The sequence below is a fragment of the Delphinapterus leucas genome, chromosome 16 (genome assembly GCF_059928025.1).
Source record: "Delphinapterus leucas isolate spDelLeu-1000000601 "Yukka" chromosome 16, BTC_Dleu_Yukka2, whole genome shotgun sequence".
In the NCBI taxonomy this organism is placed as follows: Eukaryota; Metazoa; Chordata; class Mammalia; order Artiodactyla; family Monodontidae; genus Delphinapterus; species Delphinapterus leucas.
The window spans coordinates 65,990,739-66,062,827 of NC_143144.1; positions in this window are offsets into that span (position 1 = coordinate 65,990,739).

Genomic DNA, 72,089 nt, shown 5'->3' on the forward strand with positions numbered 1-72,089 from the left:
GAGGGACAGGCAGTGACTTTCTGGTTGCCCAATTTATCATGGAACTAACAGCAAAGAAGTAATGAGTGAGGCTGGATTTCCTGAGGCAAGAGAGAAGGAATGGGTAGTTTAATATGTATAGGAGAGTCTCAATTTTTATCTAAGTGGCAGGATATCCAGTCTTGGAAACAGGCCTATTCAGGAACTTCTACCGCCATTCTAGTTTGGATCTCAGGCAAAGCGAGCACTCAGGTTCCAGCCCGCTGCTCACCAGCTGTGCAGGGGATACTCTGAAATAGGCACTTCTCCATTAGCTCATGGCTTCAGAACTGTACTGTTCTGTCTCAAATATGCTATTAGAGATTGAAGGTGATGTAATGCTGAGTCAACAGTGAGGGCTTCAATTGCTGTGGGGCTCAGTTAACTTTATACTGTTCCCTGGCCTAAGGCTGCAGATCAAATCCTCACCAGTCATTTTTAATGTAGGGTGACTGTTCCATGAAGGGAAATGGGGGAAGACAGCATATTTGGCTCAGTACAGAAGGATTTGCCCTATAGGAAAAGTCTTGGAAATGAATGGCTTATTAACCACGAGTCAAGAGTGTAATTTCAAATATAAAGCACATCTAACATCCAGAGCAGTAATGGTATGTGGTGGACGGTCAACTTTGTCCAAGCCATAGACAGTTGACTGGGGTTCCTCATTGCATCATAGCTACAGCAAGAAGATAGATTCCTAAGAGACTTTAACATCTGATCTTGTGGGTTTTTTTCTTCCTATCTCCCAGCAAGATTGTCCTTAAGTACCATACCAAGTAAAATGCATCATCTCTACGCAAATACTTCTAGAAAAAATGATAATTCTATAATAATGGACTTTTAATGATGTGACTATATTTTAATTTATGAGTTTTTATATCTAAATTCCATAATTAGTCAGGGAGAAGAAAGGTAAAACTTCTGCTGTAAAGCCTGAATATGACCTCTTTGGTAGAATTATGCTAACTCTCCTGGCCATCACAAGCCAAAGAAGTTGCTAAGTTCACATTTATTCTTTTAGAATTCCCTTCTGGGCTGTGAAAAGGCCTATATAAGCTAGGAGACTGAAACTTCCAGGCAGGCTAGGAACATGGCACACAACAGAATGCTAGAATATAGTAGGTATTCAAAACTTGTGAAGAGAATAGACAAAATTCCAGCATTCCACAGTGTTTACATTCTGGGCATAGGGAGACAAAAATATACAATATAAATAAGTAAAAGATACAGTACGTTAGTGAAAAACTTATCTGGAGAAAAATCAAGCAGAGCAGGATGACAGGGAATAGAGATGAGGGTCAGATGCAATAGGGCTGTCAGAAAAAGCTATTTGAACAAAGAGCTGAAGGAGGTGAAGAGGGCAAGTCATGCCTGCTTGGAGGGGGAGCAAGAGGAAATAGAACAGATCAAAGGTAGGGTCGTGCCAGATGTGTTCTAGAAAGAGGCAGGTGTGTCCAGAGAAGAGCAGAGTGCCTGAGGTAAACATTATTTTCACATTCCAGATCCCTTTGATCAAATATCAGATATTTGATTGTCCACTTAGTGCTGTAGCGGTATGTGGCATGTGTTTTATTTTTTCATCATTCCCCAGAGATGAAGATTTTCAAATCTGTGCTCTGGGAAGGTGAAATGCCCGTTTTGTATTTAATTATTCTGTCTTATTAATATCTTTAATCTACCATAGATTTGTCTCTGGTAGATTGCCAATCTCCACATCACTTAATTGTTCTTCTGGGGTTTTATCTTATTCCTTTGTCTGGAATATATTGCTCTGCTGTCTCTTTTTGTCTAAATTTCTATTTGTATTTTTATGTACGTGGAAGGTTATTTATTTTTCTCGACTTTGTAGAAGTGGCCTTCTGTGGAGGATGTCCTGTGTGTCCCAGCAGTACACTCCCCTCTCATCACCCAAGGGCCAGTGACCAACTGATCCCAGAGTAGGTTCTGAACTGTGCTTGCAGCCTCGGTTCCACAAGCTGCCAGATTGTATTTTTCTTGCTTCTGGGGTCTGCCGCTTGGTGTTTGAGGGTGGTCTAGAGGTTTGGGCAGGCTTCCTGGTGGGAGAGGCCAGTGCCTGCCCACTGGTGGGTGGGGCTAGATCTTGGCCCTCTGGTGGGCAGGGCCATGTCAAGGGGTGTGTCTAGAGGTGGCTGTGGGTTCAGGAAGTCTTTAGGCAGCCTGTCTGCCAAGGTGGGCCCATGTTCCCACCCTGTTGGTTGTTTGGCCTGAGGTGTCCCTGCACTGGAGCCTACAGGCTGTTGGGTGGGGCCAAGTCTTTGTGCCAAAATGGCAGCCTCCAGGAGAGCTCACATCAGTGACTACTCCCCAGTACCTCTGCCAGCAGTGTCCTTGTCCACACAGTGAGTCACAGCTGCCCCCTCACCTCTCCAGGAGACCCTCCAAGACGAGCAGGTAGGTCTGGCTCAGGCTTCTAAGAAGTCACTGCTTTGCTTTAGTCGCAGTGTGCACAAGACCTTTTGTGTGTCCTCCAAGAGTGGAGTCTCTGTTTCCCCCATCCTGTGGAGCTCCTTGCACTCAAGCCCCACTGGCTTTCAAAGCCAAATGCTCTGGGGACTCCTCCTCCTGATGCCGGGCCTCCAGATTGGCTATCCTGACATGGGGCTCAGAATGCTCACTCCTGTGGGAGAACTTCTGTTATATAATTGTTCTGCAATTCATGGGTCGCCCCCCCGGGGGGGTATGGGATTTGATTACATTGCGAGTGCACCCCTCCTACTGTCTCAGTGAGTTTCTACTATATGTCTTTGGATGTAGAATATCTTTTCTGGTATCTTTTTGTGGCTCCAGTTTTTTTTCTCTGTATCAATATTTGTTCAGCAATTAGTTGTGATTTTGGTGCGCTTATGACAGGAGGTAAGTTCAAGGTCCTTTCACTCCGACCTTTTAAGCCTTTCCCCACTATATACTTTTTCAAAAAACTTGTTCATAGATTCCTGAGCATTTTATTCCGTTCTAAAGATTTCCAGGTCTGAAGAACCATTTGTGAAATTTGCATTTCCCTTAAAAAAAAGTACATACTTTATGTGTGAAATCTGATATCATTGACATTGCCAGCATTTACTAGGGGCTTACTGTGTACCTTATGCTTTGCCAAATGCTTTACATATATTATCTTGTTTAATCAGTTTAATCTTTGATTATTTTGATATAAGGAGTACTATTATTATCTCAGTTTTAGAGATGAGAAACTCAAAAAGAATTTGCCCATAATCAGTTAGGAAGTTCTAGACTCAAGTCCCGAACTCAAGTTTGTCTATTTCCAAGGCCATGATTTATATCCTTGTGCTACATTTGCTCCTATGGGGCATGATGGGAATAATAAAATGCTGGGCAATTTTGGGTGCTTTTTACAAAATAATTAACCTTTCAGGGAGAATGGATTTTCATCCTCAGATCCCCATTCTCAATATGTACCATCATTATAACCTCCACCCAATGAAAATAGACTCAGAGAATTGTCAGTGTAAAGGTTCCCACTTCCATGGTTTCACCTTAAAATGTTTTCCTTGAATATTTTAAATCTTTATTTTTTAAAGACGCTATTGGATCTCTCCTCTGTTTCTATTCTCGAAAATGATTTTCATTAAATTTAATCCTTGGATTTTTTTCAGGGCAGCCAAAATTTCAAAGACTCATAAAGGCATATAATAAAAACATGCAATCCTGGTCACTCCCTTTCTCCTTCCCAAACCCCTAGTTTTTGCTGACACACAGATTTCAGAAGAAATGCTGGAGGGACTTTTCATGTGTTCTTCAACTAGCATATGTTTGTACAGTGTGCTTCCAAACTTTTCTCTATGACCTTGGGTTATACATTCTAAAATAAATAATAAAATATTCAAATGTCTCTCAGTTTAAAGAAAGAAATTCATTTCTGAAAGGATATATTTATGTTGGCAGTCACTCTACCTGATGTGTAACCATGAGGAAAGCAGCAAGAGAAAAAGCTCAGTGTGACAATTGGACAGTGATATGCACCTATTAGATGCTTGCTGTATGCCACCTCTGGCATTATAATCCTTAGGATGATAAGAAAAAGAGGCAACAGATATGAGCTCTGCCCTTAGGAATGTTGTTAATATATATGTACATATAATTGCATACTTACTCTAGATAAGCCTTTGTAGACATTACCTTAATTATTGCTCCAAGTGAATAAACTAGGCACTAAATACAAAATATTTATGATCCTTAAGTGTCCAGTTACTGTAAACAGTATGCACTGTATGAACAAACTGAGTGGAGTTGTGGTAGTGCACGGATTTACAGTCTGGCTGAGAAACAAAGGAGAAGCAGAGGAACAAACTCACATAAAATGTCAGGAACTTAAAGTAGTCTGTTATTAAGCAAAAAGTCGCATGATGCGGATTGTTTTATGAGGTTAAACGGATACAGAGATCTGTTAGAGGACACTCATTAGGGGATAGGCTGGTTTACAGGAAAAACAAAAGCATAAGGAAAACATTAATGTGGGGAAAGCAGCCCACCCCATGGTAACTTTTCCAATTAGAGTTATAAAGTACATACTAATGTTAGGAGGATGGATTGGAACTATGTCAGTTATTGTGGAAAAACTGTAGCGTCCTGTCTGGAGATTGAAATGGACTTTTCTTGTATGAGATCATAGATGGTAAGGATCATTGAGGCGTTAGCTGAAGCTCTCGGGCGTTAGCTTGCTACCACCAGAGGAGCAAGGGTCATAAACAGGCAGAGAGATCCAAGTATAGTTTTGAATACCTGCTTCCAGAAACATCCTTTAGATTTCCTTTTATTTATTTATTTTTAATTTTAAAAATAAAAGAAGACTTAGATCGTATTTTGTCACTAGTAACAAAATTAAGATTGGCTGACAAAGTACAAAAGAATGGAAGGAACAAGAATTGATTGAAGGGCAGGGACTCTCCAGCAGAAGAGTTGGGGAAATTATTGAGAAGGGATATCCCTAATTTGTTCACATTTGACTTTAAGAACCCACTCAGTAAATATTTTGATTTATCTCCATTAATGAGACCCTGCAAAATTCTAGCCTAGCCAAGCAAACTTTGGATCTCTAGGTGAAAGATAATACAGGAGAAGGTGAATATTTATTATTTAGCACCCGAGATCAGTATTGGTTCACTTTATTATTTTAAAGATATTAAAGTTTTGTAGATATTGGGAAGAAATGCATTTTTCAATAACCAAGCATCATTTATTTAACTTACTAGCTGCAATATGATTTACTTTATTAGTCAATCCACAAACTGCTGCTTTCAAAATAGACATCACTTCCCTTATCTGCATCCCCTCATCTCCTCTGTCCATTCATCAGTCAGTCTTTCTCTTTTCTCTTTCTTCCCTTTTGTCTTATTTCAATGAGACAGAGAGAGAGACAGGGAGACAGAGAGAGAGAGGGAATAAGAACTGAGCAATGATTTATAGGTAAACTGCAAATTATTTTATTAAGGGAGTATCATGATGTCTGTGCTATGTGTCCACTGAATGGCACAGTTTCCATTCTTTATTCTACACATAAACCTTTACACATAAACCTAAATTCTACACATAAAGCTACAGTGATTTGCTTGGCATCCCATGTTAAATGAAGGTAAGCTGTGGTTTCTGATGGTCATATCTTACTCTAATAAAGGTTGATGTAATGAGTGGAAGGGAGATAAATTTGGGTTTATAATTAGAATGATCCTTTATCATTCCAGACAGATTCTGTGCTCTGAGTAGGCAGTAATGAAATAAGAGCCTCAGGACTTATAAAAGCATAAATAAGCTTCCTAGTAACAACTTTATTGTAACTTTGCTGGGATTAACCCCAGAATGCCCATGTAAGTTTCCTGTCCCAGAATTTTTACAGAAATTACTCAAGTGGGGAGGAGATTGGAAGAACAATACTAGTGTCCCTTTCAAGGGGCAACTCTTCCTTCAAGTATCCTCACAAATGTAGAACAGGTTTGAAGGGAGCTACTGACCTATTAAAAGGTATGCAGACTTGATCTCCAGAAAGACTTCAGACTGGGATGATTTGGACCAAGAGTCCAATAAAGAGAAGACATGGGAGAGAAGACTTCATCATATGAAGGACTATTATGTAGGATAAAAGGGTGGTCAGTAGAGTCTAAAGGGCAAATGTTTAAGAAAGGGCAAATTTAGCCACATTAAATAAAAGCATCATTTGGAATTCTTTGAATTATTCTCTGTTCTCTCCCCAGTTGCACAAATGAGATTTTCTGCCATTTTGAGAGAGCCATATTATGACTCTGAATATATCTATATTCATGATGGGGAAGGACTTAGAAGATGTTCAAAGGAATAATAGTCATTTTAAAATTATTTTTCTGTCCACCTTTACTCCATCCCTCTTCTCCAATTCAACTCCCTCTCAGCTGTGATTCAGAGTAATGGCATCAGACTGACTTTCCATGAAAGTAATGTCAAATAGGTTACCTCTCATGTGCTCTAATTCAATTATCATATGTATTGAAAGGGATTCTAAGATCTGGCCTGGGCTCAGAAAGTGTGCTAGGATTAAATAGTGATGACTGCTATGGACATGAGGTAGAAGAGAGACGTTGGCCCTAGCCATCCTTTAGGAAATCCATTCAGACACCTTTGCAAATCCTCAATCTTTGTAACAGTCCTTAACATTTACCTAATCATTGCTGTGTGTCAGACACTGTTCTAAGTTCTTTATATGTATTCTCTTTTTTCATCTTGAGAACAGCATTGTGAATGAACTAGGTGCTTTTATAAATGAGGAAACAGGCTTAGGGAAGTGAAATAATTTCTCATGGTTACAAAGCTTATTTAACTACTCTGCTGTTAGGTAATAGCACTAATTGAGATAAAGATGCAGGATAGTCGGGTGGGGACAGTCAGCAACTCATAAATTGATCTTTCCTCCCAGCCTCTGTACCAACTCATTCAAATTCTGGCTAGGCAGTTTACATGCACTGTCTCATTCCATCTCCACAATGATTCTATTGGGTAACTGAATATTCCTAAACAGTGACTGGCGTCGTCAATGGCAAACAAAACGGAATTTATGCACGCACTAAGAAACAACCGTAGCCTCAATTGTGTTTCGTGACTACATTTAAATTACATTTTGGAGAACAGAACAAGTGGGCAACACATTGGAGGTCCATGTTTGTTCTCTATAATGGAATCTTTCTATAAGAGTGTGCTGAAGTATCCACATAGGGGAGATAGGGAAGTAGTGGAATGCTATAGTTATGTCTTTGTTTTAATATCAAACACAGATTTGATGCAAGTAAATATTTTAAAATCTCACTGGTTTTCATAATTCAAGTAAAGACTTTAAAATCTCACTGGTTTTTATAATTCATCATGTACCTCATTTCTCTTTTGTTAGCTTTGTATGGTTTATGCTAAGAGCCAAAACCAGTAATGAAAATTAAAACGGTACCAGAGAGAAGGAGGAAGCTCTTCTGTCAGCTATGTTTCCACTCCCTCACATACTATCTCTTTAAAAACTAGTTTAGGTTGATTTATTTTCATTAGAACTTTAAAGTACCATTTCTGTTTTTGATGAGTGAGGTCAGAAATCACACTATGCTCACCCTCAGTCCTTTGCCTAGAAAACTCCATACATGTGGTCCGTAGCGCGTACAAGTAAGCAACGGACCACATCAATAACCCTTCAAATTCAGACATTATTCTTCTTAACAGGGTAAAACCTGACTGTTCCCACTGTTTTTCACAGATACACTCTTTGGAAAGGCAGGAACTACTCTTATTAGTTCCTGTAATTATTCTGCTGTTTCATCTAAGAGACAGTGAGCATTCTGGGAAGAAGGCTCTATTGGCAGAAACCTAGTCATTTCTGTACCACATTTCTAGAAAGAAAATGTCGTATAACGAAAAAGTGGCAGAAAAGAGCATAAGGCTGATGTACCAAATGGAAAGCACCAAAAATATCTAGTTATAACGGCAACTGTAAATGATAAAAAGGACAAGGGAAGCAAGCACCATGCTATAGTCAAGGAAGCAAGGACTTCGGGCTTCCACAGACTCAGGTTCAAATCCTGTGGCCACTTCTAGCCAGCTAAGTGACTCTGGGTGTATTTCACAGTATTGCTGAAACTGTTTATTCATCTGTGAAACTGAGACCTGACAACCTAGGGTTATAGTGTTCATTAAATGATTAAAAGTGCACAAAGCATCTAGCTTATAAAAAACTGTCAAAAGAGAAATGAGATACATAATGAATCATACAAACCAGTGAGATATATAAAATGTAATCTTTACTAGGTCAGTAAAGACTAATTCTTTCCTGGCACTGGCCATCCCTCAAAAAGAAATATGGGCTTTATTTTTTTCTCTTATCATTTCAGGAAAATCTCTTTGCTTTTTAAAATGAAGACAAAAAACAAAAATGGAACTTCCCTGTACAGGAGGGGTGTCCAATTCTTTGGTGAAGGATGTCGATGTCCATCTTAGGGTATAGTAGAAGTGTTGTAGAATTTCTTATTTTTCCAAAGTGACAATCAACTTATTTTATCCCCTCTATTGTTTGCCTCTCATCTTTCCTTGGTAGTAGAAAATAAATGTCCCTTTAGAAAACATTTCCCTACCCATACACCTTTCTCCTTTTTGCCCAAATGGTTCAGGTGGATTAGATTCCAGTTATGGTTCTAGGGTTAGGCATATTCCCAAGCTTGAACAATGACAAATTTCAAGAATATCTTATTTGAAACAACAAGAAATAAATTATATTTCTTCAGAGATGATTAGGCAGGGGCCACCATATGATAGAATTTTATTCAAGAAGGAATATGACACAGAAATAGGTATAACACACACACACACACACACACACACACACACACACACAGAGGGGATGCTATAGGGGCCAAAAGAGGAGGATCTAAACCAACCCAGATTCAGGGAACCACAGAAGCTTTCCAGGAGTGAGGGTCTGAGTTAGCTAGAAAAATAATGCAGATAGAGCACACCATAAAAAGGAAAGAGCATGTGCAAATATATTGTGAACTCATAGAAGAGATTCAAGGTTTTGGAGGTAGAACAAAATTAAAAATGGCTGGAGCCACAAATACAGAGCAAGGGTCTCATGATTTGTGAGGTTGCAGGGCTTCACATAATTTGCTTGAATTTATTTTTAAATCCACATCTCTTATCTGCAAAAGAGAGTTGTGATGGCAACTGCAAATAAGTAATGCATATAATAGGAGCTCTAACTTCTAAGGAAGGAGAGCTAGAATCTTTGAATAATATGCCAATTTAAGGAAATAGAATGGAATAGAATTATAAAGAGTGATGGTGTTGAATAGAATCTACTACCAGGCAGATGGATCCACATTCTTAGTAAGTAAAGAAAGACATGCGTTCTTACTTACATAAATTTTGCTTAGAATGCCCTCTTGTGTGTGTGTAAAATGTCCTCCACCACTTCTATATCTTTTCCCTTGTTAAAACCCTTTGAGGTGACATCCTATACAGAGATATAGGTAGGTAATTTCTTCCTATCTGTGCCTGACCCACGATTATGATTTGTGTGTTTCACAAATGTGTTTTTTTTTTTTAATACACAAAAATGTCTGTACATGAAGAAGTTTCCTTAAAGGAGAGAAACTCTGTGTGTTTGAGAGGAGGAACTCTTCAGGGCCAGCCTTACCTGGGGCTCCTGGAATGCATGATTTCAGTTGATATATGTCCTGGCCACAAAGCATTTCTTCCTCTGTCATATTTTTTCAACAAATTTCTATTAATTTTTTATTCTAGGTTTCATACTTGGAACAGATACAGTTTCAAACAAAGACAACATCTGCATGATTTCCGCTTTGATAGTTCCTCTCTTAACTGAGCTATATCCTTTAAAAATATTGTATTACAATTATTATAAACAATGCTGTAGTAAAATGAACAGGGATTTTGGAGACAAACAGTCCTGAGTTCAAATCAGAGCTCTAACTTTGATACATCTGTGAACTTTAAGTATTCATTGAATCTCTTCAAATATTAGTTCCCTTACTTCAAAAATGGGAGTAATAATACTTTATGGTAAATATTGAACAAAATAATGCACATAAACTGCCATGCCCCTTACACAGGAGTGAGCTACAGTTATTGGCTTTACCTTCCTCCTGCTAACCTGAATAGAATATTCCTTAAGGGCAACAGCCTTTTGTGGTTTGATCTAAATATCTTTCAAAACTCCTGGCTGAGTGCTAAGCAAATAGTAAGGATTCAAATAAAAGTGAAAGGATGAATAGCAAGGAATATACCCCTGTGAAAAGTAACTTAGTTATTGAAATGTTCAAATATATGGAAAAGTTGAAAGCAGGTGGGGGATTGTGAGATAGCAACGTGTGTGTGTGTGTGTGTGTGTGTGTGTGTGTGACAGAGAGAAAGAGAGAGAGAGAAAGAGGGAGAGAAAGGAAGCGGGGGAGAGAGGGAGGGAGGGAGAGACAGATGATGCAACTTAGATGTCAAACTAAACCAGCTTTCACTATTTTACTAAAGTACAATTCTGTCATAATTTGAAATGAGATTCTGAACTTCCTTCTTCTGTTGTTTGGTGAAGGGAAAATGGTCATATTTCTTATAGAACCAAATCCAGCGTCTGGTTACAACCTTAGAAACCAGATGTGATAATGACACTTCTTTCAGGAGCCCATGCTATTCTCAGCTGGATAACACAGCCATAATGGAGGGCATTTTTTATGACATGAGAACAGAGAGTCTTTCTTTGATCTTCAAATTAGGGACATATCTCAGACAATTGGGATAGTCTGCCTGAGATGCTCTAATCACTCAACATATAATCTCCCTAGAATGTATCTTCCTCAGGTGCCCTGATACTGCAGTTAAATGCTTCCTGTGGTCATGGAAATTATATGGCGCAGTAACTAATTACAGGTTATAAAAATGAAAAGGGAATAAGGAAGTAGTCTTAGAGCAACTACTGAGCAGACAGAGTCAAGGGCGGACCTAAGCTAATTGGCTTTCTGATAGAGATCTCCAGGGTCTCCAGGCCTTAATAAGGGTTTGCCAAGATTAGAGGCTTCTCAAAGCCTCAGATACAGTATGGAATATCTCAAGAGAATACACTCTGTAACTGCCTAAAGGTTTCTGGGCTCAAACAGGATGTCATTCAAGAAGGTCTTATGCTGTTTAGCTTCAGTTATTTTACTTGCTCGATTTCTCCCGTAACTAGGAAGAAGTGGCCTTATTTGCATTTTATGGATAATAGGAAGCTAAGTCTCAGAAATATTTGCTCTGTCAAGCAATTCTTGAATTGAAACTAAAATGCCCCAGTGCCTAAACCTGAGAGTCTAACTGTGATATCTCACAGCCAAGTCATTAATAAACGCTGATTGTCTTAATTACTTATGGAACTTATACTGTATTCAATTCTGTCATTGTTCTAGTTCAATGCGTTTAGTTTTTTTTTTTATTTGACGATAGATCAAACACAAATAAAGCAGAAGTTTTACCTTGAAGACCTTCTTACCCTCCTAATAGTAATATACATTCAGAAAGATATCTAACAATATATTGAGTCGAATGAGTTATAGAAACTAGATGTATAGAGATAAGCATAGGCTGTGTTTCTAACGGACATGCTCTCAAAAGACATGACATTTCAGTGGAATCTTTTAAACAAGTGATTTAGATGGATAGGGAAATGAGATAAGAATTTGTAAACCTGGAAAATATCTCTACTGATGCAGAATCTTGAAGGATGGACTGGGAGGGATCGGTTTGGCTGCTTTAGAGTCTTCATCTTGGGATGTAGAGGGAAATAAGAGTGTCCAGCATGGTTATGCCAGATGAGGAAGACTTTGATTTTGGATGGATGTTGTTGAATTTTTATCCCAGAGGTAAAGGGGAGTGATTGTCAGTAGGCAGGACAACCTTATAAGATAATTTTGACTTAAGTGGGCTGATCGTGAATTAAAATGAAGGAACCAGTTCAAAATGGACAAGGCTTCTCCTCTAAGAAGTGGTGAGTTTCTATAAGTAGGGATATGTAAATGATGATCAAAGTAACACTTGTTAGGGATATTCCAAAAGGGATTTTAGCATTAGACATAGTGAGTGAGGAATAGGTGATGAGAAACTATAGGTTAAATCTTCTTAGCTTTTTGCAGTCCATCCAGATGTCCCCATTTCAAGTCTGAGTGCCCATTGGAAAAATGTAGTAAGTAGGTTCTTCTTAAAGCCTATTCTAACCCAGAGATTCCCTTTAAAATATTCCATCTGGTCTAGTTATTGTGATATTTCTCTTTATATTAATTATATTATCTTACCTTTATCCCATATTTCTGCAGTATGTTGGAATTTACAGATGAGAAAAGTGAAGCTTTGAAAGATTATGTAGCTGTTGTGTGATGTAGCAGAAATTTTATTTTAGACGATTTTGACTTCAAACCTCTTGATCACTACACATACTGCATACAGTATCTTTTTTTGCCTAGAAAACATGGGGTGCTCTTGGAGAATGGGTAAAACGTGCACCCCCAGGAAAATAACAATATCTTTGACAGGTTTGTGAGCAGAACACTCAAAGGGAACATTTGAGATTGCCAGGTTCCCAACTTGGCCCTGTGATCTCAGCTGGCTTCTGTGAGTTTATGAGTAAAATTAATTCAAAGGTCAGGGACAAAGGGACAAGGGTGAGGAGGCAAAAGAAAATCTGAGAAAAATTTATTTTCAAAATGTAATGATATTTATCCAATTAATGTCCTGGGCTGCCTGCCCATGTGTAATGCAGCCCTGCCTTCAATGCAATACAGAACTTTCTCAAAATGAGCTTGTTGGGCAGAAATGTGATGAACATGTAAAGCGACCCAATAATACAAACACAATCAGGATGACCAAATCCAGAGAAGGGAGCAGTGCCCTCGGTGCTGTAAATTTCAATTTCCCATGTCTCCACATCAAAGTAAGGCAGAGTGGCACTTTATAATTAACAGGCAGCTCTGTTTACTTCTTTATTCCTTCCCCTAGGATAGGAAAGGGAAATAAGAAAATAACGTTTTCTCTTTTTTTCCATTCCAAGCCGAGTGAATTTTTCTAAATTAAAATGGGATCTGGATAAGTAAAGGTCAGTCCAGCTTTGACACTTTCTTCATTAACAATAAACCGACATCTAGCTGTCTTTGCTCCTGGCTTTTTTACTAAATGAAGATGCTTGCAGATGCCATCAGTATGGGCTAGTGAAGCATAGAATATATATCCAGAATTATCAACAGCAGAGGCAAGAGGGAGTTATTATTTACTTCAGCCTATATTTATTTGATATGCATAACAATGCTGTAAATATACTCATTAGACTTAATACCATACTATTAACTTTAGAGATAATGACTTTCTGCAGAAAACAATGAGGCACTTGTATTGTACAATTCTGCTTACTCAGTGGCTTTGGTTCTCCCAGATACAAAAGTATTAAAAGTCACACAGCCCCTATGACATGCTATAGTACTTTCCTCCTTAACTAGGTATTTGTCTGTGTTGATACCCTTTTTATGACCCAAAATGTATAGGCTCTCTAGAGAGATTGGATAGATTTCTGTTAATAACTATACTCTGAAGTGAAAGGGAAGGAAGGAAATAGGAGAATAATTTAGGGGACAATTAAAATGGAGTAGGAAAAAGCTAACAGTGAAGCATGCTTCAGAAGCTGTATTTGGGCCAGGCATATATTAGGAAAATAGAAGAAACTGATTAAATAGCTAATCATTAGTAGAATCTGGCAGCTAATTGGTTGAGGAAGAGGTTAATTCTGAAACTTACATGAATGTAGTATTTAGGATATGGAATGCAAGTAAACATAGCTGAATCTGTAAATTCATTTATGTAGTAATGAAACCAGCACAATTAAACATTGTGTGATTTGCAATGAGTAATATCTGTGAAAATTTTTTTACAGATTAAAACATTTTATTTTTTTTATTTAATAACTTTTTATTATAGAACAGTTTTGGATTTAGGAAAAAATTGTGAAGAAAGTACATTTTCTCTGCACCCAGTTTTCTCTGAATATTAACACCTTGCTTTACTATAGTGTGTTTGTTACAATTAATGAACTAATATTTATACATTACTATTAACTAAAGTTTAAACTTTATTCATATGTCCTTACTATTTACCTTATATCCTTTCTTCTGTTCCAGAATCTCATTCTGGATACGTTATATTCAGTAGTCATATCTCCTTAGGATCTCCTTGGCTTTAACAGTTTCTCAGCCATTCCTTGTTTTTTGGTGGCCTTGACAGTTTTGAGGGTTACTAGCCAGGAATTTTGAAGAATGTCTCTCAATTGGGATTTGTCTGTTGTTTTTCTCAGTTTTAAGTTGGATTTGTGTGTTTGGGGGAGGAAGACCATAGACATAATGTACCATTTTCATGACATCATGTCAAGAGTAAATGCTATTAACATGACTTGTCACAGTTGTTATGAACCTTGATCATCTGACTGAGGTGGTGTTTATTAGTTTTCCTCTCCTGTGAAGTTAACCTCCCCACCAAAGGAAGTCACTTAAGGACTAGGGAGTTATAAACAACCTCACGGAAGACAGTGTACCTATATAAATTAATTAGAATTTTTCTGTTTGAGAGATTTGAGTGATTTTATTTTGATGAGGTATCATCAAAATAAAATGTGATTTTATTTTGATGAGGTATCACTTTTTCCTTTTATTGATTGTGCTTTTGATGTCAATTTTAAGAATGCTTTCCTTAGTCTAGATCCTGCACAATTTCTCCCATGTTGATTTCTAAAAGTGTTAGATTTCATTTAAATCTGGGATCTATTTTGAGTTATGCTTGTACAAGGTCTGAGCTTTAAGTCAGGTTTTTATTTTTAGTCTATTGATATCCAGTTGCTCCATTACCATCTGTTGAAGAGACTATCCTTCTTCTATTGAATTGCTTTTGGACCTTTATCAACATCCACTTGGGCCTATCTGCGTGGGTCTATATGTGGCTTCTCTATTCCATTCTATTGATCTGTGTGTCTATACCTCTGCTATTATGACACTCTCCTGCTTATTGTAGCTGTCTAGCGGACTTTAATATTGGGTAGAGTAATTTCTCCCACTTTGTTCTTTTTTTTTAAAGATTGTTTTAACTATCCAAGGTTGTTTTAACTATCCTTAGACCTCTGCCTTTCCATATAGCTTTAGCATTAGCTTGTCCTTATCCACTAAAACATGCTGGGATTTTTATAGGAATCACATTGAGCCTAGAGATCAATTTTGAGGAGAATTGATATGTTTACTATGTCGAGTCTTCCAGTTCATGAACACAGTATGCCTCTCCATTTGTTTGTCTTTTTCGATATGAGAAGGCTTTTCTTAAAGATTTTGTTGTTTGTGCCTGTTGGCAGTTCTGGATTGAAGACTTGTGGAGTGTCCTGTCCTAATATCTGGGAGGCAATTAGGAAACCCAGAGGCCCCAGTATGCCTTCTTATTTTCACCTTTTTGAATCTTTCCATGGTTGTTGTGCTATTCTCAGAGCTCTCTGGTTGTAAGAGAATTGACCTGGAAGTGATGAGGATACTCCATCTTGCCAGAATCATTAAGTCCTTTTTTTTTTTTTTAATGTAACATGTTGAAATTTTAAGCCGAGTTTGTTACTTTGCTTCTGTCAGCCCTGTAGTATATAAGACCCATATGTTATTAACCTCCCCCCTCCCCCACCACACACATACTTAATGGTTATTTGCTTCTCTCATACTCTCATTTAGGTAGACACTTAATCACAATTAATCAAAAGCAGTGATTTAATTCATCATGAGTCTATTGCATGATTTGGATTTTCAGTATCCAATTTCCTATTAGAAAGAAGCTTAGCACTGTGTTCAGAGCCAAAGCCATTACCAGATCATTCCCAGTATCTTACCTTTGATGCTACAGTTCCTAGATCCATTCTTCATACAATCACAGTTTTAAAATCAGAGGACAGTCAGAGTAGCAGCCTGTGCATTAGTAGATGAGATATAACAACTTAATTATTGACACATTAGGGGTTCTTTTGGTTCCCACATCTTTTTCTTTGAAAAAAGAATGAGTCTTTTCACCGTATTTGTCCACAAATTGGAGAGGGACGTGTAAATATAAGCATAAGAAAGCATCTCAGGAATCATCTAACAGTGGAGCTACAGGAACAGAGGAGGAATGAACCTAAGTATTTTATATGCTGTAGTTATATAAAAATGTGTAGCAAAAAAAAAGCCATGTTTCATAAAATTGTTAGTCTTCTTAGAACATAAATGAGGAAAACCTACCATGCTATGTGTTTTGGATACTTATCTCTGCATGGCATTGCTGTTATTTTAACAGAAAGTTAAATTCGCATTCACATTTTCCCTAAATCATATTGATTCTCAATTTCTATAAAATTGCTTCAAGGATATAAACATAAGAGTGCAATATAATAAATCATTATACAAAATATCGTCAAACATAAACCTAAATGTAAAACTGCCAGGTAATAAGAATGTATTGTTTGTTTTTAACAGCTTTTTCTTTTCTAAAAGCATTTCTTATTTATAATAAAATGGTGTATTGTTACCCACCTGCAATAAGCTATTTGATTAGTATGTACATGAAGAATAGAGTAAAGCCATTTTGATTTCTCACGGGTATTTCATCGTGTTTAACGTAAATGGCCATCAAAAATATGCTGCTGCTAGTGATATACTGTTACATAAACAGTAGTAAAAGTATCCGTTTACAGAAGTAGAAAGGATTAGATGCATTTTTGCAAGAGTTAAGTATTATATATCACCCATGTCCTCAGAAATTAAGTTGGAAACAGGGTAGTTCAGGAAAGGGTTTAAAGAGGATGAATAAGATGAGAAGTGAGGTAGAGCTAAGATTTTAGAGCCAAAACCACAAACACTCATGCACACATACTGGGTCTATCAAGTTCTTGTGCCTTCAGAAAGTTTTTGCCAGGTGATCTTGAATCATCAGAAAGGTTGCATGTAAGGTTGTTGGGAAGCAAAAGCAAGTTTTCTGAAAATGAGCCTTGAAGCATTGATAAATCCTCCTAGACAGATTGGAAGCTAATCATATTTTAAAGATTCATCCCCTTGGTACTTTCCCTTATTCATGAGCAAGTTAATCCAGAGAAACAGAAACAGTGGGATATATAATACATATACATAGGTGTCTTCTATCTATAAATATATATCTATGTGATGTATAGCTCTATCTATATCTATCTATCTATCATCTATCTATCAGTGGAGAGAGGGGGGGATTTTGAAGAAATTGTCTCACAAGATTTCGGGGCCTGGCAGGTCTGAAGTCTATAGGACAAGACAGCAGGCTCAGGAAGCAGAAAGAAACCATGTTGCCATCTTGATGCAGAATTTCTTCTAGGAAACATTTCTTTGCTGTTAAGGTCTTTCAGTTGGGATCAGAGGCCCCACGCTATCGAGAGTAATCTCCTTTACTTAAAATTAATGATTGAAGATGTTAATCATATCTATAAAATACCTTCATAGCAACACCTAGGTTAGTATTTGATGAAATAACTGGGAACTATAGCTTAGACATGTTAACAAAGAAAACTAACCATCATAGGTTTCAATATAGTATCCTTAACTATGGCAGAATGATCATGGTAGAAGAGAAAGTTTGAAAAACTGGTGAGGGGCTGAGTTTAGAGCCACTATGAACAGGTAGACAAGATAACAGCTTCAACAAAAGTGAGGCGATCATATTTCCATCTTGACTTTAATGAGGGTAGCCTCTCATATTTGCCCATGTGTTGACTTCTTAGGGGCAAGATATATCAGAGGAAATTCATAGTTAGCACTTTTATCCCCAGTAGGATTCTGATGAAGACTTGGCTTAGAATTAAATGAACAGCCTGGAATAAAATCAGCTATACCTAGTCTGACCCGAGGCTGGCTGCATCCCAGTTTTTTGATCCAAGACCCATGTGGAATGCTTGAGTTACAGGTTCTCCATTGTAATCAAAGCAGTACTAGTAGATTATACATTTCAACAACTGATCTGGAAGCTTATTGAATAATTAACCTCCATCAATCCTAGAAATTTCAATATCATAGCAGCCTCCACATTTGGGGAGACACAAGCTCATCCCTGAAAACCTGCACTCTTTTTCTAACTTCACACGGGAAGTTCTATTTACTGAATGTGTATAGTAGATTTGATGCTGGCACAAGTGAGTCATACCTGAATGAGCCATAGTTCTTACTGTCCGATGTTTACAGGCTTCATAGAGGAGATAAATATAAAAAATAATAATTATCTTCTATACATTAAGAGCCATAAAACTGCATGCCAATTTAATTATAGAATTATAGCTTAGGGTGAAGAATTGATTGGGAGGAAGAAGGCCATTACGAATGATATCTTTGACAATGTGGTATCTGAATCTTGACATATAAGTAGGGATCTGTAAGTTGGACAAGTCAGGAATATTAATAACAATAGCAAACATTTGTGGAATGCTTACTTAGTCTCAAACACAATGTTTATGCTTTATGAGTATTATCTCATTAACTCTAAGAGGTGGTTGCTTTTATTATCCCACTTGGACAGGTAAGGAAGTGTCACCTGAGAGAAGCTAAGTGGTGGACCCAACATTTTAACCCAGGCAGTCTGGGTCTGGAGCATCTGTTCTTGTCTGTGGGTCCTGCCTTCCCTGTAATAACATAGAAGATAGTCTCTAATATGATATCAGGGGACTAACTGTGAAAATGATGTGAGGGAGCAAAGCTGAGTAATAACAAGTGCAGGAAGGGGCCAGGTCACTAAGCATCTCAAATAAAATCTAGATTATATCTAGAATACAGTGGAGGACACTGCAGGATTTCAAGAGTAGAGAGGCATTTTCAGACATGGCTTGTAGAAAGCTTACTGTGGCAGCCATGCAGAGACAGAGGTTGTAGGCTAGTGAACTAAGTGACAGGGAGACAAAGCAGACTGATACAGGATGAGGTAAGAAATAGAGGCATGAAAAAGAAGCAGTGAAATACAGAGGCCAAGCAAGAATAACAAGTCATTGTGAAGGTAGAGTTTCTAGGGTTGGATAACAGATGGCAAGCAGAGAATAACTCTGGAATGACGCCAAGATTTCTGGAATGGATGAATGATTGTAACTTTCATTGAGATGGGGAATACAACAAGAGGAGAAGTAGAGTTTTGAAGAAAGATTATGACTTCAGTTTTCCTTATTCAGTTAAATTGGATGAGCCTCTAGCCCTGTGCTGTCAGTATGGTAGCCATTAGCCATACATGGTTATTTAAATTTAAATTCATTAGAATTAAGTAAAATTAAATCTTAGGACCTCATTCTCACTAGCCACTTTTCAGGTTCTTAATAGCAATAAGTTGCTAGTGGGTGATCACTATGTTGGACCACAGATTATAAAACATATCATCACAGAAAGTTCTATGGGACAACATTGCTCTAGATTACACAAGTAAATATATTTGTTAGAAACTTGATTATGTTTTTCCGGGATTCAGAGTGCCATGAAATGTGTTGCCTCAGGAAGTAATACATTCCTAATCTTTGAAGAGATATCCTTGATGAGGATGTCAGATGAATGGTTTGGTTGTATCCACAAGTGTCGCTGAATGTGTTTGTTAGGTTAGTAATACAATTATTATTAAATCTGATAATAATGATTATGATGGAATTGCATGGAGAAGAATAGTAGTCACTTTTTTCATATTAAATTTATCTTGATACATTGCTCTAAACTTTTCAAAGCAAAACCCATCAAGAATATTGCAAAAATTTGTAATTTTAAATATCTGTGTAGTTATATGAATGTGTAGTTTGTGTGTATTATTATACATTTAACCACATTTAGAACATATAATTTTTGGCTCAGTTTTGGTTTTGTGTAGATAGAGAAATAATTCATTTCTTGTTTTACAAACTTTTGGATTAGAAGACAGCTATTTTCTTTAATTTTACACTTTTTAAAGTAGAGTTTGCATACCATAAAATACTCCAGTTTTAAATGTACAATTCAAAGATTTTCAGAAAATTTACAGTTATGCAGCTTTTACCACAATCCAATTTTAGAACATTTCCATCTCCCCAAAAAGATCCTTAGTCCACATTTGCATTCGCTTCCCATGGCCGCAGCTAGCCCCAGGCAAACACTGTTTACATTTTGTCTCCGTAGATATTCCTTTTCAGGACATGTCATATAAATGCAGTCATCACCATAAGCGGTCTTTTACACCTGGCTTCATTCAGCCAGCATTCTGCTTTTTGGTCTGTTGTAGCTTGTTATCAATCCTTTGTCCTTATTCTTGCTGAATAGTGTTCTGCCTTATAGATGTATCACACTTTGTTTATTCATTCATCAATTGATGGTCATCTGAGTTGTTTCCACTTTTAGGCTATTTGGAATAATGCTGCTATGAAAATTTGTACAGAAGTTTTTGTGTGAACATAAGTTTTTCTTTCTCTGGGAATGACATCTAGGAGGGACATTGCTGGTTAATATGATAAGTTTATAGTTGACTGTTTAAGAAGCTACCAAAGTAACTGTGCTCTTTACATTCTTACCAGAGGGTTTCAGTTTCTCCACATCCTCTCAAACATGTCGCTTTTTATTTTAACTATTCCAGTAGGTGTGAAATAATATCTTGTTGTGACTTAAACTGCATTTTCTAATGAGTTATGATGTTGAGCATCTTTTCATGTGCTTATTGGTTATTAATAGATGTTTTGATGAGACTTTTTTCATGCATTTTGCCCATTTTCTTTCTCTGATACTCTTCACGTAGTGAGAATATGGTGGGTAAGCATGTGCAGGTTGAATGTGAGGTTCCCTCCTTTACATTCTCATTATTTGCATGTCCCAGAGGGAGAAGCCCTTTGCTTTTCACTTTTTTCCTATGTGCTTTTCTCTTTTTCATAATACGATGTGGGAATATCTCTTTAATGTCACTGGGCAAGTTGCTCAGAATACTTATATGTGATACACATAGGATGATTTACCATGTAAGCAGATATAAAATTATTTTTCTGCCCTACCTCCTTGTCCCAGCCATTCAACTTAGAAAAAAATTCCTGGTAAAATTCAGCTTCCCTGAGCAGCTTCCAGGACCTCCAATTCATTTAACTGGACACATCTGGTTGAGGCTAAGAGTGAAGCAGAAATTGTATTACCCTGGATAGTCCTTCTGTAATAAAAGCTTTTCAAGTCCCCATCAGTCTACCAGCCTCTGTACTTGGGGTCCATCCATGTATTCGGCATTGATGCATCAGTAAGGAACATCAAATATACAGACCAGGACCTCAAGGAGTCGCCATAAGAACCTGTCAGGAATGGAATCAAACATTTGAAATGGAATTAGCCTTAAATCAAACCATCCTCAAGTTGTGCAATAATCTTAGGCTCTAGGCAGCCCATGGCCCCAAAAGCTGGGCATTGTTTTCTTTCCAAGGTCAGCTCTGCCAGGCCCCTAGGCTGAAATGTTCAGTCAGTTGTCCTGCCTGAGGACCTGGAGTGGACCCTCTGCTCTGCTTCCCCATCTTTGTTGTGGGCTTCCAGGGTAAATAAATGTTCTCTCTTAATTTAAAGCAGCTGCTCATTGCCAGCACCTACCTTCACAGTTGCCAGCCTGGTTGACAGAATTCACAAAGGTGAGCAAAGCACAGGGTCCCTAAACTCACAGAGCTTATGTAACAGAATCAGGAATAATTGAATATTCCTAACATTGAATGTATATTTGCAGCTGCTGTATGTTTGTTAAAGGAATGTACATAGCATAAATGGATTTCACATAGGCTAGGAAGATGCCTCACAGTCTTTCTAGATGCAGGTGCTGCTTCGTGACTGCCTGAAGCCCACAGTGATTAGAAGAAAGGCCCTTGCTATGAGGTATCATCCTCCTCTCGCAGGATGATGAAACAATGCAGGAGGGGAGGAAGGACTCGTGATCTCGGGCACATCTGCAGCCAACTCCCAGCTAAAATCTGATTTCTCTTCTTGACGTAGCTTGGGGTGGGGGTGGGGGGTGAATTTATTATGTGTATTTATACCAAAGAATGTACTGTTTCACTTTTCTTTTTTTTTTTTTTTGCGGTACGCGGGCCTCTCACTGTTGTGGCCTCTCCCATTGCGGAGCACAGGCTCCGGACGCGCAGGCTCAGCGGCCATGGCTCACGGGCCTGGCCGCTCCGCGGCATGTGGGATCTTCCCGGACCGGGACACGAACCTGTGTCCCCTGCATCTGCAGGCGGACTCTCAACCACTGCGCCACCAGGGAAGCCCTGTTTCACATATTTTTTTGCTAATATTATATTATAATCTATGGTATAAAGTATTTTCTTTTTTGTTCAGCCTGCAATGACAGATGGTGGCCACAGTATCCTAGGCATATTTCTTGAACCCTCACGCTGTTAAGGATACTTTGCATTCTTCATAATGGGCTGGTGGAAATGTGACCAATTTCAGTGGAAATCTGTATATTTATGGCAGCACAACTCTAAAATAATAAGAAAAAAAATCTACAATGGTTTTCTCTGTTTTGAAGTTTGTTCCATAAATAAATCTAGATGCCAACTATTTCTTAACAATTTATAAATGAAAACTTTATAAAAGATGTGTCTTTTTTGTCATCCTTTTCTGCTATTCTTTTGTCTATTTTTTTCCACCAGAAGCAAATAATGTAAAAGTCAGTAAATTTAGTAACTGGCTTTGCATGGTTAGTTCTTAATCCTCCACTAGTGTCTGTGATGCATTTCCTTGATATGAGCATCTTCTCTTCCTCTCACAGTTGGGAACAGGGTATCTTTGTTGATATGATAATAACAGTGCTTCTGTGTTGCTCTCAAACCATGATAAATATGTGTGCTAATTGGCTCCATTTTCACTCTATTTTCCCAGATATAATCTACAGTATGAATATATGAAATATTTAGCATGGTATTAACAATGATGCCAATTGAAAATAATCACATTTCAGGAAAGAATCATAGTGGCTACAAACAGAAACAAAGACTCACCTTTTAAAATCAAGAATGTCATAAACATTAATGAACAAAAATTGACCAGAGATAAAACCATGGACTCCCCTTCCTCAGTATGAAAATCTGAACTGACACAAACAATACAGTAAAGTTTCGAGAACCATGGTTATTCACAGAATCAAGGATTCTTTGAGTTTCCAAGGGATACACTGCAGGGTTTCTTTAAAGATTGAGCTATGGTAGTATAATTTTAAGATCTACGATCTTAAAGAAGATCTAAGACTCTCAAATCTCATTTTAAGTATAATTCAATTTTTAAAAATCTAAATCACCCCCAACCTTGCAGGAATGCACTTTTTACCCTCATATGAAGAAAGACCTAAATGACATTAAAATCTGTAGCCCAGTATGGTACCTGCTACAAAAGAAGAACTCCCATACAAACAAAGGTTATTTTTAATCATGAACTATTCTGTGTGAAGTTAATGTGTAGCCCTGGAAAGGTTCCCTCTAGTCACCTCCCTGCAACTCAGCCTTTTAGAGCTGTAGTTCTTCCTCTGATGGCTCCATACAGAGAGAAAATTCTTGGGCAGTTCAAATACAATCGAGTGATAATAGGGGAGTTCAGGGCCCCCACGTTGCCCCAGGAGGATGCTCTTTGAAGCTACTTGAACTTTCTTTCTTTTTGTTTGTTAGTTTATTCATGTGTGTGTTTTAGGCTGTCTTTTCCTAAACATGATGGAAGCCATTGCTCATCAGAGATTGTGTCATTCAAATGGGGCTTTTATGCCTGAGGGAAGACATCTTGATTCTGCTGGCCCAGAAACATTTGAAGAAATACATCAAAATGAATGGGGCCCTGTTACCATCCCTCCTGCCACAGCTTTCAAAGGGGTAAATTATGAACGTGTGCATCTAAACAGTTTATTTTAAAACTTACTTATTTTAAACGTATGATGTTACAGCAGTATAATCATTAATATGAAAATGTCCATTTTAATCTGCTTTTAAAACAAAGTTAAAAGCATTACAGGAGAGCACAAGAGTATTTTTAATGGGAAATATGTATGTAGATAGGTGATACTATGTATATTTATCCAAAGTGTCTACAGAAGTTCTTTTTAGGTGGAGGGAGTATGATTGGTTTTTATGTTCATTTTCTCATTGATTTTCATGTTTAGATTTTCTTTCAACAAATTCATATTAAATATTCAATACAACTATTTGAAGAAAAACTTGTTTTTGAAGCTTCTCTCTTTATGACAACACTATTTTTACTTGAGATTTTTTTTTTCCCCTGAGATTAGTGATTATTATCAGGAATTCACATGTGAAAATTAAATTTTAGATTTTGTGTATTTCACCACGAAGAGTTAATTAGCCAAATTAACTAACTTTGGGGATTAAAATGTGATTGGATGGGAGAATTTTAAACTCTTTCAGGGACAACCTTCTCTGACAGGGGCATGTGCTCATCTATAAGCTGGCAAAATTGAGAGAAGAATTGTATTCTTTAGGAAGGAGCTGCAGCAGGACATTTTTCCTCCTCCTTTGTGGGAAATAGTAAAGCCTTGTGCTTATTGCAGAAATTGTTCTTTCTGTCTGTTCCCCTGTCAATATGGCCTGGAATCAATGGAATCAATGTGACATTCTGAACAACTGTCTCCCAGAGAAAACCCTCCTGTTCTGGGAGAAGACATTCTGGCTTCAAGGTTCTAAAGTCAACCTGGAACTGTTTCCACTCTCCTGTCTGGGTTCATGGAGGTGGAGACCTTACTGTAAGCTGTTAATGGATCAAACCACAGGGAAGATCTAAGACTTTCAAATCTCATCAAACACATAGACTGACCTCAAATGAACTCACTCTCTAAATCTTTAAAGACAAAGACTGGCCCCCGTGTCCATGTTATCTCAACCTCCTTTCCTTGCCACCTTCTCCTAAATCTTCTGAATTCATGTTGTACCAGACACTGCCCTCTCCTGGATCTCCATCTTCAGCTCTTGGGTACTCTCCCCTCCTCATTTGCCTATTAAAATCCTACCTCAATCCAGATACTACCTTTTCAAGAAGATTTGCTTAGAGAGAAACTTTACTTGATCACCTCATAAGGTCTCTACAATTTGAAAGCAACAGTCCTGCCTTCCCCAGATTGGCAGCTTTGGTGCCATCACAGCAACAGGGCATGTGGGAGGTTCTTAACTGAAATTAATTGCAGGAAGAGACCAATGAACAAATGTTGTACTTCGTGGTCTGTATATCCCATAAGAGTCAGACCTCACGTTTTTTTATCCCAGGGCCATATTTTTTTTTTCCTTCTCTTGTTGCAAAGCCTTGTGACTATCAAGGACATCTTAGTGCTCTCCCCCTTCTCCTCACTAGAGCCTTACACAGTATCTTTCATTGAGTAGGTACTCAATACAAATTGTTTAAATGAAATAGTATATAAAGAAATAAAGGAATTCCAATATGGCTATAATCCACCTATATGGCTATAATCCCACGTTCCTTATACCATTTGCCAGTCTTTTCTTCTTCACAGAGCCAGAAGATCAGCAACAATATACACAAACTGCAACAGCACCTGATTCCACACCAACTTTCCAAGTGCAAGTATCACTGTTACTTTCACTTCTGCCTTCCAAATCTTACTCAGATTTCTTTTGTGAATAATCCTAACACAGAGCCTAGAGGGAGAGAATTATAGGAAACATACTTCCATTTTAGCTAAATTGTCACAGTGCAAAACTACCAACGAGGCCATGTTAAAGTTTTTGGGTATTATGAAAGATATGTATAATAGATACATCTTCAGTTTTGTCTTGTTTTTCTTCAACATGTAAATGTTGACAGTTGAGATCACAAGTGAGTCTCAATAATAATAACTAATTTGTTAAATGCATTAGTAACCAGTATGCAAAACAGATTGAAACAAACCCTCTCCTATTTATTTAATTTTGGACTGGAAGAAAATTACACCATCATGGTGTATATTTAACTATCAGGAGTTTTACCATTTAAAAGAGAGTAGAATATTTAAAAGGAAATTTAATATAATATAGAAAGCCTCCCACCCATCACTGAATGAATTTACATATTACTATTTCAATTCTCTCATTTCACTTGTTTGTTTGTTTAGGCTTACAAAATATCTTCTATTATACTTGGAACTGTGATTCAAGACATCAGAACCAAGTCAGCTTGGAACTCTCTGCCCACAAGCCATCTGGAAAACCGGAAGAAGAGAAGAGTGACAAGGGTTCAACTCTTTGGTAGTACCAGCCTTTCTGACACCAACATGGTTCAAATGCAGCAAGTTGTGAACATCTAAAATTGTGTTTGTCGTTTTCCTCTCTCTCACTCTTCTCTCCCACCCCCCATTTTTTCCTCCTCATTCTTTATCAAGTTACTGTTTTCTTTTTTTTTTTTTACTGTCACATCTGCTTTCATGTTTCTTTTTCATTCTCTTTACCACTCTTTGTCCTCTCAATCATTCCAAGCTCATACACTATAGGTTCTGTGATTTAGATCTCCTTTTATTTGTATTTTTATCTTTTTCCTTTTTTAATAAGTCTCCATCCCTTATCTATGTTTATCAGGTTCTTCCTAGCCTTTGAAGCCCAAGTTGGATTTCATTTCCCCAGGAAACTTTCTCTGAGTTTTCTAGTTTGGAACAGACTTCTCCTTCTAGAAAGTTTCAGCCTTTGAGAATCTGTACCTACCCTTTGTCACTCAGTGGTTACTGTCTTTAATTTTTTCACAGAAAAATCCTGCATTATATCCCTAGTAAAACACATATGCAGGAAATACTAGATGCTCAATAAAAGCCTGTGAATAAATCAATGGCTATTGGTGAAAATACATACTTTTATAAAGGCCTTCTTTATAGTCTATCTTCTATTTCTTGCATTTCCCCATTTTCTCTCAGTTATCACTTGTTTTTACTCTTTCTTGATCCTTCAGTTTCCCGTAGTAGGAAGCTGTGATGTCTTCTCAGGCTGGAAACACCCAATTTCTGATTAATCACCTGAAAGCAGGGAGCTAAGCCATGTAGAAGTGTGTGACTGTATAGTAACAAGAATAGTATACAAAGGAATTTCGGAGTACCTGTTCAGAGTGAGTTATTGTTACCTAAAGGTTCATAAACAATTGATATTTTTTGTAAGAGTGTGCACACACTTGCTAGTTGTCAGAATTTTCCAGGATGTTCCCCCATACAAACAAAACCTACCCACCCAGGAGCACCTGTCTCACACTGTTGTGTTAGAGAGAAGTACATTTTACTGTAATAAGACATGGACATTTTCTAGTGTTAGAACAATTAATCTACTATTCAAACACAAGGCTGCTCACAGGCTAATAGTCATGCCTTGTGTGTATTTTTGTCTTCCCAGTATTATCAAACTCCATTCCCCTAATAGCACTACCCCAGTATTCCCGGGAAACCTCTGTCTTTAGTTCATGTGGTTTCATTGGGTTGACCCCCATCTCCCTCCAAATTCAGAGGTGAGCATATGACCCAGGAATCACAACCACCAGAACAAATTCCTCTCCTCCACAGTGATAAATGGACCCCTAACCCAAATTAGGCCAATTTTTATTATTAGGTTTTTGTCTATGTTACAAGGAAATAAAGATTATATTTTATAAGGTTTACAATTATAAGAGTGTCATTGTGGATGTTCTAGGCTTCTACGTGGGAAATGCCAGCCAGGAAAGCAGAAATGAGATGCAGAGAAAGCTTTTTGGTGGCACTATTTGAACACCTGAATCCAGCCATATTTGAAGCAAGATGTCCATGAAATTTTGACTTATAGTAGCATATAACCTCCCCTTTTCCAATTAGTCAGTATATTGGTTTTCCATGATTGCTGTAACAAATTATCAAGAACTTAGTGGCTTAAAACCCACAAATTTATTCTCATATAGCTCTAGAGGTCAGAAGTCTGAAACCAGGTTCATTGGGCTAAAGTCTAAGAGTTGGCAGGGCTGCTTCCTTCAGGAAGCTCTAAGGAAGAATTGGTTTCCTGGTTTGGTCTTGCTTTAGTAGGCTGCTTACATTCCCTGGCTCACTGCCCCTTCTTTCATGCTGAAAATAAAAAGCGTAGCATCTCTCTCTTCTCTGACCTCTGCTCCCATCCTTATACCTCTTTGAATCTGACCGTCCTGACTCCCTCTTATACGGACCTTGTGGTGATGTTAGGCCACACAGATAATCCAGAATAATCTCTTCATCCTTAACTTAATCATATCTGCAAAGTCACTTTTGCCATATAAGGTAACATATTCATACCTTCTGGGAATTAGGAGATGGATATCCTTGGGGGCTAGAGGGGGGTCACATTATTCAGCTCACCATAGTCAATGTGATTTGAATTTTTATCACTTAAATGGTGAAGAGTTGTTCTGAATTTTTAACTTGTGCTCCTTAAATCTTGCAGAACCTGTGTCTGTAGAAAGTGGTCATGGGTCGAGCTGCAGGAAGAAGAAAGAGAATGCATATGGGGCAGGAAATAAGCAGACCATCATCTAGAAAGTATAAAACACAGAAGTTCACAGAAGACACCCAATAAACATTTTTGAAAGATAAGCTGTATATTGTGTATGATATAAATTATGCTAGCATGCTCTTGGGATATTGTCTGTAGACAGGGTTAATTACCTTTGGACCCCCTTCTACACAAACCTTTAATATGCCTATAATCTTAAAAGTAAACCTTCTTTACAGTTAGGGTGACACTGTAATTTATCACCCAAATCAGAATATTTTGAAAGGGAATGAAGGTGCTTTTTAAAATTAATACAGAACAACAAGCATAAATTGGGACTCTCCTGGGAAGCCAGGATATGAGTTTCCCTTACTTATAATGAGATGTGGTGACAACATGTTATGGAAACCAACTTGTTCAAGTTCCAGGAAAGATGAACTTATACTTATTTCTGTTCTCCAGAAAATAAAATATAAGTACGTAAAAACAAGTCACTAATTATTTTTTTTTTCTCCTGAGTATGAAAATAATCCACAAGCTTATTTAAGACATTGGACTTTTATGTACTCTATAATAATGGGAAATATCTACTATCATGGGATTCTTCTAGAAACTACTCAGTTATTAAATATATTCATTCATTCATTCATTCATCTACTTACCTAGTAAATATTTATTGAGCACTTAATATATACCAGCCACAGTTCTAGGACACATACAAATTGTGGCCATAACAGAAGTATATAAAAGACTTTGGGTGAAAAAGGAGGAAGAACCACGGGGGAGTTCTTTGAAAGGGCTGAGAAAGTATCTGACATATTAGTAGGAGAGGAAGAGATTCACTGTTCATTTTGGCTTAAGTGAGGTGAAGATGGAGGGGTATTTGAAGGAGAAGGGTGGTTGGGTCCAGATCTTGAAAAGCCAAGAGTGTGAGATTTGGTCACCTCATTTGCAGTCGAGTGTGAATCAGTAGAGATATTGTCAAACTCAGAATCATATGATCAGATTTACCTTTTAAGAAAACAGTTCTGAAGACCGTATGGTGCAGGGCAATCGTGTGGAAGAGTTTAGGATAGAAGTAACAAGGCAGCTATAGGACTTTCTGAACAATTACTGAGGGCTGGATACTGTTACAAGTGCTTTTCCTATTTTAAATTAATATGTATCACCACGACGTCCTAAGCTAATGACAATTGCTTGCCATTTTTCAGAGAAAAACACCAAAGCAGAAAGATATCAAGTAATTACTTAAGGCCAAACAGCCAGCAAATAGTGTTTCTGGGATTCACACTTAGTCTGACTTCACGTCTGAAGAATTAGTCGCTACGTACTACTGTCTCCCCAAATGAATGATGCCTGAATTAAGAAAATGTATGTGGCAATAAGGATAGGAGACAAAATTCAGAAGACATCTTACTTGCCTTAGAGTTTTGATATCTCCATTGTCTGAGCAGTTGTTTGCAAAACATAGAATGAACAAGGAATTAGAACTGACTTTAAGGTTCATAATTTGGGACATTGGATGTACAGGGATGGGAAATGAAATAGAAATTCTAGGTCAGGCCCTGTAAGAAAGAAAGATCATATTCTCAGCTTGGAGTATATTGAATTTGAAATTCCTGCAGAACATAGTGATAAATGGACATTGCTTAGAGGTAGTAGGAAGGGCTGGGGAGTGGAGAGAGATGAATAAAAGTCAAAAGTAATTGCAGCCAAGGAAATGAAGGCAACGTATAATAGTTAGATTCCTACTTAACCTTCAAGGCTCAACTCAAACCCAGCTCTGAGCACAGTTGATGGAACCATATGGACATTCAATGATAGCAGCTACTTGACTCACTGACTAAAAGAATTAATTTCTGCAAAAAACTTTTTTCAACCATTCCATCCCATAGTAAGTGACTTTCCCACCTCCCAGTTCCTGCAGCACTTGCCAGGTGGGCCACTCGTTAGGCACCCATGTGTACCTCCTTCTATTAGATCTCATTCTCTGCGTATGCTCCATCTTACCAGCTGACTTGGAAGCTACTTAAAGACACAGCCACAAGGCAAACATCTTTGTATTCCCCACAGCTTCTAGTAAATCCCCTTGCCTGAGATCAGTGCTAAAGAAAACTCTTCAGACACAAAGCAGCAGAAGCTTGCTTTAAAGTCCCCGCATACGTCTATGATCTGCAAAGGGAAAGAAACAATAGTAAAAGCAACTGTATTTGAATACTCAAAATGAGTTCATTGGTAGGCTAATTTCTTTATCCATTATATTCCTCTTTGAACAGATGAGGAAACAGAAACCCAGAGAGATCATATAAGGCCCTAAAGATACAAATCTAGACAATGATGGGGCCAACCTCCAAATCCATGTAAGACCTGTAAACCATTGCTTTCTTAAGTGGAACCACCTGCTTTCTCTTAGGCTACTTCTTCCCTTTCAGAACACACAACTTTCCTCATCATTTTTCTGGAGTCAGGCGTCTGGAGGTACTGGGCACCGCAGGCATGTGAAGGGCCACCTTCACTTCATTCCATGCAGGGTAGGGGCCTCCAGGTCCCAACCCTTAGCAAGCTCAGGCCCAGGAAAATATCAAAGAAGCGGGCAACACAGATTGCAAGAAAGTCTTGATGTTACTCCAAGAACTTGGTTACCAGGGCCCCTCATAGCAAAAAGCTGCTGTAGCTGCTCTTCCAAGGGTGAAAAGGCCAGGACTGATGCAAGCAGACCTAGAAATCCCTGCCAAGAGAAATATCAGGAGGTGGCCTAACCCTTGCCCAGAGCAGACTGTGTCATTAATAGTGTCCATTCTTTAAGTCTTGTTAACCCTCCATCCTTAAAAGGAGGTTTTACATCTTAGGCTGCTGTGTCTTCTCCAGCCCTCCCCTCACCCCTTAAGATAGGTTATTTGTGTTTTAACAGCCTCCCAAAAAATGGACCTTGAGTCCATTTGACAAGTCATAATAAACCCAACTAATGTGTTTTAGGTTTTTTAAATAATTAGAGAAAAATTAGTGTATATTAACTGCTAACAGTAATCAATTATGGCATATATTAAATGGATGTGTAGAGTTCAGTTTTGAGCAATTTTCCTGTTTTTCTCTTTACAGCCCCACAGTAAAAAGTAGGTTTTATAACCCTTGTTATCAGATTACAAAACTGAGGTTCAGAGACTAGAATTCACCTGAACAATATCCCAGAGTTTTAAGTCTCATCCTTGGACTTGAATTCAAGTTCAGTTTATCTATACCATTCCATCACACCATAACCGCTGTTGAACAACAATGATTAGCATGGTGGTGCTTTATTGTTTTTGTTTTTGCGGTATGCGGGCCTCTCACTGTCGTGGCCTCTCCCGTTGCAGAGCACAGGCTCCGGACGTGCAGGCTCAGTGGCCATGGCTCACAGGCCCAGCCGCTCCGCGACATGTGGGATCTTCCCAGACAGGGGCACGGACCCGTGTCCCCTGCATCGGCAGGCGGACTCTCAACCTCTGCGCCACCAGGGAAGCCCTAGCATGGTAGTGCTTTAGAGCTCATAAATCTGTTCCATATGCGTCATCTAATTTTATCCTTAAAGGAATTCGGGCAAGTAGGAATGGCAGGCAGTGTTCTCTTTTACAGATGAAGAAGCTGAGGCTCAAAGCAGTTAAACTATTTGCCTGAGGGAACATGGAAAGTTGGTGGCTGAGTCAAGAGTCAGAAGTTTCTCTGTGGGACGTTTCAGGATGGCTCCTTCCACTGTATCAGGAGAGGCCATCTAACCAAAGGCCCATTTAATAAGTGCTTCTGTTCTCTCAATGGCAGGGAGTTGCTCTAGTCTAGTATTTTTATATGAACATATTGAACACCAAAAAGGCAAACTGGAGGCACTTGGAGTCCAAGAGGGTAACACGGGGGAAGAGGGCAGCAGTGGGCAGCCCTGGTCACCCTGAAGCCCAGGTCCTAAGGAACAGATGGCTTCAGGGTCCTTGTGGTGTAAACTTGGAGGCTCAGTGCAAAAATAGTTTATGACACAGGTTTTGGCATCAGAGAAACCTGGGTTGGTTTCTAGGCATGGCTTGGTCCACTGTGGACTAGATAGCCTTGGGCATCAGTTTTCTGATCTGTAAACTGAGATACCAATAGCGTCCAATTCACAGGGCAGCTGTGCTGGCTAACAGAAATAACAATTAGAAGGCACTTAGCACAGTGTACAGCATAAACTGAGAGGGAGATTAGAGGTGTTGACAGGTTTGGGGCTAGGAGGGAAAGAAGAGACAAGGGGTGCTGAGTGTTGGATTTTTGTTCTGCCTTTTTCTCAAAATTGATTCTCAGTGGGTATTACCAAATTTATCTTATTTTCCTTACTCTTTCATTGACACAGCCCCTGACAAGTCACAAGGCACTTGTCCTAGGACTTAGCTCATTGAATCCTCACAGCCAGTCTGTGAGAGAGATGCTGTGAAGGCTGTAGGGGTCTAAGGGAGGGAGAGGGACTTGCCCATGGTTACACTTTGAATATCTGGCAGGGCAGAGGCCAGAAATCACCTCTTTCATCTTGTTATTCCTATTCTGGTGGCTTGTCCTTGCCTTCCATGGCAAGCAAAGCCAAGCCACAAATATGAACATCAGAAAGACATCAAAGGACACCCACCCATCTCCCACTCAAGGTTAAGACTTCCCTATGACAATTTTGGCACTGGAGAGCTCCCTGAAACCCTACACTGGACATTTCCTTTACTAGGCAATTCCTGTATACACTATGCTCAAGCTTGCCTTTCAATGTACATGAAGCCAGGATGCTAATTTTGTTTCCTTTTGTTTTTCAGAATAAGAGGAATCTGCTACATTCAAAAGGATCTGCTCATTGTTGCTTAAATACACCTGTCTGTTCCAAATGCCATACTCTTTTTCAGTCTGTTTCCTGGATCTAGAATATCATTTCCCTCATTCTCTTCCTGGCCAAATTATACCTCCTCTAAGGTCAAACTTTAGTGTTTCCTCGTCCATGAATTCTCCCTTCCTCCTTTGAGTTAAATCATCTATTGTCTGACTGTTTGTTTGCAATTGTTCACACAGACAGCTTTGTGGCCTCATTGAGATATGTACACCTTACATATATTAGGTTCTCTCTGAGACAAGAAAGTGCCATCTTCATTTTTATATCCTCTTTACCTTATAGCCCAATGCTTGGCACATAGTAAACAGCTCAATAAATACTTGTTAAGTGATTTGGTTAAATTAGAATATTATATTCCCTGGAATTACTAATAATTTACTCAAGAATTATGTTTCTATTTTCTTCATTATCAATAGTTTCCATTTATTGGGTGCCCACTACTCAACCATATAGCTTGCTGAGTATTCCTCATACAGTGTATTAGGGGTCCCCAACCCCCAGGCCGCAGACCGGTAGAGGTCCGCGGCCCGTTAGCAACCAGGCCACACAGCAGGAGGTGAGCGGCAATCTAGCAAGCGATGATACATCTGCTGCTCCCCATTGCTCACGTTACGTCCTGAACCATCCCCCTCGCCCCCACCCCAACCCCTCACTCCCGTGGAAAAATTATCTTCCACGAAACCAGTCCCTGGTGCCAAAAAGTTTGGGGACCACTGCAGTATATGATCGGACACTTGAAAAAATTTCCAAGTTGGAGATACCACATCCTCTGTCATTTTTCAAATGACTAAACTAAGGCATAGAGAGGTTAAGTAACTTGCCCAGGTGTACACACTTGATAAAATGATGGAGTCAGACTTTGGTTCCAGGACGTCTCGTGTCAGAACTCATATTCTTACCACCACTTTATACTATTTCTTAGTGTTTGGTTGATTCTGTAATCCTCTCACATAAAGCAGGTACACAGTAAGGGTGTTTTGTTCTTGATAATAATGATGGCTGCTAACAATATTGACTTGCAAAATGCCCAGAAGGAAAGCTGTTCTCACCTCAAGTTCCAGGAAAGTGAATTATTGCTAAATGAAGAATTCCTAACACAGTTTAGATTCTACAGACCTACGATGAAAGAGGAAAAAAAATCACAAGAGACTTATGACAGAAGTCAGATTTCAGCTATTGGTTTGTTCTTCTGTTTAAATTGGATCTTTTGGTCTGCAGGATCTGAAAACCATTTTCCATCAGTATAAACACTAGCATCTTTTAAAACATGCATATACTTAAGGGACCTCAGTGGAATTTCATTTTCCATGGCAGTTCATTTCTAATCATAATTGGCCAGCTGGTAAATGTCCCAGAGTATGCCTAAAAAAATATATATTTCTTATCTGTAATAGAAATACCACTTGTTCTTTTATTCTCATAAAAAACAGGTAAGATGGCCCAACTTTAAAGAGAGAGAAAGAGAAAGAAATAGGAGAGACGATTCTACTTAGGGTGATGTATGCTTTTAGAATGCATAGCACCTGTTTCTTCTCCAAACAAATGTTTCAAATGGAGCTTCCAATTTGGGGGCCCATGTGTAGATCAGGCTTTTTGTTTTGTTTTGTTTACATTTTTGTTTGCCTGCTTGTTTTTAATTACATAGAAGTTGCTCTTTCATCTCAGCATATTTGGAATTTAAAATGCTGTTTAAAAAAAGAAAGAGAGAGGCATTAAATTTTTGATACTTTTTATTGGAAGGTTAAAGATCTTTTCTCCTAATAATTAATTGGGCTTTGATAGGAACCCAGAGACAGGTCACTGTGAACCAGCTTTCATAATGGATATGACTTGAAAAAAAAATAACTTACCATAGGTCACATAGCAAGGTCTAGTTAGGCATGTTAAAGTAGCAACCATACCCTTGACTCCACCTAGGAAGGTCCATCTCTTATACTAACTTACTTACAGAATAAAGGTAAGTCTAGGACAAATGAAGCTATATCTTATAATTCTCAAGCTCCATGGTCTTTTCCAGAGTTATCCAACATTTATGATCTCAGACTCATTGGGACAGAATTTAGATTAGAGAAATATAGACTCCATGATTTAGATATTACAAAGTTTGGGATGGGACCTGGAAATCTATAGGCGTAAGAGAAATCCAGGTGAATTTTATGATTAACTAGTCTCGGAGAGCATTGATTTAAGCCCTGTTCAAATCATCCTAGCCAAACCCAGCTCACCTGAAGGAGGTTCTTCATTGAATAAATAGCACTGACCAGGGGGAGAGCGTGTTGGAGAGCTCAGTTTTACTTTTGCTCTAGGCACTAACTGGTGGGCTTTGGATAAGTCGCCTCACCGCCCCATTCCTTCACTGTATCAAGGTAAGAGTTGGGTGACCTTTCTAGCTGTAATACCCTGTGATAGGAGAAAGCAGTTTGGAATGAAAAGATGTAATTATCTTGGCGAATTCTATGTCTCCTTTTCTGTTTCCATCTTCTTTGCCATCTAGAAAGCAAAGCCCCTAGTCACCCCGAAATGTCTTCTGCCTTTGAGGGATGCCTAGGCCAAGGAAGGCTGCAAATCAAGGGATGAAAATACCAGTTTTGATAGATTTCCTCTGTACATTCATGTCACAAATGACAAGCATGTTTTTAGGAAGTGGAAGAAATGGACTGGGTTTGTAGGAAGAAAAGAGAGAGATGAATATTTGAAGAGCTAAGAGGGTCTGTTGTGGAAGTTTGAAGTTACCTTTACCCTGAAACAACCCTGCTGAAAAATACTAGATTTTGAGGAGGTCTCTGGTGTATTTTTGGTCTATAATTTTGTGTGGGTGTTTTTGTTTGTTTTTTGTAGGAGAACTACAGTTGTGTACTGAACAGTAAAAGCAACCTAAGTGTGTGTGTGTAAAAGGGGAATTAAGAAAAAGAAAGAAAACTTGAAAATAAGTGGAATTTTTCTTCCCAAGCAAATCTTCAGTTTAGACAAGGGTATTGGAGATAGGACCAGGGGTGTTATTTCCTTAAATAAGTGTTTCTCCAAATCTGTTTCCTGGACAATTAGCATAAATCTCTGCAGATGTTCCTCAAAAGTCTTTGCTTGTATTTTGGCACAAAAATTTGGAGAATAAGTGAAGCTCCGTAGTGCACGTTAAAATAGTAAAGATACTGGTAAGTCCTGCAGTTAAGGTAAATGCTTGCTAAACTTAATTATAAAAATGCACCCCCCCAAAAAAAAATTGTCAGGGGACCTACATAACTAGTGTCCTGTGGAAAACAGGCTGCCAGTTAGAATTGTTTAAGCTCTAGAGTGCACAACTGAAAAATGCTCCCGGTTGCCATTAACCTTGTAGTTATCGGAAACATATGTATCTTTTAAACTATTGTTTGTTTTTTGGCAGATGGTGAAAAGGAATACCATCAGTTGAAGGAGAAATGTGTTTTATTTATATTTTTTACTGAAGTCACAGTAATTTACCTTGTAGGGTAGTGGCAGGGTGACGAAAATATTTTAAACCAACTAGAATCTATACCCTTAATGGGGAAGGGTGGTGCCTCTCCTAGAGATATTTTGAGGTGCTAAACTGAATTGTATTCTTCAGGCATTTTTGAAAGGCATAGATGTTTCAGTGAACATTAATCAATTGCTCATGGATATCCCATATCTTCAGCTGAGATTTTTTTTTAATTTAAAAAGTCAGCAAATGGCTACCATCTGTGCTTTAGGGCATTCCAAACATCCAGCTTTCTATTGTTGCAGGGGAGTGAGATTCACGGGATCAATTAGCCTTGAGTCCAGTTGCCTGTTGGATTTTCATCTTGTGATTACTAGAACTGAAGGGTAGACAAAGTTCCTAGGTTCTAATGCTGACTCTTCAACCTATATGATGTTGGATATGTCAATGTCATATGCCCTAACCTACTTCCTTCATGTGGAAAATTGATGTTGTCATGTCTGCTATGTGAAGATCAAAAACACTAAATGACGTACATATTTGCAAGAACTTTGTAGATCAAAACACCAGTTAGTGATAACTACTTAGGCAACTGCCAATTAGAGTATTGTCTCCCAGCTGGAGCTGGGACTTATCCTGCATTTCTGGTTTGCCAGCTGCTTCCTGTTAAATTCTGATAGGACACAGTAATGAAGGACTAGAAAGCTGAAGAAAGTAAAAAGGGTTTTCTCTGTTTGCCTCTTCTTATCCTCTTGCTTCTTGTCTTTTTCAACTTCTATCCTGTTAGCAACACCCCAGCAAAATTTCTTCACCCTTTTGGTAGCAGATTCCAGTGTCAGCAATTGATTCCACAGAGCTTTCCCAATGGTTGCAGAACTACCTTCATCGCCTCCCTCAGACTCCAGCACCCTCCTGCCAGTACCTCTTCAGAGTTCTAGGTCCCAGCCAAATGGGGCACTTCATCTTAGAGAAGACAACACCACCACCCCTTCTCACAGATCTGAAGTTCTTTTCTGCAGGAATCTGAATTTCTAGGTTTAATTAATTCCAATCTCTTCCTATTGTTTCCCAACCTCCGGGTCAGTAGGGGGTTTTGGTAGCTGTTTTCTGTTGGATCTCAGATCTTGTCATGACGCATTAGTGTTCTTCCTATCTTCTCAGTTCTTCAGTACCTAAATAATAACACTTGTGCCTAAATGGCATGCGTTTTTTTTTTTCTTCGACCCTTATTGATAGAGTAAACTTGTAAACCGGGATTGCTTCCCTCCTCCCTGTTCCCCAACATACTCGCATTTTGTTTGCACATTTCAACACATAGGCATAGTCTTAACTGCTATGGAAAAGTTGGTGTCTTGGTTGTTCATCATTATAAACATTTATAAACATCTTATTCTCTTGGTCTAACTTAGTGGTCACACTTCTGCTAGAGACATGAATCAAATATTTTCCTTTGCTTTTAAAACTGCAGACATACCTCATTTTACCACACGTTGAAGATATGGTGTTTCTTACAAATTGAAGGTTTGTGGCAACCCTGCATCAAGCAATTCTGTTGGTGCCATTTTTCCAACAGCATTCGTTCACTTGGTGTCTGTGTCACTTTTTTGTGAGTATTGTCACATCTCACAATTAGGTGATCTGTGATCATTGATCTTTGTTAATATTTTGGCATTTTTTAGCAATATTGTATTTTTTAAGGTAGGTAAGTACATTGTTTTAGACATAATGGTATTGTACACTTAGTAAACTACAGTATAATGTAAACAACTTTTTTAAGCACTGGGAAACCAAAAATTCACGCTATTCACTTTGTTGCAACACCTGCTTTATTGAAGTTGTCTGGAACCAAACCCACAATATCTCCCGGGTATGCATGTACTTGAATTTAAGTGTAACAGCTATATAAAAGGAAAACCATCTCTTGGCTTCAAAGTTGAGAAGTAATTAGGAGTAGTAGCAATTGTGAAAACTGGAAAGTGCACTCTAAAGGGTGTCAAATCCAGAAATAGTAAAAGTTAAAACCAGATTGTTAAAATAGCATTTACTTATAGTTTACACATAGAACAGTTTGAACTGGAAGTCTTCAAATTTCAAACTGATATGAAGCTCAGAGGCATAATGTTACAGGATGGCTTAGGTGAAAATGAGAAAGTCCTTTAACCTTTACAATGATTGGTAATTACAGTTGGGGTTTCTAGACAGCAGAGGAATGGTTAAAAATGATTTATCTTATACCATTTTAGAAAGATGAATTAGATGTCTTTCATGATTATCAGAGGCATTCACAAGAAATAGCCTAAGTTGCACTTATGTTCATGACATAAACTAGAACTAGATTTGCTTACATGGCTTAAAGGGTCTCATCTGCTCAGAATTTAAGTTTGGTCTCCATTTTGTACTGAACCTTAAGAAGGGGTGGTGTTATGGAACGCAAGTTTAAGTGCCCAACAAACAGGCCAAACAAACCGAAACATCAGATTTGGAGCAGAGAAAGTTTATGCAGGGCCATGCAAGGACATGGCTGTCTCATGCCCAGAAAACTCTGAATTCCTTGAAGGGTTTCAGCAAAGCACTTTTAAAGGTAAGGTGAAGGAGGGGTGTGGTTAGCTGTTGCAAACTTGGTGTGGGAATCCTTTATTCTTGCAGCTGTCCACATAGGTCAGGTCATGATGTTCCTGTAAACCTCTAACACGCCAAATGTTCTCTATTGTGCACCTTTTTATCTCTATATGAATGTACTCTTAAAGGTCAGAGCCCTGAGAATAGGCTGTCCTGTATATTTCTGGCTATAGGCAACATTATTTTACAAAAGATGCAGAGCCAGCATGACTAAGCACAGGCAATAAGGCACAGAGTTGAAAGTAAAAAGGAACAGATCTAATATGGAGTCAGATTTGTCAGATTTGTTCTTCCATATTACAGTAGTAGGCCTCTTATTAGCTGCAGCTGACTGCTAATATGGGCAACATAGGCTCGGTATTTCTGGATTTTTTTTTTTAACAAGCAGCCAGAAATTCTTATTTGAATCTCCTAATCTTTAAATATTGGTCACTCTCTTTTTTCTTTTTTTTTTAAAGTTAAATACTAAGAAGTCTACCTCTGTGGACATGCGAACCTCTCCTCTGAACCAGATTTGGCCCCCTGAGAGTTATTTGGCAACTTTTATTTTAGAGAATCCCAAACCTTGACTGAGAGCCTGGTCTGAATGCATATGATATGGTATTCATATTAGTAACAGAAGAGGAAGAAAAAGGCCCTCTAATCAGGAGGAGAGACTCAGTTGTTAATAGAAGCAATTGATCACTAATCATGATTTCAAAAAGATCTATTACTGAATGAGTGCTCTCTATTTCTGTAACAACTTAGGAAAGTATAACATTGTAAGAATCCCTGTTGAGAAATTTTAGGAATTTAGAATTAGGATATTCTTTTTTTTTTCCAGCAGTTTTAATTCAAAATACTCACAAAGCTTAGACACGCAGCAGCATGGGGTGTATTCCTTGAAGAAAGAGAAAAAGCTCCCCAGACCATTTCTAAAAAGCAAAACAAAAAAACATTAATGCCCTTCCCCCACCCCAGTTACATGCACCGCCCAGGTGCCAAGGTTTAATTTTTCTCCACTGATACAAAATCAGTGTGCTCCATTGAGCAATCATATTATATTTTCTTCAATCATCCCCTACTCTCACCCATAACTTTTGTGTCTAGAAGAACTGCGTTAAAGAAGGACAAAGTATTTTCATAAAACATTTTTGTGCAACTTGACTATAATGATTCATTATATTCAGGAATTGGTCAGGTGAATTCTTGAATTTAAAAAAAAATTAAAGTGGGTCTACATAACCTCCTTTGTCCTGGTCATTGTCTTGGTCTACAGTTTCCCTTTCCTGCTATATCTTTATCTGGTTTTGTTTAATGCTGATGTCATAGGATGAATTAGGAAGTGTAGAATTCGAAGGATATTCTTAATTATATTTAAGTGATGGTTAAAATAGTAGTAACACTTCCCTCCTAATATAGTCCTTGAAATACTATCGTCAAGTTTTAGACAAATTAATGGTATAAAAATTATTTGTAACAACTCACTGCTATTCTCTAGGGCACATTTGACAAGTTTGGGTTTAAGTTGATGGGAGGCAACACAGAATGGCTTTTATAGCAGCATGCCTTCAACCTTGTAGGTGAATGAGCTCAGTCTGTAAGAATCAAGATGCATTCTTGCATATGGTGGCAGATGGTGACTATAATATACTGAGGAGATTCCTATTTGAGATGTAAACAAATTTTTAATCATTACATCAAATTCCTATTTTTGTTAACTGCTTGGGGGAACCATAAAACACGTTCTATTTTTTTTTTCTCTGCATTTGCACAAGTGCTTCCACACAGGCCTGGATGGCTTTCCCCTGTATCCATATATCAGTTCCCTGTTTTTAGGGTACAGCTTCTAACCTCTTAATAGTCCTTGTCAGACCTCATTAATAAAAATCAATTATTTCTCTTCCTCTTACAGCATTCTATTTATATGGCTGAATATCATGGGTCCATAGTCTTAAAATATTTCAAGCAAGACTTCCTCTAATACCCCTAAAAATATGTTTATTGCATCTTCAACTTTTCTCCCTTTAGACACTTACCATGAGCAAATTCATAAACACTCATTTTAATCATAAGCCATGACTGGAGGATTACAAAACTAAAAGCTGCTATCCACCTTGTGAGCTACACACTGGTGACACTACCCAACTATGGTGCTTCTTCACCAGAAAATCACACAGGCATGTTCAGAAAACATCAACAGCATTTGTTTCTATTCTAACAAAGTTTCCACTTCTCCAGTGATTTCTATCTCAACAAAAGACATTATCCTCTAACCTGATAAGATCCATAAATCCAGACATTGTTCTGATGGAAGAAATGTTCACATATTGAGGTATGGGGAAGTCATTCTGGCTTATGTCTGATTTGGCTTGAACTTTAACTAGAATTGCCTGTCTTATGGCCCATCAAACAAACTTTGTACATCTGCTTTAACAATTAAAAGAATGCGTTTAAAAACCAAAATGGAGTAATGTGTGGTTCAGGCATTCAAAATGGAGCTGGATGGCCATTGTGAATGTGATATCAGACACATTCCTGCATTTCTAAGAACTCGAATTTTCTGAATTGTATCAGACTTGAGGGCATGACCAGCCATTCTCAAAGTCTGCTAGCAGCTGCCATAACCTTATGGTCTCAAGTTAACCTTATAACTATGCAACCATTTCAGACCACAGCCAATACTTGCTTAACAAGCACGCTCAGTTCTTGCCAGCTCCAATTATAATTGATAAACAACTCCTATAACTAACTTTACCTTTGTGGTGTATAAGCCTCCCCCATTTCGTAGTCCTGCGGAACACAATTCAAGTGCTTCTTGAATCTGTCTCCCAGGCTATAGTCTCAGTTTGGCTCAAATAAAATTCTTTTCTATTTCCATTATGGATTGTTCATTGATTATTTTCATCGACACTTCCCTCCCCCTATTATCCAAAGCTAATAAGATACAGCCTTGGGTGTTTTCCATCTGAAATCTGCCATACCAAAGAAAGTGGCAGGCCACGGAAGATTGGTAGGTGGAAGGTTTAAACGAAGGAATTTACGTGGCTTGCCCTCAATGGCCACAAGATGAGTAGATCTCTTCACCCGCCCACCAGAACCTTAAAAGCTCATATAGAGGCCTTAATTGGGTTCAGCCACGTACTTAGTGCAGGTGATCTTGACAGCACCTTATTCTCAAAGCTGTGTTATTGAAATGGCTGCTAGTATGGCAGTAGTGTAGGCAGAGTGTACATTCCAGGGACAGGGAGAGGATGATGAGCCTCCAATTGCCTGGGTCCAGCTTAGATCAACTGGAGGGCACAACTTCTAGATGACCTCATCCCCTGGACCAACTCTACTCTCTTAGTATCTTAACTAGGAGGGGTAACCTGTCAGCAAGACTTGAGACATTTTAACCACATATAACAAGAAGCCTTGTTTGGCTCCTAGTTAAACTATGAAGAAACAACTGTTTTAAAAAAGACAATATAGAAGACTGAATGCTGACTGGATATAAATGATATTAAGAAACTGTCAATATTTTAAGTTGTGATAATGGTTATGTTTGAAAAAATTTCTTTTAGAGATAATGCTTAAATATTTATAGATGAAAGAGATAAGCCTGGTTTGTTTTAAGAATCTCATGGTGGGGTGAGAAGTAGCTGGGAATATAGATAACAAAACATTCAGAAATACTTCTTAGTATTTAGAAATACGTTTTAGTATTTCTAAACATTACCTACTTGACATCCCCAGTAATGATTACCTTAGTTCTGATTCCCACTGTGGAAGCCATCATTTACCTCTTAGCTATGTTTTTACAGTAGTTCTGAACTGATCTTACTCTGTCAAGTTTACCTCCCAGCCAATTAATTCTACACATGAAATATTTTTCTGAAAATGCATTTGACCCATCCCCCTGCTGAAAATCCTCTGTGCCAAGTAATTTGAACTTTATTCCAGTTTTAAAAGGTATTATCTGGCTTCCTTGACTCTTTATCTCTTTATTACCCATGTACACTTCACTTCTGTAAACAGAATTTTCATTTCATTGAACTTTGACATAATCCTGTGTCTCCTGTCATATCAACTCATTTGAGAAGCCATTCCTGACCTGTTTAGCCTGTTTCCAACATGTACTCCATATTTTCATGCTTTTCAACCCACTATACTATTTGCTTCACTGTTATTCTAATTAGACTCAAAGATGTTAGAGGTTATAAGCCACTTGCCAGCTCCTATTAGTTGGTAGTCTTTGCATGAATCTGTGAGAGGAATCTGAGGCTTTGCCTGGCTCAGTGAGGTGGGACGAGGGTGTGGGGGTGGGATATGCTATGAATAATTGAAAGTCTGCAAAGGAAAAGAATGAAAGGGAGCAGTTGAATGCCTGCTTTTGCAGTCACTGAACTGTTTGAAAACAGTTGGTGTGTTATACCCTTGTGCTGTGTTAGACCCATGATGTTTAATTTTAACCTTAAAACTATGTAATGAACAATGAATTTGCTCATTAAATCTTGATATAAGGACACAGTAAATGGCAGAAACCATATAAACCTGTGTCCATTTAACTCTGGAGTCCATATCTGTTTTAGGGGAAAAACCAAATATTCAATGACCAGTGTTCTTGAAGGTATTCCCCAACAGTTGAGAGTATCTAGTCTGACCATTGTTAAAAATAGGATGTAAAAGAAGACTTTTTGTTTGTTTGGTTTTGGTTTTTTTGCCCTCAGACTAGAACCCATTTTGAAATGTGGCATAAACCATTAAATAACTGAAAAGAAAACAAATGCTAGATTATGGTCTATGTTCATAATTGTTTGGGGAAAGCCAACTAGAAAAGGAGAAGAATTTGGAAGTTGGTGTTGACCTGAAACAGACTGCCAGCTATTTCTCTAGCAAAGATCGGTTTATTTGGGATCAGCAGAGACCTGTAATCTGTGGTTTGCAATTATGGCTAGTCGGTCAGGGCAAGGAAAGGAGAACCCATTTACAGAGAGGAAAAGGACGTTGGGAGGGGTCGAGTAAACAGTGTCCATGGCCTTTCACTGGCTGAGTACTTACCAGGAAGGAAGTCTTTCTTCTTCCCATTGGGCTCTGCTACCCTCACAAGGTGTGTGTACTTCCCCTTCTGGTCTCCCAACTCTATTGAAGTTTCCGTTTATTAATTTGTATATCTTATTTTTACCCACTTATATGTTGGCTATAATTTAGCCCTGCTTTGCTGCCAAAGGTGATGCGATTTGCACCTTACATTTCTTTTCCGGGTGGGGAATTGGAGGGCCAATTACCCTCTGGATATCACTTTATTATGTTGCCTTGTGAATTCAGTTCTCTTGTGCCCCTTATATGTATGATTTTCTTGACCCTTGAGCTTGTGCTTGTTGTTAGACTGGGGATAACATTTCTCTGCAGCTTTCTATAGCCTAAGTGAAAGCAGAGCAGCTCTGGCTTCACCATTTTGCTGCAGCTGTGAATAACAGATCTGAGATCCTGGTGACGTAGATGGAGAGACAGTATTCTCTTATTGGAGAGTTGAGTCCTTATAACAAATGTCTTTTACTTAAATTCGTGTATACTAATCTTGTTTATTTCTAGTAACTCCTGGTGTCTCTAAAGAAAAAAGGGACAATTACAAGTGGGATAGCAAATCCTGTGGTGGTAGTTCCATCTTTATACTTGCTTTAAAAATCATGTAAAGTATAGGGGAAATAGGTAGAATTTTAAGTCAGCCGATATGGATTCAAATCCTGATTTTCTACTTATTTTTGTGAATTTAGGAAAACTACGTATACAGTCTGAGCCTCATTTATGACATTCATATAGAGGGAAGGATAATTTTTCTAACCACAGTTGTGGTGTGTATTAAATGTGTCCAGCACAAAATAGGTGCTCAGAAAATATTAACAGTGGTGGTGAGGATGGCGATGATGCCGGTGGTGGTGGTGGCAATGTTACTGACAAGTAATTTAGGAATATAGCTCCAAGCCCTCCATCTGTCTGTTCAGATTAAGCACATATCTGTGGGCCAACATCTGCACACCTCTTTAGCCTTCTTTCCTCTGAACTCCTCTTGCAAATAATGCTACACTTTTATAGTTATTGTTGTGTACCCATGCTGAAGATATATGTTCTAGCTTAAAAATATTTACTTAAAATATAGAAAGCATCTGTTAGGGAGCCTGGCACATAGTAAATACTATATATGTGTTAGCAGCTGTTAATATTACTATTTAAATTTTATAATTAAGCGTCTGTTTCATGCAAGTATTATACTTTAGGCTAGGCCTCATTTGTTCCCTGTAAATGGTCTGCATAGTGTCTCTAGGTTTCTCAATTGTTTCTCATGTGATCAGGTTTCTATAACTTTCACTAACATTTTATATATACACTTTAGTTTCTTTCTTAGAATGTTAGGCCTAGAATTGACCCTGTTGCTATTAATCTAAACAGTGCATACAATGTAGCTTTTACTTCCCTGAAACAAAATAATGTCTTAAACTCATTTAATTTAGCGTGACTCCCTAAAGTTAGGGACTGTTAACCCCTATACTATGCTGCCATCTCCAGGTAGGCTTGTCCCTCGATATTCCAATATAGTTCATGGTCTTAGTTCTACCTTCCTATAAGCTACCCTACCTCCAAGTTTTACGAAGACTTATAAATTTTTTAATATTTTGGTTCTTTTTTTTTCCTATCCCATGGAAGTCAACACTCTTTGACCATGATGACAACTTTAATTTGAGTCTTCTCCCAGATATCTGGCTTCTGCTTCTATAGGCCAACCTCATTTCATACAGAATGACGTCCTTTCCTGATAGGGTTGTCATTGAAAAAGGGAGACTGTGTGTGTGCAGCTCCTGTTTTTGAGTAAGACTTAGATACTTGACCAGGTTCTATGTTGAGCATTTTATATAGATTATTGCATTGCATCTTCACAAAGCTTATGCAGTTGATAGCAAAACCAAATTTGACAGGGAAATAGTAGTCAGACTGCCCATGGCCACATAGCTAGTTGGTGGTAAAATCAGATTTCAGATGCAGGTACCCTGATTCCTAACACTGCCCTGTTCTTATGCTTTTACTAAAGGATTCACTAACACATGTAACTATATTCAAAATAGCATATAATTATAAAGTTGTATTTTGTTCTCCAACACAAGTTTAACTCTCTAGTGCTAGTCTAAGTACTCTGAGACCTGGGATAGATCATATGCTCTTTGCATATTCCCCCAGGATCTAGCACAAAACAAATCCTGTGTGCTCCCGAATTCCATCAAATAGGCAATGTTGACCAGAAGTGAACATCTGAGGAACTAGAGAAAATGTAGACCAGCCAAATCACCCTATAGAAACACAAAAAATAGAAACAGGAAGAGAAGTCAGCGAGGATTTTACGCCCTGGTCCTAAGCACTAAATCACCATGTGTGTCTAATCATTTATGTATGAAATACCTGTGGTTGAGAGGCGGCCACTCAGACATTTAAAGAGCTATTAAGGTTGAATAATGTGTGCTTTATATTTAATTCATGAAAATGCAAACCCTGGAAATTGGTACAGAAAAGGTCAAATTCCACATATTCAGAATAGTTCCTTTGAGCTCCAAATAGGGAAATTATTTTGGAAGGAACACACTTTAACTACCGGTGACTTTTTAATTAGTGAGAAGATACATGTTCTAAAACAGCTGACCACACTCCAGAGCTCCAAAAAGTTGATTCCTTTGTGCGCGCCCCCCCACAAGCATTTAAGCTATTCCAATAATTGTGCATTTAATTCACTAATAATCTCCTGAAAAGTGGTTCTCATAAATATGTTTTCTATAAAACTGACTGCCTTGCTGTAGTTAGAGGAGGCGTGAATCTTACACTCTGGATGACAGCCTGTGAAACCCAAATCAAGGGCTATAAATGGCTCCGAGAGAAAAATCTATGCAGTCTTTGATAGGATAATTACTATACTGTGGATTTTGGGGGCCTGTTTCAAAAAAACTTAATATTTCATAAATACATTGCTTTTACTACCAAATATCATTTGATGACATTAGTTAATTAGAAACTTAGTTAATATGCCATTTTTTAATTTAATTCATGAGATACCATTAACCAGGCAAGTTATCCATACTGAAAACAGGCATAAATATTTCTGCCACAAACTGGAGACTACAAAATTAAGATGACTGTCTTTGGTAGATTTTACTACATGAGTATGGTAAGGCCCACAGATCAGGAGGTGACTGCCACTGTAAAGACTGCTTGCTATTCACAGTTGCAAAGAGGAGGGAACATGCCATGACCTGGGGGGAGGGAAGGGGAGGTGCCTGTGGACAAGAGCCTTCCTTGTAGTTTCTTTGGGAAAGAATGGTGAAACAGGGTAAACAGGTTTAGAAATGGCAAATCTGCATAGCTTCAGGGAGCTCTGGGGCAGAGGAGCTGTCCCTAGTTGTCTGATACCTGGCCCTGGGGTGATCAGGGCAGGTGGATAGTGGCTCAGTGTGAGAGCCTCATAAAGCAGGTAGCTGGGGGTGTGGGCTCTGGAATAGTTTGTTTGCATTTGAAAAGAACTCTCACTGGGTAAGTTGTTTACCATCTCCAGGAATTTTGCTACCTCTGGGAGGAGCAGTTCCTCCTGGGTCAGCAAAGCCCCAGATGTCAAAGGATCAGAACAGAGAAAACAGAAGGCATGGTTAATACAATGACACTTATCAAGACTTGAAAGCCAGAGAGCTAAAAGAACATTGGAAATGTTTATGAGAGCACTGCAATTTTTAAGAGGAAATTTCCTTTCTAGCAATACTCTTATTTACTTTATGATAAACTACTAACAACTGAGCTATGACACACATGGCACATACTTACATGTAAAATTTAACTTTGACATGCATGTACCTATGAAACCATCACAGTTACTATAATGCACGTAGCTATTATTTCAAAAGTTGATTTGTACCCATTTGTAGTTCCTCAGTCTTGACCCTCTCTACTCCCTCTTTCTATTTCCCAGGAAACAACTAATTTTTTTTGTCATAATGGATTAATATACATTTTATGGAATTTTACCTAAAATGCAATGTCTTTTTGGTTAGGCTTCTTTAACTCAATTATTTTTTAGATTTATCCATGTTGATTATATCTATTGTTCATTTTTTATTGAGTAGAAGTTGGCATTTTGGTCATCACTTTGGAGCTACAATATGTAATGCTGAAGTTCATATATAAGTCTCTATATGGACATACTTTCATTCCTCTTAAGTAATAATCTGGGAGTAGCGTTGCTTAGTCACATGGTAAGTGTTGTCAACTGATTAAAAAATGCACAACCTAAAAGTTGAGAGTTATGTTTTATTCAGTTGACAAAACTGAGGACTTAAGCCTGGGACACAGCAACTCAGATAACTGAGAAATTGCTCTGAAGAGGGAAGGGCGGAGAGCCAAGATATATAGCAGCTTTTGCAACAAAGACCAGGTAATCAGAACATCAAAAGATTACTGTTCATTAAGGAAAACCAGACATCTCGAGTTGAAGAATTTAGTGCTTTTCTATATACAGGAAGATGCAAGAGACTGCTATTTAGCACAAAAATACTTAATTTTGAACAATGACATCATGCTATGATATTGAGTCAGGAGGGTTGCTCTACAATAGATTAATAGGAGTACTGTTCTCAGACAAGAGAAATAAAAGGATGCTCAGGAAAGGGGTTGGGAGTAAACAATGTCACCAGGTGAATGGGCTCCAAGTGACTAAATGTGACATTTTCTACACTGAAATATACTATAATACAACTAACCAGAGGCCCCAGAGGATACAGCTAGTGGTGGCAGTCTGCAGATTATCAGGTGCCCTGGCCACAGCTGCATCTCCAGGGCAGAGACAAGGGTCTGAAAAGATGGGATGCTTGTTTCAAATCTTTCTGTGGGAGCATGGGCTCGCCACTGGCCGGAGTGTATAGGATCTTGAAACATAAGTGTCCAAAGGGCAAAAAGCTTTAGTAGTGGAGAGTTGCTTGGGGTAGAAGTCTCCCAACCAGAGTGGAGAATATCATTTTCTATAATGCAAAGATAATATAACATCATTCAGATATTACTGAATTTCTCACTTCTTTTAAATGGAAGTGAAAGTGAGCTGAGTGGCTGTATAATGTAATAGAACAGACACTAGAAAGGCATCAGGAGGCCTAATTTTGTGCTTAATTCTTATTCTGTCTTTTATGATCCTAAGTTAAACCGTTTCTCACTTGATTTCATAAGAAATGACTTCTGTTTAGACAAGTATTTGATCTATAAAGTTATCTTTTAAGTGGTAGTAGTTATCTTTGTAGGGATGCTTGGAAGAGGGCTCAAGAACGCTTCTAGAGTTTGGTAAAGTTCACTTCATCTGAACGGCAATTACATAGGTGTATTCACTTGGGTGGGAAATTCATCACGTTGTATACTTGTAGTTTTCTATATCTTGTGCTTAAAGGAAAGAAAAAGCATACTACAGAACTCTAGTAGCCATCTCAAATCCTTATTGAACAAAAGGTCAAATAAAATTATGTTTCTTTCTATCCTGCTTCATGATCATAATAGTAGGGGTTACCAGTTTCCAAAGAAAATCGGAGGTGAAAAGTAACTGTTAGTAGAAAAATAACAGTAGTAACCTCAGTGTTAAACCAGAATGGGCCATTCTAGATCATTAATCCTTATTTAAATGACTCAACATGGACTTTTTTTGGAGATAAGATCTGAATACTTCATTGTTTTGTTAAATTGTGCTGAGGCATTATATAATAAATTTGAGGCATTAGCAGAAGCCTATAGATAGTTATCGAGACCTTAGAATCTTAGCAGCCATATTATTGCTCTGTGGATCTATTATTTCACATCACCATGAAACAGGTTATTAAGCTTGTCAGGACATAGGGAGACTAGAGCATATGAATCAGAGTGTAATCCATCCTGTTAAAACAGATCACAGTTAGATAAATGTAGCCCTTTATTTGTCATTAAACCAAACTTTCAATTATAATAGGAGCTGTGTTTAAAATGAGAGTGTTCAAAATAGTTGAGGGTCAGGAAGAAGTAACTCCTAAGTTTTGGACGTGGAACTCTGGTGGCTCTGAGCTATGAAATAAGAGTTGGGGATCCATTGAAAGATGGTGATCTTGAATCCTTGATCTTGAACAGACACCAGAGTGAATTAGGAATTTTCAGAACAGTTCCTTCAACAAAATTGACAGCAAACAGTATCATATAAATATCAGTGCCTAAATGGCTAAGTTAGTGTTGGAAGACTGCAGTTTTATAAAAGGATTCATAAGGGTATACTCTGGAAAAACTTAAAACTGAAGATCTATACAGGCTAAGACTCAGCATTTCCACTCCTAGACATGACCTAGAGCAAACTGCTTATCTGACATCAGATGTATACAGATGTTCATTGTAGTAATACTGGAATTAGGGTTATTTCTAGTTTTCACTAACATAAGAATAGAAAAAACAATTTGTTGTATGATCATAAAAAGGATACTGAAAAGTAGTGGAAATGAATGAAATAGAAAAACATGAATTTACCTCACAAGCATAATTATTGGTGAAAAAGCAAGTTGTAGAGACTAAAAATATTTCATAAAGCTTAAAAACAAGGAAGAGGAATGTCCTGTATTACAGAAATCTACACGAGTGGGAAAGAGATGAACAGGAATGATAAACATCAGACTCATAGCTATTTCCTCTGAGTAATTGAGGGAGGGGTGCACAGTTTTACAATGAGTCTGATGTGTTCAATTACTCATTAGTCATTGTGCTTTTTTGTATGTCTTTTGTATTAAAGAAATCTGGAAAAATCAGTTTTGGATTTACCTAGTTATCCATTTATCCACATGCTCATTTACTATTTATAGCTTTTACTTTGGTTGAGGCCACCATCTAGTAGCTGAGAAAGAAACAGGAGAATTATAAGCCATCCTCCTTTTCCTCAAAGAGCTTAAATTTCAGTTGGGATTATAAATCTATCAGATACATGGGTATTTAATAATACCTAAAGTATCCACTTAGTTTTAGAAACAAACTTTATTTTTTAGAGTATTTTCAGGTTCACGGCGTAAGTGAGCAGAAAGTACAGAAAGTTCCCATACGTCTTCTACCCACACACATGCAACAACCTCCCCGACTATCCACATCCAGCACCAGGGCGGCATCTTTCTTATAATAGATGAACCTACACTGTCATGTCTTTACCCGCAAGCCATAGTTTACGTTAGGTTTCACTCTTGGTGTTGTATATTCTATGAGTTTTTATAAATACATAACATTTATCTGCCATTTTGCTGTTGCAGAAAATAGTTTTACTACTATAAAAATCCTCTGATCTATGGGCTTCCCTGGTGGCGCAGTGGCTGAGAGTCTGCCTGCCGATTCAGGGGACGCGGTTTCGTGCCCCGGTCCGGGAGGCTCCCACAAGCCGCGGAGCGGCTGAGCCCGTGAGCCATGGCCGCTGAGCCTGCGCGTCCGGAGCCTGGGCTCCGCAACGGGAGAGGCCGCGGCAGTGAGAGGCCCGCGAACCGCAAAAAAAAAAAAAAAAAAAATCCTCTGACCTGCCTATCCATCCCTCCCCCAAACCAAAACATCTGGCAATCACTGGTATTTTCACTGTCTCCATAGTTTTACCTGTTCCAGAATATCACGCGGTTGGAGTTACAGTTATAAAGTCTTTTCAGATTGGTTTCTTTTGCTTAGGAATATGCATTTAATATTCCTCCCTGTCTTTGCATGACTTGATATTTCACTTTTTTTTTTTTTTTTTTTTTTTGCGGTACGCGGGCCTCTCACTGTTGTGGCCTCTCCCGTTGCGGAGCACAGGCTCCGGACGCGCAGGCTCAGCGGCCATGGCTCACGGGCCCAGCCGCTCCGTGGCATGTGGGATCTTCCCGGACCGGGGCACGAACCCGTGTCCCCTGCATCGGCAGGCGGACTCAACCACTGCGCCACCAGGGAAGCCCTGATAGTTCACTTTTTAGTGCTGAAAATACTAAGTCTATTTCCTGAATGCAGTACAGTTTATTTAGCCATTTACCGGTTGAAAGACATCTTGGTGCATCCAAACTTTGACAATTATAAAGCTGCTGTAAAGGTCCATGTTCAGGTTATGTGTAGACATAATTTTTCAACTCACTTGGATAAATGCCAAGGAACGTGATTGCTGGATTTTATGGTAAGAGTAAGGTTAACTTTGGAAGACATTTTGGCAGTTTCTTGCAAAGTGACTGTACTGCTTTGCATTCCCACCAGCAATGAGTGAGAGGTGCTTTTACTTCACATCCTCACCAGCATTTTGGTGGTGTCTGTTTTGGGTTTTGGCAATTCTAATAGGTGGGTACCTTGCAGTTCCATCTTACTGTGTTTTGATTTGCAGTACTCTAATTGCAATAAATTGCTTATAACGGAGAGCGTTTTTCATCAGTATATCCTTTTTTTTTTTCATCAGTATATCTGATAAAGTGTATTCAGGTCTCTTTGCCTTTTTAAGCAGGTGACTGATATTTGTGTTCAATTAGGAGTCTTTGTATATTTTAAATAACAACTGTCTATCAGATGCATCTTTTGCCAAGATTTCTTCTAGTCTGTGATGTATCTTATTCTCTTGACAGTTTCTTTTGCAGAGCAGAAGATTTTAATTTTAATGTAGTCCAGCTTGTCAATTACTTAGAATTATGCCATTGGATTTGTATCTAAAAAGTCATTGCCATACTCTAGGTCGTCTCAGTTTTCTCCTGTGTTCTAGTAGTGTTAATGTTTTGTGTTCTGTGTTTAGGTCTGTGGTCAACTTTATGATTTAATTGTCATGAAAAGTGAGATCTATGTCTAGTTTCTTTTTCCTTTTGAATGTAGATGTCCACTTGTTCCAACAGCCTTTGTTGAAGTCTATCTTTACTCCATTGTATTGACTTTGCTCCTTTGTCAAAGATGAGTTGGTTACATTTATGTGACTGTTGCTGGGCTCTTCATGCTGTTGAAGTGATCTACTGGTAATTTTTTTTTTTGGCACCACACTTAGTTATTAAAGCTTTATAGTAAGTGCTGAAATTGGGTAGTGTCAGTCGTCTTTGTTCTTCTCCATTAATATTGAGTTGGTTATTCTGGATCTTTTGCTTCTCTGTATAAATTTTAGGATCAGTTGGTTGATATCCACAAAGTAATGTTGTGGGATTTTGATTTGCATTGCATTGAATCTATAAACAGTTTGGGAAAGAACTGACATCTTTGCAGTATTGAGTCTTCCTATTCACTGACATGGACTATCTGTCCATTTATTTAGTTATTTGCTTTATTTGATTAGCTTTAGAGTTGTATTCATATAGATCTTGTACACATTTTGTTAGCTTTATACCTGCATCATTTTGGGGTGTGTGTGTGCTAATATAAAGGGTAATGTGTTTTTAGCTTAATTCCCATTGTTCATTGCTGGTATGTAGGAAAGTAATTGACTTTGATATATTGACCTTTTATCCTGTATCCCTGCTATAATTACTCATTAGTTCCAAGAGTTTTTTGGTCATTGTCTCAGATTTTTTATGTAGACAGTCATGTCATGTGTAATCAGCTTTATTTCTTCCTTCTTAATCTCTGTACCTTGCAGTTCCATTCCCTGTCTTACTGCATTAGCTATAGGACTTCCAAGTGTTGACAAGTTGTAGTGTGAGGGGACATCTTGCCCTGTTCTTGATCTTAGCAGGAATGCTTCTAGTGTCTCACCATTAAATACAATGTTAATTGTAGGTTCTTTGTAGATATTCTTTATCATGTTGAAGAACTTCCCTTCTATCCCTAGCGTGCTGAGAGTTTTTCATGAACAGGTTTTGTTGTTGTTTCCTGTGAATGTTTTTTCTGTATCTATTGATAAAATCATATGATTTTTTTATCTTTAGCCTGTTGATATGGTGGATTATATTGATTTCCAAATGTTGAACCCACCTTGCATATCTGATATAATCACACTTGGTCATAATGTATAATTCGTATACATCGTTGGATTCAATTTGTTACTGTTTTGTTGAGGATTTTTGCATCTGTTTTCAAGAGAGATACTGGTCTGTAGTTTTCTAGTTGAAAAATTTCATTTTTGCCTGGTTTCAGTGTTAGAGTAATGCTGGCCTCATAAAAATGAGTTAAGCAATATTTCCTCTGCTTCTGTTTTCTGAAAAATTATAGAGAAGTGGTATCATTTTCAATAGAATTCACCAGTTGGTTCATCTGAGCATGGTGTTTTACCTTTTGGAAAATTATTCCTTTATTTTGTAATCTGAAGAGGACTATATTTCTCTTTTCTCCCAGGTTTATTGAGATGTAATTGACATACATAACTGTACATTGAAGGTGAACAATTTAATGACTGGACTTGTATACATCAGGAAATGATTACTACAGTGGGTTTAGTGAACATCATCTCAAATAGATACAACATTAAAGAAACAGAAAATGTTTTTTCACTGTGGTGAGAACTCGTAGGATTTATTCTCTTAACGACTTTCATAGTAATGTCCAGTAGTGTTATCTTAAACATGCTGTGCATTCCTTCTTGTGTGAGTTTTGATATATTTCCTTTCAAGGAATTAGTCCATTTTATGTAGGTCATCAAATTTGTGGGCATAAAGTTGTTCATATTTATTATCCTTTTCATGTCCATGGGATATAAAGTGATGTTTCTCTTGTTTCTGATAACAGTAGCTTGTCTTTTTTTGTTAAGCTATCTAGAGGTGTATCAATTTTATTGGTATTTTCAATGAACCACCTTTTGGTTTCATTGTTTTTTCTCTGATTTTCTGTCTGCAATTTTCTGGATTTCTGCTGTGAACTTTATTTTTCTTCTGCTTGCTTTGAACTTCTCCCTTAAGGAAGGAGAAAGTTAAGATTATTGATTTTTATATCATCCTTTTCTAACCTATGTGTTCACTGCCTCCTACAAATTTTGATAAGTTGTATTTTCATTTATTTGGTTCAGAATAATTTCTTTCAACCCATGTGTTGTTTACAAGTTTTATTTTTTGTTTAATCTCCATGTATATTGGGATTTTCTAGTTATTACTGTTATTGGTTTCTAGTTTAGTTCTATTGTGGTCTGATAGCAGACATTATATGATTGTTTTTCATTTGTTCAGGTGTGTTATCCATCTGGATTATATCAGGTGACTTTTCCATATCAACTTAAATAATGTATGTTTTACTTTTTGGAAATTAAATAGTCCATAGATGTCAATTATATACAGTTGATTTATGATGCTGTCAAGTTCAATTATATCCTATGATTTTGATTGCTATATCTATTTCTGATAGTCTCCAACTATGATAGAACTTCAGGAGAAATAGGTATTCCTACTATCAGTTTTTGCCCCATGTTTAAAATTCTCTTCTTAAGGATTTCTATGATAAAGATTGCTATGTCGTCATGGAGAATTAAGTACTTCATCTTTATGTAATGCCCTTGTTTATCCCTGATAAACTTTCCCTTCATGCAGTTGGCTCTATCTGAAATGAATGCAACTACTTCAGCTTTCTTTACTGGTGTTAGTCTGGTGTGTTTCTCCATTTACCTTTTTTTTTTTTTCTCTTTTTAATATATATCTTTAAATTGGGTTTCTTGTTAACAGCATGTAATTGTCTTGTTGATTCACTCTGACAATCTGTATTAATTGGTATATTTACACCACCACTGTTAAAAAGTGATTATTGATACAGTTGGATTAATATCTACCATATTTGTTACCATTAACTATACGTTGCTCTTATTTTTATATTCCACTTTTTATTCCTTTTGTGGCTTTGAGCATCTTGTGACTGTTTACTCTCTTCATAGTGTATCAACTATACTTCAAAAAAAAATTTTTTTAGTAGTTGCCCTAGCGTTTGCTCTATTCACTTGCAACTAATCCAAGTTCACTTTCAAATAACACTATGCCTCTTTACTGGTAGTGCATGTACCTTTATTACAATGAAATATTCCTAACTTTTCTTTCTTATCCCTTGTATCTTTGCTATTATTCATTTCACTTACACAAAAGCATCCATACTTAGGCACACAAACATATAAGCATACATAATTGAATCTATTATTGCTGTTATTTTGAGCAAATTTTGTTAAGAGTAAGAAAAATGTTATTATTTTTTTTACCTTTTTCCTTATCCAGTGCCCTTCCTTTATGTCTAAGTTTATGACCTACATCAGTTTCCTTCACTCTGAAAAACATTTCTTGAGTTGCGGCGAGCAGGGGCTACTCTTTGTTGCGGTGCACGGGCTTCTCATTGCGGTATCTTCTCTTGTTGTGGAGCACGGGCTCTAGGCTCGCGGGCCTCTGTAGTTGTGGCACACGGGCTCAGTAGTTGTGGCACACAGGCTTAGTTGCTCCACAGCATGTGGGATCTTCCTGGGCCAGGGCACGAACCCGTGTCCCCTGTATTAGCAGGCAGGTTCTTAACCACTGTACCACCAGGGAAGCCCTGCCCTGGAGTTTTTAATTGTCAGACTTGTCCACGCTGAACCTCCAGTAATTTATCAATTATAGCTCAGGTTTTCCTGCCCCGGTACTGGTTCCCACAGAGGTTTCTGCTAGTGTGTTTCTTCTCTGGTAAATCATGATTCTCTGTATCCCACCTGTCTTTCCCCATTTTTGAGGGGTGTGTGTGGATGGTTTACATTGTGATCTTCCTACTCTTATGGATCTTAGATGACTCTTTTCTACTTTCTTTGGCTTTTATCAGTTAGGGCAGAGTGACTTCCAAGCTCCTTACCTGACAGAACCCAAAAGTCCTTTCAACTATTCAGTAATTGCATTAACTTTCTAAAAATTGTTAAGCAATAGCATACAAATAACCAGTCTCCCAGAAACATGGCAAAAAGTGAGGGAGGTATAGGGAGTAAAGCAAAAGCAGCACTACAGGCATAAACCTCTTTACTTAGATACCTTGCTTTTTCGCCCCAGGATGTGGTAAAATTCATTAACTTGACATGTACTCCCACTCAAACCTAGATTATTTCAAACATTCTGTATAATCACCCAAGTTCTACAAAGAGTGAAAGTTGTTGTGTTGTCTGCCTTTTTATTATGTCTTGTTCTACTGAGTATATTTTCAGGTAAGTGTGTTAAAGAATGGAGGTGTTACAATTTGCCTAAAATTTCAAGTGGCCAATTTCAAGACTGAGTTTCAACCATGGAACCAGATACTTGGATTCCAGCCTAATGATCCTCTGTCTATCTCCAGCACTTGGACTTAACCTATCTTATTAGTTTAGGTACCAGTCCAATAATATGCTAATGGAGGAGTGGGGAGGTCCCCCAGGGTGTAGATTCCTGAGTTCACTGTACATTTAATTTCTGTCAAAAACTGTCCTTCACGATTTCATAAGATATTCTACCTCAAGAGACCTTGGAAAAGGTCTCTTCATGTTTTTGAAATTTCTCTAAATGTCCCAACACAATTCTCTGAGGCGTTTAACTACTGTTACTCAAATAAGATTTCATGAATAGATGGGTCCAGGACGCACTAGGTTAATGAAAATGAATCAGGTTTCCATTGTGCAGGATTCTCAGTCTTTACAATGCTAATGTGATGGCAAATCTGAGAGCAGATGGAGTTTGCACCACTTCCTGAACATTTTTGTCCATAGAACCATATAGGTCACAGTTCCTTTTTTGTATTTTTTTTGCAAACAGTAAGTTATACTTTGGGAAAGTACAGGTCTAATAGAAACTAAACAGTTTCACTGAAGAAATGACTAAGGCAAAGAGGTGTAGGAATTTATTGGATGTCATACAGCTGATGAGAGGATGATAATAGAAACTGAGTAAGGGAGGAGGCCCAGGGAGATCATTACCTAGAAATTTTACCCAAAGAGCTATAACATGTTACAATACTTTATAGCTCGCCTAATGATAACAAAAATAAACTTGACGGCAAAACAAAATAAGCCGTGACATGCATATATTATATTTCATACTTTTAAAGTCCCTCATCACATTACAGACCATACAGAAAACTCACACATTGTTTATGGCCAAAATAATGTAATTCTTGCATTAAATTTCTATTTGACATCTGGGATACAGAAGAAATTTACTTAGATGATTATTCACATATAGAAATGTTTAAAATGTGTTAAATTATATTTCATAGGCCCAGATTGTTAAAGAAGTTCAGGCTGTTCTGCCCAAAGTTCTCATTTTTCTCAGATGTGGGCACTAAACGGAGACCTGTGTTGGTTAAATAGCAAGATACCACAATTACGCGTGTGTGTGTGTGTGTGTGTGTGTGTATGTATGTGTATGTATGGGTGGCTGAGCTGGGACAGACACCCAGTTCTCTTTATTCCTGTAGCACAGTGCTTCTAATCCTGTTATTGACATGGACATTATAATGCCAAATTTTTGGCAATGACTAAAACAGTATATTTTCAGTTAAACTTGCATTTATTTTTGTAGGATAGGGAGATGATCCTAGAAATCAAAACACACGCATACAAATACATTGTTCCCTGGCTGTGGTTCCACTATTGCAGGCTATGTATTACATTCTTCAAGTCCCCTAAATTCAACTTGTCTAAAACAACTCTATCACCAGTAACTGCTTCTACCCGTCATGGGCCAGTATTGAACAAAGCCATTTTGTTGTGATCAGACATTAATGTACTCAACACTCCTGGGGAACGGGATCGCCCCTGAAGGAGAATAAACATACAATGTGTCTGCAAGGGCAACACTCACAGCAAAATCAGCATAAGGCTAGATGTATGTTTGAACTTACAACTCAAGGAAAGAATGTTAGATCTATATTAGAGCCTGATTCCCTATGTAATATGCAATTTTGTAAAATTCTGTAACATTCAAGTTTATCCTAGGAAGCTTTCTTACTTTTCAGATTGGAGCCAGACTAAACAAAGAGGACAGGTAGGCAAATAAAAGAGAATAGAATTCCCCTATTAAATTCTGTCCCATTTTCGGTGAAAATACTGTCATAAAAAATTTTTAAAAACCCACAATTCAAAATATGCTTTATTAGGTTTAGTCTTTTGTTTCTAAATTTATCTGGAGCTACAGTGTATGCTTTCTGTTATAACTTCCCAAGAACTGACAGTTTGTCTTGAATTTTTTTTTCATCCAATACCTATATATCTAATACATACTGAACCTCAGAAACCACTGCAAGGGATGGAGGGTGAAGTTAAGATATTTGCATGTTGGTAACTCATCAGTAAAAGCCAAATCATATTAAGGGATGGAATCTGGAGAAATCTTTAAAGCCACTTACATCAGTGGATTCCTTTACAAAGTTACTACGTGCAGAAATACATTTGAAACACAGGAGGTCATAGAAAATAGAAAGGTCTAAGTATATTTACAGCTATCTCAGCTTCAGAGTTTAGATTTTGGTTCAGAGCCAGCTTCCGCCTTATTTTAATTGAAAGTTTTTACCTGTTCTTTGAAGCACTAAGATTTCAGCAGGTAGAATTCATTGAGGGGAAATAGTTTTCTGCAATAATATATGATTTATCCACTAACATCTGTGTGCTGTTTAGAGGAAATTATTCACGGGATTGTCATTAGTTTAACAGCTGCTGCAGTTTTGTCAGTATAATTTTAAGCCATCTAAAATTGTTAGTTGGAAAAACCTATTTGAATAGATATATAATTGTTTCCAGATTAACTGCCTCTTCATTTGTAACCAGTTACAGGAAAACAGAATTGGCCCTCTCCTACAGATGTGAAAAATTCCCCCTCCCAAGTCCTCCATTAGAAGGAAGAACATTTCAGGCCCAGTTTTTTCTGGCCCTGAGTATGAGAGAAAGGTCTTAATGTTTCTCCTAAAAGCTTCTCTAGTTGATCACCTAAAAGTGTCAGTTGGGTCTCTGAGATTCATATTGCTTTGAGATTATTCCTCCAAATTTTATACAAAACTCAATTTTATCCTCAATTTGCTAAAATTTAAGCATGGGGTATTTATATACAAGGAAACTTCTTAAAAAATATGCAAATTTATACACATATGTATAAAGTAGCAAAAAGAAAAATCATAAGGAAAACACTTAAAACACTTGAAATTTGCCTAATAGAATATACTGTGTCTTCCTCAGAGCAAATGTTGAATGTTCCAAACTTTACAGAAGAAAGCAAAGAGAAAGACCTAGAAAAATTATTATTCCTGACCTATCCTGCTATTTATATCAAAGTAGTCTGCTTTAGATAAAAAAGCAAAAGAATAAGGTGAATTTGTTTTCCTATATGGAAAAATGGTACATTTTCCTATTCCATAAGGTGATGGGGTCATATGCACTGCAAACTAGGAGACCAGCCATGCTGTGTCCCAACATAGGCTTCTACCTGGAAGTTTTCTGGACTCATCTTTCTGAGCTACGCCTATGTCAAGAACTGGGAGAGTATCATGCTTTCCCCACTTGGTAGCTTCATTGTTCTTGGGATGGGGTAGGCAAAACAAAGTGAAAACTGTTACTTTGTTACTTTAAGGGGAAATATATACTTTAAAGGCTCTTAAAGTTTTTAATGTATCTAATAAGCTTTGACTGCATTATTCTTCATCTCATTTGTCCAGATGGGTAAGATGCTTTCCCTCATGTAGCTGGGCCATTGCAACACTTGGTCATACTTCCATTAGGTACAGGTACTGCCATAACCACTATCATTACTTTGCAAGCTCCCATTTACTGAGAATCAACACTATGCTTAAGACTGTGCCAGGAAACTTACATGTACCTCATATACCTGCAAGGCAAAATAGGTGCCCATGTTCCCTGGAGTAGTTCACTACTTAATATACTAGTTCAGTGTCTTGAGAAATTCTTTTGCTTTCTCTGATTCTCTCTTTTCTCATGTGTAAAGTATCTTCCAGTGTCATTGACCATATAGAATTTTCTAGTATTAAAGTGCATAGCACTTTGCCTTAAACACATGGTAAGCTCTTGTTTAAGGGTTTCCTATTACAATCGTTGTTATCTTTCTTCATGTGTAAGGAGGGAAGCTATGAGAGGCAGGGCTTTGGAAATTTGAAAAAGTAAATCATTTAATAAGAGTCATAGTCCAGAATCCCACACAGAGAAGGGATTGTGGGAAGATGGCAGAGCAGGAATGCGTCTCCCCATCTCGACAATTACACTGTCAGAATCTGTTCCATGTAACTATTTTGGAATTCTAGTCTTATTAAAGCCCTTCTACTTCCAGGGGAAGTCTTTCATGGCAAATTGCAGTTAATTTCAGTCAAATTCAGCTCTTTGAGAGGCAGCAGCTATCCATCACCGAGGTAATACAGCTCATGGCAGGCAGCCAAGCATGTCTTTCTAGAGCAGCTTTAACATATCTTGTAGGAGCCAAGGTGGGCAAAAAATTCTGTCCTCTAAGTATCAAAGATCTATGTTCTGATCATGGAGACACAAAGGCAGCAGCTATTGTTGTACCACCAAACATTAAAATGTCCAACATTTCAACAAAAAAATCACAAGGGATACAAAGAAATGGTATGGTATTGGCAATTCAAGGGGAAAAAAGATTAGACCAGCTGTCCCACAGAAATGTTTGATGGCAGACCTACTAGACAAAGACTTTAAAAAACTGTCAAATATTCAAAAAGCTGAAGAAAGACATGTAAAAAGTTAAGATCAGGAATGAAATATAAATATCAACAAAATAGAAATTTCAAATATAAAACCTAAAAGAAATTATGGAGCTGAAATGTACAATAACTGAAACGAGGAATTCACTAGAGCGATCCAAAAGCAGATTTGAGCAAGCAGAAAAATTTAACAATAGGAAGATTTAAATTACCAAGTATGAGGAGCAAATAGAGAGGTTGACAAAGTGAGCAGAGCCTTGGGACCTGTGGGACACCATAGAGTTGGCCAACACCCACATTGTGGGCATCCTAGGAGAAGAGAGTAAAGGGCAGAGGAAATATTTGACGAAATAATGGCTGAGATCTTCCTGAATTTGATGAAAGGTGAACATCTAAAAAGTTCAACTAACTCCAAGCAGGGTGACTGCAAAGACAGCTACACTAATATATATTAAAATCAAACTACTGAAAGCCAGAAACAGAATCTCGCAAGCAGCAAAGTGTCACACTTTGCAAGCAGTCACAGAAGTGACTGTCACATAACAGGGATCCCCAGTATCAGATTTCTCATCAGAAACTTTAAAGCTCAGAAGGCAGTGGGCTAACATATTTAAATTACTTAAAAAAAAAAAACTAAATCCTATGAATCAATCTTACATGTGACAAAACTGTCCTTCAAAAGTGAGGGAAAAATTATGATACTCCCAGGTGAACAAAAGCTGAGGGAGTTTGTTACTGCTAGGTCTGCCCTTCAAGAAATGCTAGAGAGCCCTGCAGGTTGAAATGAAAGGATACCAGTTACTTGAAAACATATGAAGAAATAAAGATTGTGGTTATATATATACAGGCAATTATAAAAGCTAGTACTATTGTAATTTTGGTTTGTAAGCCCACATTTGTTTTCTACCTACTTTAAAAGACTAATGCATTCCAAACTCACTTTTTTGGAGACTCACTATATAAAGATGTAATATCTTGACATCTGGAAGGGGTAGGAATAGAGTTGTAAAGGAGGAGCACTTTGTATGTTACTGAAGTTAAGATGATACTAATTCAAATTAGAATGTTATACTTTTAGGATATTGAATGTGATCCCAATGGTAAGCTCAAAGAAAACAATTGTAGAATATACAAAAAAGGAAATGAGAAGGGAATTAGAATATTTCCCTACAAAAAAATAGGACATAAGACAAACCTATAAGGAATATAGAAAACACACAGCAAAGTTACAAAAGCAAGTCCTTTATCAATTACTTAAATGTAAATAGATTAAACATTCCAATCAAAGATTGGAACAAGGGATTTAAAAAAATGATATGCTTTCATATTAAGTCACTTTAGACCCCAAAACCACAAATAGGTTGAGACCTAAAACTACACAAACCTTTGACAAAAATATAAGACAAAAGCTTCACAACATTGGATTTGGCAAGATTTCTTGGATATGATACCAAAGGTAAAGGCAACAAAAGAAAATAGAGAAATTGGACTTCATAAAATTAAAGTATTGAAAGACACAATCTAGAGAGTAAAAAAACCCCCAAAAACCACCAAGTAGAAGATATTTTCAAATATCATATGTGATAAGGGTTTAATATCCAGAATATTTAGAGAATTCCTAAAGCTTAACAACAAAAAACAACCTGATTGAAGATGGGTAAAGGACTCAAAAGGACCTCTCTCCAAAGAAGATGTGCAAGTTGCCACTAAGCACATGAAAAGATGTACATCACTAATCACTAGGGAAGTGAAAATCAAAAACTACAATGATAAACCAGTCCATTCCCATTAAGATGCCTCCAATCCAAAAAAAAATAAAAATAAAAAAATAACATTGGCAAGGATATGGAGAAACCGGAACCCTTGTGTACTGTTGGTGGGAATGTAAAATGATACGGTTCCTATGCAAAAGAGTATGGTGGTTCCAAAATTTAAAAAATACACCATATTGTCCAGCACTTCCACTTCTGAGTAGATACCCAAAAGAACTGAAAGCAGAGTTTTGAAGAGAGATTTGTTCATAGCAGCATCATTTGCGATAGCTAAAATGTGAAGCAGCTAAAGGGTCAAATACATGAATGAATAATCAAAATGTGGTATATATGTACAATGGCATACTATGCAGTCTTGGGAAGGAAACTCTGACATGCTACACTACAAAGGAAACTTGGGGACATTTAAGTGAGATAAGCCAGTCACAAAAAGACAAATATTGTATGACTTCATTTGTAGGAGGTATCTAGAGTAGTCAAAACCGTGGTGACGGAAAGTAGAACGGTGTTTGCCAGGGGCTGGGTGAAAAGTGCAATGAGTAGTTACTGTCTATTGGCTACAGAGTTTCAGTTTTGCAAGGTGAAAAGAGTTTTGAAGATGGAAGGTGGAAGTAGTTGCACAGCAATATGAATGTACTTAATACCACTGACCTGAATACTTAAAAATGGTTAAGATTGTAAATTTTGTGTATTTTACCACAATAAAAATTGAAAGAAAAAAATCACATCTAATTCTGACTTTAGAACTTTGCTAATTCTACTACACACAGCACTTAGAACACAAAAACAATTTGAACACAAACACTTTGAACACTGCCTGTGTACCTGCCTCAGCCAATTTTAAGCATTTTGGGAAAGATTTTTACTCATCTTGTATCATTTTAAGTTAATAACTTGTTAATTCAATAGAAACTTATTAAATCCCTTCTAATATGCTTGGCACTGTGATAAGTCTAATTTATTTTCCTAAATATTCATAACGCTTTAGATTTTAAAATTTGTTGTAATGATGCCATGAATTTTGCTTTATTTAAGAAAATGTTTTACATTATTGTAGTTTACTCTTTTGGTAGTTGCTTCTGTGTAACTTGTCTGTTCAAGGACAACATTTATCAGTGTATTATCTCTGTTCAATAGATTTTCCATCTTTGCCTTCATTTTTATCATTTTTTTCCTGTACTGAAGAAGCTAAAAATGTATCTAGTTTTTATTAATTTTCTGCCGTTTAAATGCTGTTCCTTAATGTCTCCAATGCTAATTGTTTCCCGGTCTTTTGTTACTTCACTTATATGCTTTTATTTCTTATTTTTCCTCTTACCCTGTTTCTCTTTTCCCTTTTTGCATTTATTTTTCAGCCATGTATACTTCTAACTCTTGAAATTCCTTTGGGATGGTAATATTTTAGTAGTCTTTCCAATACTATTTTTGTCACGGTCTGCATTTTCACCTATTGATCCTAAGTTCTTTGTATTTTCTCTCTTTGTATAAGTGAGAACTTTTATAAAGGCATATGTATGACTTTTCTTGTTTGTTCCATTTCTGTTGCTATAATAATCAAATTCCTTAACAGGAATTTGTTAAGGGAAGATTCATGTGCATAATTTCTTCTGATTCCTACTTCACAAGCTATAAAACTGAGGTACTAAGAAACTTGCCCAAGGAAGCATAGCTAGTAAATAGTAAGCACTTAGTTTAAACCCAGGCATTGTTTTCAGAGTCCATGACATGTTCCACTGTGTCAAATTCTTTTTCTTTTCCTATTTATTGACAAATACTATAAACAGAGAAAGGCACATACATCATAAGTTTACAGCTTAATGGATATTTACAGACACACACCCTCTATATAACCAGCCCCTAAAATATGACCAGTTGCCCAGAAGCTTGCTTTTTCTTTTTCTCTTCAGTCTCTACAAGTCCCTGTGGTTTACAAGACTCCTACTTTTTTTTTTTTTTCCTGGTACACGGGCCTCTCACTGTTGTGGCCTCTCCCGTTGCGGAGCACAGGCTACGGACGCGCAGGCTCAGCGGCCATGGCTCACGGGCCCAGCCACTCCGTGGCATATGGGATCCTCCCCGACCGGGGCACGAACCCGTGTACCCTGCATCGCCAGGCGGACTCTCAACCACTGCGCCACCAGGGAAGCCCACAAGGGTCCTAGTTTTTAACAATAAAGATAATTGTCTGGTTTTTTTACTTTATAAAAATGGAAAATGCAGTATCTACTTTGCCTTCTTTCTTTCTTAAAAGTTATTTATCATAATCATCTAGTAATTCTGTTGCTATGAAATAATGCCATTGTGAGAATATCCTCCTATTTTTCAATTCTAATGTTGATGTGAATACTTGTTTTTTTCTATAAAAAATATTGCTATATTCCGATATTTGCATTTTGCTTAACATTTCTGGTGTGTATAAGCCTGGGCTTGCTGGGCCATAGCATGTGCTCTATTAGATTATCCTGAATAGTGTAATGGATGTGCCAGCTTAACTCACCAGCAGTGTATGTTAGGGCTCTGATTTATTCATAGCGTTCATGATATTTCACAGCCAATGGTTGGTGTTTATCTTCATTTAAACCATTCATATTTTAATTTACACTTCCATGACGTCTAAAGTTGAGTATCTCTTTATAAATTTATTGGCTGTTTTGGTATACTTTTTGTAAAGTGAGAAGCCTTTTGTCCATTTCTGTGTTGGGTTGTGTGACTTTTTCTTATTGGTAGATGTTCTTCATATATGATAAATTACAGTGCTTTTGTCATATATATTATTGTCAGTATATTCTGCCAGTAGTTTGCCTTTTACTCACTTATTAATGTCCTGTGAGGAACATAAGTTTTTGTTTTAGTATGTTTGGTGTGTTTGCTTTCTTGTTACAGTTTTTGTATCCTGTTAAGGATCTTTACTCATTCTGCAGTCAAAATGATGTCTTCTATTTTTTTGTTGCTCAAAAAGATTTTTTTCTTTTTTTTAACTACTTTTCATATTTAGATCTGACATCAATTTGGAACTTACTTTTAAGTGAAATTAATATCTCTCTGTATATATCTTTTAATTTATCTAGTTGAGATGACCATTTTTCCCTCACCTTACTATAGTGACACCAGGTGAATTTATAGGTGAGGGGACTTTCTAGGTTCTGTATCCTTGGTTGTATATCTAACCTTTATACCAAGATCATGACATGCTACCACAACTTTGAAGTAAATAATGCTATATGGTACTGTACATTGGCTAGTTTTCTTCAACATGGCCTCTGGTGATCTTGGGTTCTTGAATTTCCATTTGAATTTTATAATTAACTCATCAATTTCCACAATCACTAACACACACAAACTGCTGCGACTTTAATTGGGGTGCCTTGAATTTACAGATTGATTTGGGGACAATGTTTATTGGTACATAATTGAGTCTTCCAAATCATGAATCTTTGGTATCTCTTCTTTGACTTCATTCTTCTAGAGTTTTGTCATTAATATTTTTAGTTTTTAGCAGAGAAGTTTCACATAAATTTTGTAATTTTTGTGTGTTAATTCTAGATATTTGATTCTGAATGTTTTCTTTACAACTTAACGCTATTGTAAATGGTATCATTTACAATTTCTTCTAGTTGTGTGGGTAGAATAAAATGGTGGAATATTTAACCATGTATTCTGTGACTTTCCTACATAGACCAATTAATATTAATGTTTTACCTTGAATATTAGTTTGCACTTCCTAGATAAGCAGACTTGTCTTCTATAAAGTATAATTTTATTCTTTTCAACTTCACAGGATCTTTTTTCATTGTTTTATTTCATTTGCTAGTACTCCTAGCATAATTTTAAGGTTGTGATGTTTGACTTAAAAACACACGACGTGAGAGTAGTGGGCTTAAGTTTTATTCAGTGTCTCACTGAGGATTATAGCCTGTGAGACAGTCTTTCAGTAGCTCTGAGTAAACTTCTCTGAAGAGGTAGGAGAGGAGCCAGTATACATACGAATTTTTGGCTAAGAAATACGTGTACTCAAGCACACATCTTGGTAAAATATTACTGCAAATCACAAAGAACAGATACCTCACGCTAATAATTTTAGTCCTTTTCTGCATATGGGAAGATGCGAGAATTGGGGGTCACAAGGAAGTGCTTCCTGAGATACATTTTAAGTTATCTAGAGGTCTGTTTATCCAAAGCACAGGATGCTTCATCCTGTTTTTACTTTTCATCCTGAATTCCAATCTGTCCACACTGTGGATGGGTGACTGCAGTAGGCTGCTACTTAACTCTTGTATAACTGGATTATGAGCGATGGTCTTTGTTCTGTTTTTTGTTTTTCTTTTTTTAACGTCTTTATTGGAGTATAATTGCTTTACAATGGTGTGTTAGTTTCTGCTTTATAACAAAGTGAATCAGTTACACATATATATGTTCCCATATCTCTTCCCTCGTACGTCTCCCACCCTCCCACCCTCCCTATCCCACCCCTCTAGATGGTCACAAAGTACTGAGCTGATCTCCCTGTGCTATGTGGCTGCTTCCCACTAGCTAGCTATTTTATGTTTGGTAGTGTATATATGTCCATGTCACTCTCTCACTTTGTCACAGCTTACACTTCCCCCTCCCCATATCCTCAAGTCCATTCTCTAGTAGGTCTGTGTCTTTATTCCCGTCTTGCCCCTACATCCTTCATGACCATTTTTTTTTCTTCTTAGATTCCATATATATATGTGTTGGCATATGGTATTTGTTTTTCTCTTTCTGATGTACTTCACCCTGTATGACAGACTCTAGGTCCATCCACCTCACAACAAATAACTCAACTGCGTTTCTTTCTATGGCTGAGTAATATTCCATTGTATATATGTGCCACATCTTCTTTATCCATTCGTCTGTTGATGGACACTTTGGTTGCTTCCATGTCCTGGCTATTGTAAATAGAGCTGCAATGAATATTTTGGTACATGAGTCTTTTTGAATTATGGTTTTCTCAGGGTATATGCCCAGTAGTGGGATTGCTGGGTTATATGGTAGTTTTATTTGTAGTTTTTTAAGGAATCTCCATACTGTTCTCCATAGTGGCTGTATCAATTTACATTCCCACCAACAGTGCAAGAGGGTTCCCTTTTCTCCACACCCTCTCCAGCATTTAATTTTTGTTGATTTTTTGATGATGGCCATTCTGACTGGTGTGAGATGATATCTCATTGTAGTTTTGATTTGCATTTCTCTAATGCTTAATGATGTTGAGCATTCTTTAGTGTGTTTGTTGGCAGCCTGTATATCTTCTTTGGAGAAATGTCTGTTTAGGTGTTCTGCCCATTTTTGGATTGGGTTGTTTGTTTCTTTGATATTGAGCTGCATGAGCTGCTTGTAAATTTTGGAGATTAATCCTTTGTCAGTTGCTTCATTTGCAAATATATTCTCCTATTCTGATGGTTGTCTTTTCATCTTATTTATAGTTTCCTTTGCTATGCAAAAGCTTTGAAGTTTCATTAGGTCCCATTTGTTTATTTTTGTTTCCATTTATTTAGGAGGTGGGTCAAAAAGGATCTTGCTGTGATTTATGTCATAGAGTGTTCTGCCTATGTTTTCCTCTAAGAGTTTGATAGTTTCTGGCCTTACATTTATGTCTTTAATCCATTTTGAGTTTATTTTTGTGTATGGTGTTAGGGAGTGTTCTAATCTCATACTTTTACCTGTACCTGTCCAGTTTTCCCAGCACCACTTATTGAAGAGGCTGTCTTTACTGTATATTCTTATCTCCTTTATCAAAGATAAGGTGACCATATGTGCGTGGGTTTATCTCTGGGCTTTCTATCCTGTTCCACTGATACATATTTCTGTTTTTGTGCCAGTACCATACTATCTTGATTACTGTAGCTTTGTAGTATAGTCTGAAGTCAGGGAGCCAGATTCCTCCAGCTCCATTTTTCGTTCTCAGGATTGCTTTGGCTATTCGGGGTCTTTTGTGTTTCCATACAAATTGTGAAATTTTTTGTTCTAGTTCTGTGAAAAATGCTAGTGGTAGTTTGATAGGGATTGCATTGAATCCGTAGATTGCTTTGGGTAGTATAGTCATTTTCACAATGTTGATTCTTCCAATCCAAGAACATGGTATATCTCTCCATCTATTTGTATCATCTTTTATTTCTTTAATCAGTGTCTTATAATTTTCGGCATACAGATCTTTTGCCTCCTTAGGTAGATTTATTCCTAGATATTTTATTCTTTTTGTTGCAATGGTAAATGGGAGTGTTTTCTTAATTTCACTTTCAGATTTTTCATCATTAGTGTATAGGAATGCTAGAGATTTCTGTGCATTAATTTTGTATCCTGCTACTTTTCCAAATTCATTGATTAGCTCTAGTAGTTTTCTGGTAGCATCTTTAGGATTCTCTATGTATAGTATCATGTCATCTGCAAACAGTGACAGCTTTACTTCTTTTCCGATTTGGATTCCTTTTATTTCTTTTTCTTTGATTGCTGTGGCTAAAACTTCCAAAACTATGTTGAATAATAGTGGTGAGAGTGGGCAACCTTGTCTTGTTCCTTATCTTAGTGGAAATGGTTTCAGTTTTTCACCATTGAGGACAATGTTGGCTGTGGGTTTGTCATATATGGCTTTTATTATGTTGAGGACAGTTCCCTCTATGCCTACTTTCTGGAGGGTTTTTATCATTATTGGGTGTTGAAATCTTTCTCTGCATCTATTGAGATGATCATATGGTTTTTCTCCTTCAGTTTGTTAATACGGCATATCACGTGGATTGATTTGCATATATTGATCATCATTTGGATGATCTCTTGGTTATTAAGTAGTGTATTGTTTAGCCTCCATGTATTTGTATTTTTTACAGATTTTTTCCTGTAATTGATTTCTAGTCTCCTAGAGTTGTGGTCTGAAAAGATATTTAATATGATTTCAGTTTTCTTAAATTTACCAAGAGTTGATTTGTGACCCAAGATATGATCTATTCTGGAGAATGTTCCATGAGCACTTGAGAAGAATGTGTGTTCTGTTGTTTTTGGATGGAATGTCCTATAAATATCAATTAAGTCCATCTTGTTTAATGTATCATTTAAACCTTGTGTTTCCCTATTTATTTTCATTTTGGATGATCTGTCCATTTGTGAAAGTGGGGTGTTATAGTGCCCTACTATGATTGTGTTACTGTTGATTTCCCCTTTTATGGCTGTTAGTATTTGCCTTATGTATTGAGGTGCTCCTATGTTGGGTGCATAAATATTTACAATTGTTATATCTTCTTCTTGGATTGATCCCTTGATCATTATGTAGTGTCCCTCCTTATCTCTTGTAACAGTCTTTATTTTAAAGTCTATTTTCTCTGATATGAGAATTGCTACTCCAGCTTTCTTTTGATTTCCATTTGCATGGAATATCTTTTTCCATCCCCTCACTTTCAGTCTGTATGTGTCCCTAGGTCTGAAGTGCGTCTCTTGTAGACAGCGTATATACAGGTCTTGTTTTTGTATCCATTCAGCCAGTCTATGTCTTTTGGTTGGAGCATTTAATCCATTTACATTTAAGGCAGTTATTGATACATATGTTCCTATTACCATTTTCTTAATTGTTTTGGGTTTGTTATTGTAAGTCTTTTCCTTCTCTTGTGTTTCCTGCCTAGAGAATTTCCTTTAGCATTTGTTGTAAAGCTGGTTTGGTGGTGCTGAATTCTCTCAGCTTTTGCTTGTCTGTAAAGGTTTTAATTTCTCCATCAAATCTGAATGAGATCCTTGCTGGCTAGAGTAATCTTGGTTGTAGATTTTTCCCTTTCGTCACTTTAAATATGTTCTGCCACTCCCTTCTGGCTTGCAGAGTTTATGCTAAAAGATCAGCTGTTAACCTTATGGGGATTCCCTTGTGTGTTATTGTTTTTCCCTTGCTGCTTTTAATATTTTTTCTTTATATTTAATTTTTGATAGATTGATATGTGTCATGGCGTGTTTCTCCTTGGATTTATCCTGTATGGCACTCTCTCTGCTTCCTGGACTTGAATGATATTTCCTTTCCCATATTATGGAAGTTTTCAACTATAATCTCTTCAAAAATATTCTCAATCTCTTTCTTTTACTCTTCTTCTTCTGGGACCCCTATAATTTGAATGTTGGCACATTTAATGTTGTCCCAGAGGTCTCTGAGACAGTCCTCAATTCTTTTCATTCTTTTCTCTTTATTCTACTCTGCAGTAGTTATTTGAACTACTTTATCTTCCAGGTCACTTATCCGTTCTTCTGTCTCAGTTATTGTGCTATTGATCCCTTCTAGAGAATTTTTAATTTCATTTATTGTGTTGTTCATCACTGTTTGTTTGCTCTTTAGTTCTTCTTGGTCCTTGTTAAACGTTT